The sequence below is a fragment of the Gymnogyps californianus genome, chromosome 1, assembly GCF_018139145.2.
Source record: "Gymnogyps californianus isolate 813 chromosome 1, ASM1813914v2, whole genome shotgun sequence".
NCBI lineage: Eukaryota > Metazoa > Chordata > Aves > Accipitriformes > Cathartidae > Gymnogyps > Gymnogyps californianus.
In genome coordinates, this window is record NC_059471.1 from 134,247,736 (window position 1) to 134,318,595 (window position 70,860).

The 70,860-nt window shown below is 45.4% G+C and overlaps 3 protein-coding genes across 4 annotated transcripts; 1 reads left to right on the forward strand and 2 right to left on the reverse strand.

Annotated features, from left to right (window-relative positions):
• Positions 1-1,568: 1,568 nt before the first annotated feature.
• NECAP1 (NECAP endocytosis associated 1) lies at positions 1,569-9,218 on the reverse strand. Its single transcript, XM_050914301.1, has 8 exons — positions 9,102-9,218; positions 7,675-7,775; positions 7,419-7,523; positions 6,928-7,009; positions 6,410-6,518; positions 6,141-6,327; positions 4,052-4,145; positions 1,569-3,931 (listed from the first exon to the last, which is right to left on the reverse strand). Exons 1-8 carry the CDS (start codon positions 9,197-9,199, stop codon positions 3,883-3,885), a joined length of 825 nt encoding a protein of 274 aa, XP_050770258.1. The 5' UTR covers positions 9,200-9,218; the 3' UTR covers positions 1,569-3,882.
• A 7,592-nt stretch (positions 9,219-16,810) lies between these two features.
• On the forward strand, positions 16,811-20,039 carry C3AR1 (complement C3a receptor 1). Its single transcript, XM_050914708.1, has 2 exons — positions 16,811-16,862; positions 18,706-20,039. Exon 2 carries the CDS (start codon positions 18,713-18,715, stop codon positions 19,829-19,831), a length of 1,119 nt encoding a protein of 372 aa, XP_050770665.1. The 5' UTR covers positions 16,811-16,862; positions 18,706-18,712; the 3' UTR covers positions 19,832-20,039.
• A 1,903-nt stretch (positions 20,040-21,942) lies between these two features.
• On the reverse strand, positions 21,943-48,845 carry FOXJ2 (forkhead box J2). 2 transcript variants are annotated; one of them, XM_050898998.1, is made up of 11 exons: positions 47,449-48,845; positions 32,312-32,664; positions 31,719-31,793; positions 29,823-29,891; positions 29,313-29,453; positions 28,673-28,868; positions 26,444-26,773; positions 25,954-26,055; positions 25,285-25,485; positions 24,408-24,506; positions 21,943-23,824 (listed from the first exon to the last, which is right to left on the reverse strand). In XM_050898998.1, exons 2-11 carry the CDS (start codon positions 32,642-32,644, stop codon positions 23,736-23,738), a joined length of 1,635 nt encoding a protein of 544 aa, XP_050754955.1. In that variant the 5' UTR covers positions 32,645-32,664; positions 47,449-48,845; the 3' UTR covers positions 21,943-23,735. The 2 variants fall into 2 exon arrangements, with proteins under 2 accessions (XP_050754955.1, XP_050754947.1); XM_050898990.1 differs by having other exon boundaries at positions 28,673-28,871.
• Between the last annotated feature and the right edge of the window lie 22,015 nt (positions 48,846-70,860).

Consider the following 70,860-nt stretch of genomic DNA (forward strand, 5'->3'; position numbering starts at 1 on the left):
CAGGCCAAGTCATTTCACCAGTAACTTACCGTCACAGCCAACTTCTCCCAGTGGGGATGCAAAGATTGTTCCTGATGGTCGCCAAGGAGAGGGAGAAGATTTACACAAGACACATCAAGCTGTTGCATTCTAGCAGGCCTCACTGTGAGGAAAGACATGGGGACTGGGAAGATCTCCAGAGAGGACTAAGCTCTCCCTCACGAACTGTTTCCCAGTCCTCTATGCTTCTCTATGCACAAACAGGAGTATATCCCAGCACCTCCCTTAGGTACACCTCACCTGAAGATCCTCCTACTCTGGAGAAATACCCTCTTAGGCTATTCAAACCCTTTTTGCTGCAAGTACCTACTGAAAAGTCAGAGAAGCTTCACCACAGCTTACGGACAAGACCCTTCACCTTCTGCCTGGCCAGGACCTATGCAACATATTCACCCTATTCACCAGAACAGGATAACAGCTTTGCTCCTAGATCTGAAGAAATGTAGAGTTGTTTTTTTTTTTTTGCCACAGATGCTGGAATATTTGACAATGACACCAGCGTTTACTGGTGTCAAACAGCTGACTTAAAAGGTTAAGACTTCTCATCTTTAGCCAGGCCACAAAACTTCATTGTACTTTCAACACAACCATATGTAGAGCTTTGCTGTCTGGCAGAGGAACAGCAAGCAAGCGTAGCTGTGCAAGAAGAGATGGCCGTGAGCGGGCTTGATAGAAGAATGTGAGGGCCCTGAGCATATTCTCAATCTTCTGTGGGACTGGTTGCCTGGACTCAGGTCCAGCTTGAATAATATAGGTGTCTGGCTTTGAGAAACCTCAGCAAGGTTTGCCTGCAAGCTTATCTCAGCTAAGGTTCTCATCCTTGAGCCCTGCCTGAGCTAGTGCAGCCATGCCCATGCCTGGCCATGTACCCTGCTGATCTAAATCCTCATCCTGACCTGCTCTGGTCTTCCTGATCAGGTACTGTGGGACTGTTCCTTTGTCAGCGAGGCCACTGCCCCTGCCTGCCTTGCTGTGACTCAGCTTCCAGCTTGCTCTCCCTTTCAGAGCAGCCTGCCCTTGCTGCTCCCTGACAAAGGGCCCGCTCAGCTCACCTTGCTCATCTCTGCAGCCAGCAGAGAGACTGCTTCCCATTTACAAGCATGGCAAGAATAAATTCTGAAAACATCTGCAGGGTGTAGAAGCCTCTAATGTCTGAAATGCTAAATGGCAGGGCAACTAAGTTTTCTCACTTGCTAGTTTTATCCACATTCTTATCAAGCATCACACACACCCCCCTACAGTCAGGCCTGTTTCCATGTTGTTGTTTGCTTGATTTTTTTAGCCCATTTGGAACAGCCACAGGTCATTTTTGTGTCCTTCTTCCATGCTCCTACTTCTTCGCCCAGACAGAGCCTGAACCCGTTCACTCCTAAAGTTGCTCTTGTGCAGTCTGCAGGCCATAATGCACTTGCAGAAGGGTAAGTAGGCTACTAGGATCTTGCTGGAGACATACAGAACTTCAATCTGCAGGGCTTCCAAAGCAACAACAATTTGACAACTTAGAAGACTCATGACATTCTTTTCCCCAATATTACTTGTTTAATTACCATTTGCACCAGTACATCTTATGCTTTATATACATATATCTTTAATTTTTGCTTCTTCAGCTTTTCAAATACATAATATATTATCTCCAGAATACTAAGACAATACAGAAGAGGCTCCTAGTTAGTTGTTAATTGGTGCCACGAACTTCCCTGGTTTGGGGAACTGATACATAGTTGAAATGACAGGACCTCACAATGATTTGAGAAAAAAAAAAAACAACCAACCAAAAAACCCCCCCCAAAAAGCTAACTAGCAGAGTCCATGACATCGCTAGCAGATTATAGCCACCCACAAATTCAGAGGAGGCAGGAAATTTAAGCACAATGAGACTGCAGGAGTGACTATGAAGATGGGGGAGGGGCGGCAGGGGGAACACCAAGAGAGCCAGGGGATCAGGATTAAATGACTACTTAAAATACATCCAAGAGCAATCTGGTCCCCACTTCCACAAGTGGAACTGCAGCAGCTTTAGAGCTATTTTCAAGAATTTTGCTTCCCAGAGGGATGGTCTAAGTTAAGCTTTGTCTCCAAAATGCCCTCAGTGTAGTAAGAAGACAAAAACGACAAGAGACCTTTGCAAGTACAAGGTGCATACAGCTAACTACTCTCTTGTAAAAGCCTCACCAGGAAATCTTTGCCCAGAGGGAAAAATTTACTTGCACAGGTGTGCTAGCAGAGTGTATCCCAGTTACAAAAGTGTTGCTGCTGGTTGACTGTTCAAAACAGGAAGAAGCCTTCCAGAGAAGTATCAAACCCCTAGTGTTCTAGTAACTGGGTACAGCTGTAGAAGAATCACTCAGACCACCTTCCCAGCCAGTGTTTTGTCTTATCAGCTAGCACAGAGGGTAGCTAGCATTGTGAGGTTTCCAGCCTCCCCACAGGCTTCGCCCAGAGTAATCAGCAGACTTACATCTGGATGTGATCTGGTCACATCCACAGCTGCTGAAGATGGAATAGTGTCCAGATCAAAGGGCCTTAGGAAACTCTCCCAAAGAGAACAGCAGAGAGTAAGGGTCTTTTACCTCTTTCTAACCCCCTAAACCACACGGGAAATAGAGGGGGTTTGAGGCACATTAAAAATAAATTAAAAAAAAAAAAAAAATCCAAGTTACACTAACCAGCTCACATCCAGAAAAGCCACAAGAAGGAACACAGGTGGGAGAATTTTGCTGCCACAGTTCTCAAGATTGGGCCTACTATACATTTCTTGCCCAAATGATAAGTGTGAGCTGAAAAGGGGAAGGAGACTGTCCCTTCACCAGAGAATAATCCACTGTCGCACCATAGTTCTTACTGTGGCATGGATATGCAATACTTGTAACACAGTGCCAAGTCACAACACAAGGCCAGGGCTCAGGATAGTGGCGCAGGAACATGAAATGCTGAGTGGTGGGATTACCTGGTTGTCATCTAGTGCAAGTAACTACCAAATTATAAAAACAGGCCTTTTTTTTTTTTAAAGCTATTTCCAGTTAAAACAGCTCAATGACAATGAGGCCTTTGCATGGGGTGGGAGGGAGAAAGGAGTGAAAGTGAGAGAAGTTCCTCCAGTGAACCTGCAAGCCAAACAAGGAGCCTCAAGATGGGGTGCCCACCTGGAGCTACAGCACAATGGCAGCAGGTCTACTCAAGGACTTGCATGACTCCTCCCACAAGAGCACAGGAACATCCAGCACTATCAAGAATTGCACCAAAGAGAGGAAGAGTAGTGCGTGCATGGGGAGGTTCACTCCTCACCACAGATGTAATTAATCAAAGAGGGTTTTGTGTTAGGCCAAGACCAATCGCCTTACAGCTTCCATTTACAAGCTGCAGCCAAATGCAGCTGTCCTCAGCACTGCAGGCCAAGCTGCAGAGACTTGAGTCACTATTGAAAGCAGCCACAAAAAGCAACAGTCTAACCAGAGAAAATTTAAAGGACAAGGAATGCAGAGGCACCTACCCAACCTCCTCTTGTACCCACCTTCTTCAGGATTCTTGCTTTCCCTGTATGGAAAGACAGGGAAAAAGAGCTAGGGTGTACCATGTAATGGCCAAGTAGGTGGAAGAGATGAGGCTACCTCTCTCCTGCTTGCCCATCTTGTGGAGTCAGTATGTTCTCTTTAGGTTCAGTGGTTTCACTGTGGGATCAAAAATACTAAGTTTGACTGAAGTGAAGATCTGGTTTAAAAAGGAAGGATTGTCCCGATTTTGTTTTTGATTGAAGACTAGAGAGGTTTGTGCCCCCTCTGATCCCATTTGGTGCCTCTAGAGCCTCTTGGTCATCAGTTTGTCCCATTCCACTGCTTTGACCATTCAGAACTGGACCCAGTTGGACTGCTGAGGAGCCTGATTGGGAACAGCACTGAAATAAAGAAAGGAGAATCAAAGGAGCAGATCTAATAAGACTTCTTAACTTATGGCTCTTCCAGTGCCCATCAGGACACTACCCTTCTTCTGTGCAGTTCCCTTCACCATAGTTTACCTGGATGCAGTGCTGAAGTCTCCCCAGAGGTCTGTGGTAGCTGATGCTGGTGCCTTGGATGCAGATGCAGGAGCATCTAAGTCTAATAGAATATCTAAGGCAGAAGAAAAAAAAAAAAGAAAAAAAAATCAAGATAATCAAGAAGAAAACCCCACAGGCATTTAAACTGTCACCTTACACAAACTGCTGGATGCAGGGACAGAGAATCTTTGAAGGGACTCCAGCTCTCCCTCCAGAAGGAGGTTAGACTTTTTAAGGATTTTGTTATAACAGCAGCTCCTTTTGCTGAATGTGCATGGAGCCTCCAGCTCATGCTGCAGGGGTACATGGTCTTCGAGAACTATTCAGTCTCCACCTAGCATACCAACTGGCAGATTTGTGACATATTACCTCTCCCAGTAGACATAAGGCTCAGACTCAGCCCAAGCTCAGCAATCATAACAGTTGCTAAACAGACATCACCTTAACAGTACAAATCACGCACTGGAGCCCAGCCCTGTTCAGAAGCTTGCGGTTTCTTCTCACTTTGATCTGTCTACAGCACTGCTAAAGTCTCTGCCTTCACAAGAGTATCATCAGCTCTCCAGACACCTCTGTATGGTAACACTTTCAGTACAGCATCCAGAAGACTGCAGCAACCTCTTTGTTATAGAATCACAGAATGGTTTGGGTTGGAAGGGACCTTTAAAGATCATCTTGTTCCAACCCCTCTGCCATGGGCAGGAATATTTTTCACTAGATCAGGCTGCTCAAAGCCCTGTCCAATCTGGCCTTGAACACTTCCAATGATGGGGCATCCACAACTTCTCTGGGCAACCTGTTCCAGTGCCTCACTACCCTCACCGTAAAGAATTTCTTCCTTATATCCAATCTAAATCTACCCTCTTTCAGTTTAAACCATTGCCCCCCGTCCTGTCACTACAGGCCCTGGTAAAAAGTCTTTCTCTGTCTTTCTTATGCTCCCTATGTATATTGAAAGGCTGCAATAAGGTCTCCCCAGAGGCTTCTCTTCTGCAGGCTGAACCACCCCAACTCTCTCAGCCTTTCTTCACAGGAGAGGTGTTCCAGCCCTCTGATCATTTTCATGGCCCTCCTCTGTACCCACTCGAACAAGTCCATGTCTTCTTGTACTGGGGACACCAGAGCTGGACGCAGTACTCCAGGTGGGGTCTCAAGAGTGGAGTAGAGGGAGAGCATCACCTCCCTCAACCTGCTGGCCACGGTTCTCTTGGTGCAGCCCAGGACACAACTGGCTTTCTGGGCTGCAAGCACACATTGCCGGCTCATACCCAATTTTTCATCCACCAGTATCCCTAAGTCGTCGTCTGCAGTGCTGCTCTCAATCCATTCATCCCCTAGTGTGTACTGATACTAGTGATTGCCCCACCGCAGGTGCAGGACCTTGAACTTGGCCTTGTTGAACTTCTCATATATATATATATATATATATATGTATGTATGTATGTATGAAGTTCAACATATGTATTTTTTTATATTTTATTATTATTTTATATATAACTAATATATATTATTATATAAAATTATATACATATTTTAAAAATAACCCACTATACCCACAATCCCACTTATACTTTGCACCTCTTTCTGCTGCTCATACTAAAGCTTCCTCTCTCCCTATTCAAAGCCACTCAAGAGGTGCTTTTCCTGCATCTTTCAACAACAACCACAAGTCTATTTGCATTTTTGTGCAGAAAGCAAGTGACTGTGCAGTACTTTTCTGGACACCCTACACAGCTTTGCCAGTGCCCCTAAAGCCCTAAAGTTCAGAAAAATCCAACTATTTAAATTTCATACCCATCCCCCCCAGATCGTTTAGACCAAGTCGCTTGGTTTCTCCTTTTGCAAGGACAGGAGCTACAATGCTGTCCTCCTTGCAACAAGAACAAGCAGGTATTATTAAACAAGCATGGAGATCCTCAGGTCAAAGAGAGCAAAGCCCTCAGGACACATCACGTCTTACAGGGCACTGTTGGCACTAGATTGAATACCGGTTCCCTGAAACAGGCCTCAGTCCTCTCTATGCACCTACTAGTGTCTGACAGACTATTTGCTCTATGCTAATGTTTACCTGCACTGCTCACGTTACTGGATTTCAGCACGGGTGGTGGTGTGACATGGTTGGCAATGGCTGTGGAAGAAGGGGGAGGTATAGGAGGGACTGCAATTTTGCCTCCTGGTGGGGGTGGCAGCAGGCTTAGGCCCCCTGATCCAGACACACGGGGCTTGGCTGCTCCTCCTTTCTTTGTCATCATGTTCTGTATAAAAAGAAAGCACAAGTGAGGAAGAGTCTCCATTGGCAGATCCAGAGAAAGAAGCAGGGTAAACTGGGCTGCTTACCCCAATGTTCAGTTTGATGGTCTGCCCTTCCTTAAACCCTAAGTCTAATTTGGGACGTGTGTCAGCTTCCTGGGACTCCTTGGAGATCTCAGTCTCCTGCTTCACCCACCTAAAAAGAAACGAGGAAGACATAAGACCCTGTGGCAAAGGGGAACAGGGTTTCAGAAAAATGCATGGTTCCTCTCCCCATCCCACCAAAGAACTACCTTGCCTTGTCAAACCAGCTACCTCCCTACTCCCAGTGTAGTACAGCAAAAAGCTGCAAACACCACAAACCCAAGAGACTGTCTAACACTGCACCTGTAGCATCACAGGACCTAAGCTTAAGACTTACAGATCTGACCCTGCAGGACTCTTAGCTTGCATGACAGTTGGCAGCACACTCAAGTGTCCCTGATGGAGCCAGAGTAGGGCTTCATGACCATCCCAAGGAAGCCTGCGCTAAATGAACATGCACCACCACCCGCCATGTTCTACAGGCCAGAGGAAAAACAGCATTCCAGAAAAGCACAACTCACTTGAAGTGATCCTGCAAAGAGACGTTGAAGTCAAAGGCATCACCACGATCCGTGAAGCCAATGCCTATAAAAGCACTTCGTCCTAGCAAGGAGACAGGAGGAGTCATTGGAGGTGCCCTGCAAATGGGCCCTTGTGTTCATTCACTCCAAAATCCTTCTGCTTCTCCTAAACCACTCTGTGCTACCTCCCTCTGACACACCTGCAGCTGGACACCAGCAGCTCACAGCAGTTCATTGTCCCTAGCCTTCAGGATGCACCCTTCTTCCCATGCGGCACTCTCAGAAACTGAATGTTCCTTCCCAGCCCCTGGACTCTGTGCAACGTAGAGAACCCTCCTCTGTTAACCTTGCCTTCCTACCCCTCCAGGCACGCTACCCAGCCTTTTTAGCACTCCCAACACCATTTCAATCCACCTGGCATACACCCAGCTCCATCAGGCTAAGTCTCCTCCACCCCTAGCACTTGGCACATACATGATCTCCCAACTCACCAGTCCCATCCTGAATTCGAATGACAAAATAGCGGCTGGAATCTGTCACAGTCTCTACTGCAATGCCAGGGTATTGATCTATAGGAGCCTGGGCGAAAAGTTCTCCTGCAGACAAAGAATCGGGTGTTCAGGAGAGCAACCTCTTCCTAAAGTGTGGCCAGGGCTGCCATGCACAGCTCTGAGCAGGCTTAGAAGCACAGGCTCATAAGCAGCAATCATAGTCGCAGTCTTGCCAAGCCACAGCCTTTTCCCTTACCTGAAATCTTATCCTCCAGTTTTATGTATGCAGTTTTGCCTTTGGAAGTGACACGAAGCCGCCCTGTCCAGTCCGGATGGTCCAGTTTCCAGTCAGATGCCCTGAAAAGAAAAGCAACTGTTCACTGACCATACATCAACCCCTCCACTTCTGCCCAACCATCTCAGCAACAGTCTCTGCTCCCAAACCTTCAACACCTGCAGCTGCCTTATTCCAATCTCTTCCCAAACAATATATGAGGTCTCAGCTCCTCTCCGTTGCTGCCAGTCAACACACATGGCTCTGACTGGCCTCTCTTTCCTCTGAGTAAAGGGAAATAGATACAGTGCAGAGAACATCAGCTTGGTCTTTACCTTTATCAGCTTGCAGAAGAGGGGAGACTGAAACCCAGAAACTCACTTGGAACAGTAAACCCGAAAGCGACTAATAAGTGACTTGTGAGCATCAGGAAGCCCCCAAAAATTAATCAATAGCATGCTGAAAAGCCACTCCATTATTCTACCCTATTGTTGTAAAATAACATCAAGTACTTCTGAACCTAGAGGCAGCTAGCTTACACTAGGTAAAACATCATACACACAGCCATCTTGGCTGGCCCATCAAACTCTTTGTTACAGACTGTTGTGAAAGGAAAAAAGAAAAGAAAAAAGAAAGAGAGAAAAACCCCAACCTACAAGATTTTACAACTGGAAACAAACACCTGTGGCCAGGCACAACATCCACAGTGGCAACAGTTTGCCAAGTTCAGCGAGTACCACCAACACCCATCAGCACTTCAGACCACAAACCCCTTTCTCCAGCAAGTCTGTGGTCACAGCTCACAAAGTCACACTGGTTTCGGCTAAAGAGAGAGAAGGCATTTCTACCTCCTGGTCCTGCAATCTCGTCTTAAAAATCATGCCAAACTCCTTCTGGCTTCCTCCCTGCTACTAGGAGAGCCAACAGGCCAAATTCAACATGCCGTTCTACCACATCAGACTCACATCCCAGGGAACCGGCCAAATTGGGAGCGGAGGTCAGCTCTGCCTGGAAGAGCAAGTTGCTCAGGTGCCCTCACCTCCTGCACATGATTACCAGAGCAGCCCCTGCTCCCCCACAGCACGGAGCAAAGGCTCCCGCTTTTAGGTGCGGACAGACCACCTACAAGAGGCAACTCAAGCCGGTACGTCCCCCAAAGCTGCAGCCAGTGGGGGCTAACGCCTCAGGGAACAGGCCTGACCTGCTTGCGGCCGCAGGCCACGGCTTCCCAAGGCCCCGCTCGGGGCGACGACGCCACTTCCCGAGCCCAGCCCCTGGCTGCCCTGCCCGCCCTGCCCGCGGGGCTGCGGTCGCAGCCCCGCGGGCAGGGCGGGCAGGGCAGCCAGGGGCTGGGGCCGGGCCGGGCCGCGCCGAGCCAGGCTGATCCCGGGCGCCGCACGCTCCCTCACCTGTACCCGCGGTTGGAAGTGCGCGGCGGGATGCGGTAGACGTTGACATCAGGCTTCACGCAGAGGACGGACTCGTACTCCAGCTCAGCCGACGCCATCTCGGCCCCGAACCCCAACAACCCGGCGAGGAGCGAAGGGCGGGAGCCTAGTAACGGAGGGCGCTTCCGGCCGCCATCTTTGATGAGGGCAGACACTGCCTAGGGGCGCTGGGGCGGCCGGGCAGGAAGGAAGCCACGTCGAAGGCGTGGAGGAAGGCATTTTGGATCCTGGCAGCAAAGCGCGGGGGCGGGGAGGCGGCCATCTTGGAGCCGGTTCTGACACCGCAGCGGGGGTTGGCGCCATCTTGGACCCTGGCAGCTGCCCCACAGGGCCTGGCGCGGCCATGTTTGGTTCGGGCTAATGAAGTAGTGCCGGGCGCCATCCTGGACGTGGGCGCAGCCACGCCGGGAGCGGGCAGAGCGGGGCGGGCTAACGCGCCCCTGGGGAGGCCGGGTCCCCGCCCTGGGTGCTGGGGAGGCCCTGAGCTGCCAGCAGCCCGCCGGCCCCGTACGCGGAGGGCGGGCGCCGGCCGCGGGCTCCAGACCACGGTGGCACCGGGCAAAAGGCGCCGGTGTCGCGCCGAGAGCTAGGAAGCCGCGGCTGGGCAGTGCTGAAGCACGGGGCTGGGGTTTGTGGGGCCACACGAATATCTGAGGGGGCTTGCGGATCCCTGCGTGCCCTCGGCAGTGGGCCTGGGCGTTTCTCCCCAGCATGGTTTTCTTTCCTGCAGCCTTGGGTCAAAGCTTGGGTTTTAAGTGAAAATGGATTTTTGTGTGGCCTGTGGTGCTGGGATCCGGAGGCCTTTGGTAAAACAGCAAACCGAAGAGAAAACATGGCACAAAACATTACAAGTTTTGCAGCTAGAGGTGGTGAAAATGCCTGCTATGTAAAGGTTAATTTCAGGAGTGTGACTTCTCAGAAATGTGGCCAAGATAGTGTATAGATAGTAGTTTATTTATCAAATATTATAAGACTAGTAGCATTTAAACTGTTATTTTTTTAAATAGTGACTTCTCAGTGAAGACTGGTGTTGAAGTTTACTGCTATGCAGTAGCCTATGACTGAGTCTCTAAAAGTACTAAATGTTTATTCTGAAAACTGGAAGAAAAGGTGTAAGAAAAGTTACAAACAAAGTTATATATTCACAGAGCCAGGGTGGGCATAGCATGGGCTAATTGTGCTAGGAAGTAATTTAAGCTATCCATGGAAGACCGAGTGAGCACAGTTTATTGCTGAGGGTAAAGCAAAAAGTGAATGAAACAGCACTAAGTTTGAGGATTTTTTTTTTTTTCTGATGTGGAATAATGTTAGTTAATGCAGTGAGAGGTGAAATGGTATCTGCAAGTTTGTTTCTTGCTGTTTCCAGAGATAAGTGGAACAGGATGGTAATTGTGATAAATGACCGAGTCCCGAAATAATACGTTAACAGGAACTTGGTTTATTAGCGAATAAAGGCAAGCAAACAGTGCTGGGTGCGCGGGGAGCCTGGGCTCTACCAACACGCACACCTACAGACAGCAGCGTATAGCGTTTATAGTCTATACTCTTACGTATTTAACAGGGTGATGCAATATGCAAATTGTCCTTCGCTTCGTATTAAAATGAGTTTTGCAAGTCCCTTTCACATGCGCACTGCCTCCTGGTGGTCTTGGGCGAGGGTCTCGGGATGAAGTAAGAGTCTTCCTCAGCAACCTTTATACAGACTTTTAAGGTTGAACTCTTCACCTTCTTATCTCGCATATGTCTTCTGTCGTTCCTTTCGGTAATCAACCGTCCCCCAACCGGTTTTAAGCTTGTAACACTTAGAAACTTACAACCCCATAGACAAAGGAACTTCTGCAGTTTGCGATTACACAAGCTTCCCCGTCAAGGTCCGCAGTTGCATTAAAACAATGGTGCTTTCACTCAACTATGTCTTCACATCTACATGAACCAATCCTCCCTCTTCTATTCTTTTTTTACTCACACGAATCATATTCACATTTCTTACAGTAATGAACCTCAATCATAGCCGTCAAGCTGTCCTGTCAGGCCAAATGTCCAACTAGCCCAGCATTGTATCTCTGACAGTGCCCAGTGCAGAAAAACTTCGAAAGAAAGAAAGGGAGTCTGTGCTGCTAATTCCATAGATCTGGTAAGTGAAGCTATTTTGAAGCCAAGGACAGGAATAGTCTTGGGTCATTAAGACTAACAAAGTAGGATACTTGTAATTTAACTAGCATATCTAAGTATAACTGGCCTCGTTTTCCCCAGAAATGATGTTGACAGCTGTATGAGTAGATAAGCAGGAAAGACGCATCACTGGTGTGACCTAAGTACCTAAACAGATATGGAATGACACAAACGCGCAGCTTCCGTTTCCCCTTCCCCTCTGGCAGCTTGCTCTGCCTCTCTGCGGCGGGAAGGAGGGGCTGACACACTCTGCTTGGTGGCAGATCTTGGTGCCCCAGGGAGCAGAGGACCACACCCTGCTGTGTGGGTGCCCTGCCAGGCTACATGCTGCGGCGGGCAGATACCTGCCCGGGAAGAGAGATTTGAACCCTTTCATGCAGCCTGGGCAAGAACTAGGAGGAATACATGGCACTGATACTCAATGCAGATATGTGCCACAGTGTAAAAGAAGGCCTCCCTGCTTGCAATGTGCCAGTGTTACGTTGCTTGCCAGACTGCCAGAATTAAGGCAAAGAGGTTAATGGAGGCAAACCTTGGAGAAGAACAGAGCTGCTTAAAGAAAGCCTATAAAACAGTACAGAATTACACTTTTCCTAGTATACTAGCCTAACAATCTGGAGTATAAGGGCTTTGTGGGCCAGGGGTTTGGTGTGCATTTGTTAGCAATATTTTATAGACTTACTTTCTCTGGATTCATCTAATTGCTTGTTTTAAACTTATTTGTACTTTTAGTTACCCTTATTATCCCTGGAGCCATGAATCTAATTGTGCAATATGAAAAAGTGTAATTTTTTGTTTTCAGACTTCTGCCTGATCATTTCATTTGATACCTCCTAGTTCTTGTGCTATAAGAACTCATGTCACCTTCTCCACGTGTCTCTCACACTGCCGCTTAGATGTCTCTTTCCCAAGGTGAAGCTTTCTCATCTATTTAGCTTGTCCACCAAAAGAAGCCATTCTGAGCCATGGCTGTCTAGACATCATTTTCTGTATCATTTCTGATTCTATAATTGTTTTTAAGATCGAGGACCACTACAGCATTCAGTATTCAAGAAGCAACTGAATACTTCCTGTTACATTTACCTTTTGAATAGCATTGCATGTTGACAGGATTTTTCATAGAACATTCTGCAGTGACTGCTAAGTTTTTTCTTTGAACGGTAATAACTTATCTAGAGTACATCACTCTATAGTTATGGTTGCTTTTCAAAATTCAATAATTCACAATTAGCAATATTAAATTTCGCCTGCCTCTTTATTTTGCAGTCATTCAGTGTGCCACAGTCCTCCTACAGCTCATCTAGAAGGAGAGCATCTAAGACGAGAGAGTGGCAAAGGGCCAACTTTTATAAGGCATGTGAGGAAAGATGCACAAGCAGCACCAGGACACCAGGAATACCTCTCCCATTCAATTCCATTGAGACTTAATCAGCAGAGAACAAAACATTCTTGTCTTTTTCAAACAAGCATCTCTGGACCAAGAAAATACAAAGCACAGCCAATAATAGCTAAAGTTTTTTATTTTTTTACTTTTTTTTAAAGGATTAAGCAGGGGGGTTGAAATCTTGAAGGAGAACATATTTAAAATGAGACTATGAAAGCAGTGGAGGATCCATATTCTTCCCACACAGAAATCTTCAATGAATGAAAACCAAGGAATAGCAGAAATCTTGGATGGAACTCCACAATGTTCAATCATATGAGGTGTGCAAATAAAAAGGCCTACACAAGTAGGGGAAAATGCACAGTTAGTGCCAATCTGTAGGTAGCCTTATAATAAACCATGCAGAAGAATAATTTGGGCTTTTGCTTTGCTTTTTGCTTTGCTTATTTAAGGAAAAAAAAAAAAGGCATTGTCCAGGAATGTACTTAATGGATGGACCCAACATTTGGAATTTTCCTTCTCTGCACAGAAGGTACAGGGTAAACAAGCCTCACAAAACAACTCATGAGATAACTTAAAGGTCAACCCCAAGATGAGCATTTTTACAAAACAGTCCAAATACTATTTCAAATGGTGTTTCCTTCACTGAAAATGCCCTGGCAAAATGCCTGACCCAAACACTCACCCAGTACTGAGAACCTGTTATTCTGAAGAGCTACCTTTTAATTATGTATGATCTATGTATGGTACCAGTTTTGCCAAGCTTTGTTCCCTGCTTCGTGTCCAAAGCTTGTGCTTACCTGAGCTTACTCAGCAATGTACAAAAATGTCTTGGGGTCATTCAGTGGATTTTCTAAAGAGGAGAGTCTGAGGAATACCAGTGCAGGGCAACCCTGCAGATACTCGATGTTACTGGAGAGTCCCTATGAAACTAAAAGTGCACAGTTGTAATGATGAAAACAAGCACATAGCAAAGACTGGCCACCAGACTGCTGCAGTATGCTTTCTAGAGAAACAGTTGTGCTAGTTATGGCTCAGATTTACAGGGAGAGTTTTGGACAGATTTTTTAGGAAGGTGGGTTTGCCGTATACACAAGGAACATCCAGGGTCTGTGAAAGATCATAGCTAGCTAGTCACGCCACCTGCAGAGAAACAAATGGGGGATCTGAGAGGGGCTGCAAAGCTTTGTAGAACTGCAGAAAAAGTAGTAGAAATATGAAATACAAGTGGAATTCTCAGTTATTGCCAGTGTTTTGGAGACAACCTGCATACTCTTGCAGGAGGAAGGCTTTTGTAAATGTACTGATCACATTTTTAGAATTGTATATGGGTGTAACTATTTAGTAACTGATAGACTGGTGCAGTTTCGTAATAACAAACCTGAAACAGCAATATAAATGGTAACTTGCATTAAGGTTTTAGCCAACTGGTTGTGGTGGCCAGTTAAGTCTATACATCAAGATAAACCTCAATATGAACATCCTTATAGACAAACTGATGGAGTATGGGCTAGATTAAGTGGACAGTGAGGTGGATTGAATAGTGGCTGAACTCACTCAGGGCTCAGAGGGTGGTGATCAGAAGAACTAAGTCCAGCTGAAGACCAGTCACTAGTGGTGTCTGGCTGCGGTTGACACTGGTTCCAGTGTGTGGAACTCTTCATTAATGAGCTGAATGATGAAGCAACGTGCACCCTCAACAAGTTTGCAGATGATACAAAACTGGTAGAAGTGGCTGATGCACCAGGTGTCTGTGCTACCATTCAGAGGAATCTGGACATGCTGGAGAACTGGGCAGACGGGAACCTCGTGAAGTTCAAGAAGTGCAAAGTCCTGCACCTGGGGAGGAACAACCCCATGCACTAGTACATGCTGGGGGCTGACCACCTGGAAAGCAGCTTTACAGAGAATGATGATGTTGCGGTCCTGATGGACAAAAAGCTGAACGTAAGCCAGCAATGTGCCCTCGCAGCAAAGAACGCCAATAGCTGCCAGGGCTAGATTAGGAGGAGTGTTGCCAGCAGGTCAAGGGAGGTGATCCTTCCCCTCCACTCAGCACTGGTGAGGCGCGTCTAGAGTGCTGGGTCCAGTTGTGGGCTCCCCAGTACTAGAGAGACATGGACATAGTGGAGTGAAACTTCTGGAGAGCCATTAAGGGACGGATACACCTGTCATGCAAGGGGAGGCTGAGAGAGCTGGGACTGTTCAGCCTGGAGAAGAGAAGGCTCAGGGGGATCGTATCATCTATCTGATGGGACTGTTTAATGGAGATGGAGCCAGACTCTTTTCAGTGGTGCCTGGTGACAGGACAAGAGGCAGTGGGCACACACTGAAACACAGGAAGTTCCACCTGAACACAATGAAACAGTTTTTTACTGTGAGGGTGGTTCAACACTGGAACAGATTGCCCGGAGAGTTTGTGGAGTCTCCTTCTGTGGAGATACTCAAACGCGACTGGACACAGTCCTGGGCAATCTTCTCTAGCTGACCCTGCTTTGAGCAGTGGGGTTGGGCTAGACAGTCTCCAGACAGTCTTCCAACTTCAGCTATTCTGTGATTCTGTGAATTAGAGCCTTTCTAAGCTAATTCAGTCTGTTTATCATTAGGGGAAGGGAGAGATCCAGAAGAGAAGAAAAGAATGCCGTGAGGTGATTTGGGATTACCATCAACGCTGCAAGTCAAAGGTCTGGTCTGATCTAAGTAACCATTTTCTGAAACTAACCAAATGTCTTTTTTCCTCATTGCACCATCTCCTTTGAGTGTCTACATCATTAGACCGTTTTTGCTGAGGTGCAAAACACTTCGCTAGTCAAACTGCTTAAAAGGTTCATTGATCTGGAAACCTATACAGAGAGGTACCACATCATCTCATCACTGTCCAGGGTGAGCTGGCTGTGTCAAGGTTGGCTGCAGGGGAGGTTTTAACTGGGAGGATCAGAGCTGGCCAACAGGTGGAGAAGGACCTTCTTGCAAAGGAGAGTTTGACTACAGCTAGCAAGTTAAATCTGATGGTGAAAAGGCCCACAGGAGCCAACAGGAGTACCCTCCTGTCAACACTTTCTGTCTGGGTCTGAGGAGTCCCCCCAGGAAAGATGGCAGCTCAGAATAAGATGCAGCTAGAGGAATTTTCCTGGCAGGCTGCTGACAGCCCCTCCGTCTTTGGGGGTACAGCCCAGCCCTGGCCTGCCTTCCTGTTTCTGGTTTCATGGTTTTTGTGTTGGAGGCAGCATTTGTGTGTTTCACAGACACACTCAGGAGTGGAACTCTGCTCTGTCCTTTTTCATTTTCCAGAACAAAACCAAAATACCAAGGCTGATTCTTGTATGTCTGGGCTTTGTCATTTCTGCTAGCAGTCTTGATTTCCCAAATTGGGAGGGGTGAAGGGGAACACTATTGTTGCACATTTGAAATGCCTTGCCCTAGATGTCTTTTTATAGTCTTGCCACATTTTGTGGTATCAGCATTTCAGTTAACCACTTCTAACTTTTCAACAGTAAAGTTACTTCCTAAAAAAAAAAAAACCAACAGTACTTTAAATACCCTGAAAGGTCAAAAATCAGATTAAAATCCCTTTGACATGACCAATTATGGTTTGCTGAGTACAATGTTCTGTATTTGGTGAACTAAACTGTCTCAAGCTGGGACAGAAGCTAATCTGGATTGATAAGAATCCCAGAAATGGGATTAGCTAGGTGAATGTGCTGATCTGATAAAACATGGGAGTGGCTACAAGACAACAGATCAGACACCTGATGGTGGCATGGCAGGGTTTGGAATTATGAATTACATCAAGCAAAGGTCAGCGTTATGCCAACATGCAAGACATCTGATTCAGCTGTCTTATGGAAACTATAGTAAAGTATATGTCTGTGCCTATCATTCCCTTGCTTTCTATTATTCTTTGACTCAGGGCACTATTTTACTTTGACGGTGTTGAGACAGCTTCTTGTGGTTTGACTGTTTATTTTATCAGCAGGTCATATCTAAAACTTCAAATACGAGTCATTATAAGTCTTTCCGTCAGGGTGAAAGAACATAGCACACACATGCACATACAGGAAAACAGCAGTTCCTAAAATGTCATGTGAGTTTCTTTTTTCAGTCACTCCAGAGACAGGACTGATGGTACTTGCTCCCTGACACACCGAAATATCTGCTTCACTCAGGTAGGTATAATAAGCTGCAGAATTCTGCTTTCCTCTTCAACTTGCAATTTCTTATTCTTCACTCCTGAAAACCTCTCTCTCCCCTCCAGTTCCCCCTTCTATTTTCATAACCACATAGCAGCCTTTTTAGCACTCTTGAAAACATAGCATGGGCAGTATCTTCTTATTGATTCATCCCTCAGTTTGCTTTGGAGTAGGATTTGTATTACTGTCTTTACAGCATTCCTTGATTCCCTATCCCCTTCATGCCATCTTCTGTAGCTATATGGGAAGGCAGCAAGATTCAGCTCTTGCAGCACTGTTCTCCAGTTGTGCCTGTAAAAGTGGCTTCTGCATATATCAGCAAGACCACAGGAAATGGAACAAACTTGTTAGAATTTTAAGTTAAGCCCCCAGCTGCCTTCCAGTGGCTTCTTTCATAGCTTTCCTTGCAGGTCACCCTCACCTAAAAGCCTCTTAGCAGTTGTTACCAAAAAGTGGTATATTACAAGGTTTGTTACAACTGTTTATCTCATTTTCTTCGTGGTGAAGCAGTTCTAACACTTATGCATCGCTCTACATTTAGACTATATGTTATGCAAGAAAGGGATTGATGATTTGGAATTTTTTTTTAAATAATATTTAGTCCTGCACACAACGGTCCCTGACTGGCATTTAAGTACTGTCATAATAGAGGATAAAATAGAATCGGTCTGGGTTGTCTTATTCATGTCTCCTCAGTTGCGTCTGCAGGCTGTATTCAGCTCTTACCTATGCAGTTTCCTTGCATTCTGGTAATGCTTTTAGGGACCGTTCAGCAAGACAACTGTCTTCATTGATTCAGCAAGGGTTTAGTTAACAGGGATTTTATAAACTATTCTATTAATGCCTAAAGGATGAAGATCAGGCTCTTTTTCTCAGTTCTATCTTGACGTTGCTAGATTTACTTTCCTTTCCTTTCTAAATTTATTAAGGCCAAGAATAATTGAGCAATTGAAATTTTTCCACTACTATTCTCATAGTTTTAAAACATCACTTAAGTATTCTGTGGCTTAGCTTCATTGTGTTGCATTAAGACACCTTTTTTTATATCTAAAATGGCTCAAGAACATTACTCGCATTACTCTGTATTTTAATTTTTCTGTCTACAACTAAATCTGTCTGTTTTTCTTAAACCATTCATTTCTTGCCTTTTTCCTCATCAAGACTAGCTTTCCAAGGAACCAGCAGAGAGCTCAGAACAAAAGCAGGAAGAAGGAAGTGCTTACTGAGACTTCCCTAAAAATACCCCTTAGCAAACAGAGTTGCTGTCCTGTCTGTTCTGTTTATAATGTCCAGAAAGTGGAGCAGGGTTATTTCATTAAGACAAGCATTGCTTTCTTAACCTGAACCTATTTCACTGGTTATGCCAGAAGAAATCACTTGTTTTAAAGGGAAAAGGAACTAAAATGCTGACTTACCTTTCTGAAGAAGAGAAGTGTATACAAAGCTGGAAGTCGATCAGGAAAGACATCTGGTGACAGTGTGGGCACGTGAATAGAGAGCTCCACTTCAGAGTGGAGACTAAAAAGAACCAGACTGAAATCAAAGGGCTGACAGAGATAGGAGAACTGAAGTGTATACAACCCCTCGTTTGAATAGTAGGGGGGCTTATGTAGCTTAGCCACCATGAGAATGATGAAGGTGTATAATGGTCAGATTAGTAAGCCTTTAGCACAAACTTGTATAGACCGATGCCTGACATGTCAGGATACCCTGACAGCTCCGTACTGTCACCTGACTCAGAGATGCTTCAGTACAGATAAAAAGAAGAATTTGGGGAGGAGGGTGTCAATTGCTTACTAATTTGCTTTCTGTTTTATAGCTACAGAATGCCTCGACTCCTGGGTAACAGCAGTTCACATGAACAGGCTGCTGTATATTATGCATCAGAATCCATTGTCTCCATGGCTATCTTCATCATCGTTTTCATCATAGGTATCCCAGGCAATGGATTGGTGATCTGGGTAGCTGGTCTGAAAATGAAAAAGTCTGTGAACATCGTCTGGTTCCTAAACCTTGCTGTGGCTGACTTCATGTGCTGCTTGTCCTTGCCATTTTTCATTGTTCACCTGGCCCTCCATGAACACTGGCCATATGGTTGGTTCCTCTGCAAAGTCATTCCATCAGTCATAATCTTTACCATGTTTGCTAGTGTCTTCCTACTCGTGGCCATCAGCATTGATCGTTGCCTCCTTGTGATGAAACCTGTCTGGTGTCAAAATCATCGAACAGTGAAATTTATATCACTAGTATGCAGTGGCATTTGGATCCTGGCCTTCCTTTTCTGCTGTCCTGTCTTCCACTACCGTGAGACTAGTGCTTATGCTGGCAAAACTGAGTGTGGGTACAATTTTGGAGATGACGAGGTGCTAGATTATATGGATGATTCTGTAAATGAGTTATTGGAAGAATACTCGCCTGTAGCCTACAATGGTAATGACTCGTGGGGAAATTTCTATGAAGATGATTATTCTGTATCCCTTGCCTTAGTGGTAATAAACGTCACTAGGGCTGTCTTTGGCTTTGTACTCCCCTTTGGCATAATGGCAGTTTGCTATGCCGTTGTTGCTTTCAGAATGCGTGCAAATCAGTTTCACAAGCCACGCAACAGGATGCTGCGAACAATTGTGCTCGTGGTAGCTGCATTCTTCGTCTGCTGGGCTCCATACCATATAGTTGGGATTCTGTCCCTTGCACCTACTCTTGGAACAGGACTGAGGGAGTCATTGATCCTCTGGGATCACCTCTCTACAGCACTTGCGTATGCCAACAGCTGCATCAACCCCCTGCTCTATGTTTTTGTGGGACGGGACTTCAGGGCAAAGGCACAGCAATCACTGCAAGGAATCTTGGAAGGTGCCTTTAGTGAGGAACCAACACGTTCAAGCCCTTACTCCCTTCACAGAAGCAAGACTTCAACAGAGAAGGACGTTAGCAGCACAGTGTAACGCAGGACTTCTGATCACCATTGTAGAAAGTGCGAGCTATGGCCCTACACATCAATCACTCTCCACTTAACAGCTTTTTTTGCTCCAACACATTCGATTAATCTGCAGATCCACACAGTGAGATGGCACTGAGATGGTTCAGATCAGAACAGCTAACCCCCTTTATATCCTACTCTAGAGAGATGGAAGTTGGAAGTACCAAAAGTAATAATCTGAGGGAAGACTGGTGAAACGAGACACAGAGCACTTTAACCTTTAAAGAAGAAAGGAGGCTTGCAGAATGGTTTGTGGTGGGATCATGTAGTTTAACCTCTGAATTGCTAGATGAGAATGTCAGTCTATGTTCTATCTCTGATAAACTGCAGATGAAACTAACTTTGATGTCTCTCCTTGGAATGTGTCATCCCATCTTTCCGCTCCTTTGACTATACTTGGAGTCTGAGGTTTTTTCCCTGAAGACTTCCCTAGAGGGTAGTGCTACATTTTCTTACAGCAGTGCATTGGAACAGCACTCACCCCAGTCAGCTGCATTGAGCTGACTTCCATGCCCTGGTAGATGCCCAAGATATTTCTTTGTCCCAGCGAATACGTCACTGTACAGGAGTTAACTGGTCCAGTGCACGTGCTGTAGCTATGTTCGTTCGCATGCACTCACTCACTGTCTCCCCAACCCTCCCTCCACCACCAGAGTCCCAAATCTTCCTTTTAGGAAGTAGTCCAAGATTATCCAAATGTACCTCCTGCATTTTAAGATGGCACACAAGCAGAATTTCAGCAACTGCAGTCATTGATGAGCCAGATTAGGTGGCTGCTGGACTATCAGCCATTTGGTAAAACCTTGGAATTGAGAAGCGATAACCTCCAGTCTGACCTCAAGGAGGCAGGGAACGAGCCTGTTGTGGCACAGTCATGTCCTGCTCTCTACAAGAGAGGTGTGCTTCTCATGTCTTTCTGGTGGAGGAAGATAAAAATTTTGTCCAGTCAGGCTATTTGGGGGTGGTTTTGGGGTGTTTTTCTCCTGAAAAGTATGTTTACTAGGCACTCTAAGGAAGTGGTTTAAAATCTGCTTCTTGTGTTAGTCCTTTCTTAAAGGAATAAGGTCAACAAATGGTATGACAAACAGCCACTAAGCATTGGTATAGTTTTCACTTTGCCTTTCTGGCGAGCCCAAGTTGACTGACTCACCGATCTCAGTGCCCTGAGAACAGCCAGCTGTGAGAACTTCCGACTCTTTCTCTTGACATCCTAAAAAGTCTCAGTCATGAAGTACATATAGGTGTGGGCTGTTAATTTAGCCATGTCCACACCCAAATTCTGTTTCTAAGGTAAGTAGGTGGGAATTGAGCCCACCTGAGGGGCGCCGCTGAAAAAAAATTCAATACTGGCACCAAAAGAGTTAAACCATAAACATTCACTTTTTCTTTTTATTAAGAAAGCATGCACAAAAATAAACTCGTGAGACCACGCCCCTCTCTCCCTGACCACTGACACAAAGCACAGGGGGCCACACCGCGCCGGAGGGGCCTGCAAGAACCCCTCTCCAGGACAGGCTGGCATCCCTCCCCTCCCTGCAGGCCGGTACCTGCGCACCCTGCAGAGCTCCACGCCGCCCACCCGATGCCTTCCCACGCACTAACAACACACATTTATTTCAGGGGCAGAGGAACGAGGCTAATTTGCACACTGACCGGCATGTATTTACATATGCAAATGAGGCGCAACTTAATACGCAAATGAGGCAAATATGCAAATGAGGAGCACTTGGATTCGCAGAAGGAGCCATCTTGGTTTGTTTTTCTGCCGGTGGTGTTTTCAGACTTCCACAGGGCCGGCTCTCAGTAACATCCTCTGCAAAGCACGAACTGGCACCTACCAGAGGTTGTCTCTCGTGGTTGTCTGGTGCCACCTTGCACAGAAACCCATCGCACATGCTTCCAAGCTGTATCATTCCCATCCTGAGGCAGCAGAGGTAACAGCTGACTCCACGTTGAAGTTGTCTGGGATTCCTCATTTCTCTTGGAAACACTCAATGACGAACTCCCCCCCCAAACACACACTTAAAGAAAAAAAAAAACAAAAAAACAAACAAAAATGTCCGTGTTCCCCCCCCCCAATACAGTGAGACTCTGTCCACTTTCCTGACAAAGATCCAATTGGTTTATCCCTACAGCAAATTTAAAAAGCAATGCTAGTTCCCCACCTTCCTGCAGTCAGAGAAGAGGTTATTACTCCCCTGCCCCAAGTCTGTCAAGCAGCCATGATGTTTCATTTCCATCTTGGCTCCCTTCACTTGTAAACAGGGAATAAGGGCTGGGGAGAGGCTTTACAAAATATTAAGAGGAAACAAGAGGTTTGACAGAACAGACCCATACCAGAAAAAAGGGCAACACAGGACATAGCTTTGGGGAGGAGTCATCTCAACGCTACTCCTGCTCCTGCACCTTTTCCACCTTCCTGATTTGCAAGTGCTGACAAAACTCATCCTTCGGGATCTACACCAGATTCCACCATCTCCCCAGCTGAACTGCAAGGGGTATGACCCACCCTCCTCCATTTTATACTACACTCTTTGGCTGTTCGGTTTAAAAATCTGCCCCACTTCGTCCTCTCTCTTCTAATGCACCTCTTACAAAAACCACTTGTGAGGGCCTCCCAGTTACTTGACCAGAGGGTCCAGCCCCTTGACCAGAAGTCCCCTAATTCACCTCCACTCTGAGCAGCAGCTTCCTCTTCCCACCATTAGCCCATTCACAAAGTGGGAAACACTGACTGAGAATTTGCACCTACACAACAAGACTCCTGTTGCTGGCACTCTCAAACCACAGGCAAGGACAGTCTCCAAAGAAATATGAGGGGCCGAGGGCCAAGTAACAAGTGAACAAATACTGATGGGAGAAAACTTCCAAATTTGCATATGCAAGTTAAGAGCCTCACTACATATTTTGAAGAAGGGCTTGAAGGGGTGGGGGGTGAAATTAAAAGCTCTAGGGAACAGAATTTGCTGAATCACATGTGACACCCCTGACTGCTTCTTTTACCTGATGGGTATGTAGGCTTCACCTGGAGACTGCAAAAGGCAGTGTAGAAAATAGGTCAGGATTCCCTCAAAATCTCTCTCAGTCCTCACAGATGGCACTGCATTCTGAAACCCAACTTCTCTGCTGAAATACCATCTCTGCTACATTCTCCGTTCTCCAAACTCAGGTCTACCCTCCCAGCTCAGCTCAGCTCTCCCCACCTCAGGGATTACCCTCTCTTTGTACTTGGGAACTCTACTTCTTTTCTTACTCTTCCTGCTGGTGCGAGAAAGTTCACAGAGCTAAGATCACCCCTCCAGTGTCCCTTTAGCCCCCTGACCTTTACAACATTTACGAAACAACGTAACTACAGGCTCCCAGGGTCCACTAGGCTCTCTCACTCCAGTAGCCAATACAACAGATTCACCGGCCACCTTGAAGGGAAAGAGGGATTGTTAAACGCAAAATGACAGAGGCAGAGAAAGATGCACTCGAGGATTCAGCCTTCCGAGGTCTTTTCATGGCACCAAAGACCTATCTTTCCGCCCTCCACAGGGCACCACGCAACATGAAACAGCCGATCTGATGCGTCCGAGGCCACCAGAGGAGGGGGAGGGCTGTGCTCAATTATTGGTAATAATAATAATAATAATAATAACAATAATAATAATAATAAACAAAAGAAGAAAAAGAAGATAAAACAGGACGCAAGGAAGGATTATCTTCGGCAGCATCTTGCGGTGGCTTCTCTGGCGGAGATAGAGAATATATATCTATATACAGGCAAGGCAGGGAGGCTGGGGAGGGTGGTGCTGGCACCATTGACCCCATGTCCCCCTCCCCTCCCACGTCCTTCACAAAGGACGGGCTATCAAGTCTGTAACTCGCTAGGTGATCAAGTCCCAGTCGAAATCATCGGGGATTTCCTCATTGGCGCCTGGAGGAGGCCCTGGAGGCCGAGGGACCAGATGGTGAGCTGAGCCAAAAACAAGAAAAAAAGAAGAGAAATGAAAGAGAACAGTTAGAATAAAAAATATCATGCTTTTTCACAGTGGGCCCTTGGGCAAAAGAAAGCATAAGGACTTTGGGCCTTCTCCCTTCCAACAGTCTAACAAGCAAAAGCACTACTAGCATGAATTTCTCTGTCAGACAGCACCTACCAATGTCTGTAGGTGGTCTGCTGTGAAATTCTCCACAGCAGCTTCTACAGAGGTTAAGTTTCAGCCTCCTTAACTTTCCTTACAGCGGACTGCTGATAGAGCACAAAGGACTTCATCAACAGAAGCCTCCCACGTAAAGTTGCCTTCAAGCAACCAACTGAGGGTGAGGCTGAGCTAGAAGACTATTTATGTGAAGTGAAAGAAATCAGGCCACTGAAATCCTAAACCTTGCCAGACCTATGGCAGAGCCCTAAATGGAGCGTCTCTTGCAGTCCAGGCTCCCTCTCTACCCTCAGTGCTCCATTTGATTAGTAAGTGCTTTGGGAGAAATGCACAAAGGGCTTGGGCACCGGTTCTTTAATGTTCATTGGTACAATATGCCTTAATGTCACCCCTTACCTGGGCGATTATATCCTGGAGAGTCCTGGGTGGAAATCTGGTACATAGGAGATGGCCCGGAGAAGAGATGGGGAGGCTGGGGCTGACCATAGGAGTTCACTGTGAAAGGAAAGGAATAAAAAAAAAAAAAAAACCAAACAAAAAACCCCGTTAACTTTCTGGTCAGTTGTCTTGGCCCTGACTGCGTGGCAGCTCAGCCACAGAGCAACTCACTCAGACCCACGGGATACTGAGGAGATGTTCAGCTGTTGGGTCCTAACTGCAAGCTATAGCTTGGTCAGGGATCTTGTTCTTGGAACCAGCAGGAGTTTCTCTATTATTATAAAAGAAGAAAATTTTCATCCAGAAACACCACAAGCTGGCTCAATATCATCCATTTAGTTCAGCACTAGATGACATACACCATCACAGTTCTATCAAGACCATGATATCCTCTGTGCTCTCCTCAGAGTGCATCCTCCTACTCCTTGTCCAGTCAGTATTTCTCCAACATGGGTGCAAGAGCTTTCTTCTTTACAGCTCCTACAGCTCCTGCCATCTGGAGTAGCAATCTCTCTACCTTGCCATTCCTTTCTGTTTGTCACCTACAAAAAACACCACCCCCTTCTCCTTTTATGTGTTTACCTTTTAAACGTATTTTTGCCTGAAGAGGTTGCCTGTCAATGCTATGTATCACATAATAACAGTCTGTCTAAGCCACAGACATAGGACATCCTAACTCTTTAAAGCCAGAGGAAGCTGAGTTGCTATGAACAGCTCTGACAGCCTAGCCCTGAGTTGCTCGGTGCTACATTGCCTGGCAAGGCTGCAAGTAAATTAGGATATTCACAGAATTGGGCCTTCATTTACATGTCATTTTGGTCTCCCTCTTAATTACCTTGGTTCATGGATTGCTCCTGTTTGCCACTGTTCAGGGCACAAGAATCAGAGATTCGGGGGGGCTGCTGTGGGCCAACCAGATGAGGGAGCTGACCAGTCTGGGTAAGGAAGTGATTAAGGGAGTCACAGAGGTTGGCAATATGGTGTTGATCCAGCGTCCAGTTCTTCCGCTCAGCCTGGCGCAGACTCTCCATCAGCTCTGCAGGGGACAAAGGACAATGTCAAAGACAGCACTCACACTGTGGTCTTCCCTGCAAAGAGTTTCTGTCTTCTACCCCTAAATCCTACCTTCTCCCCACAAACCCAACTTCATGACTTCGAATCTGTCACCAAACTCCTGGAGAGCTCCATATCTAGGATACTGTCTCACTGACTCAGGTACGGGAGGGAAGAGTAGGAGGGGAAAAATCTCAGTTAGCTTTCCAACATACTTTTATGAATTAATTCCCCCTGCCCCAAATTCCTGCAGTGTTCAAGTGCTTCAGGGTCTTTAACAGAACCCATGAAGTAGGACACCTCACTTCACAAGTAGAGGAGTTGAGTCACTGAGAAACCCATGGACTTGACATGGTTACATTAAAAAAAGATCTGGGCACAGCACTCACATATTCTAGACTACAGCCCTAGTCACTGAGTCACTGGACCTAGTCACTAGGCCAACACTGACCTGAGAATTGGGAGTGCTCAATGCTAGACCAGTTCAGCCGGTTTACCATCTTGAAGCTTTCCTTCAGGGAATCAATGCTGGAGCACCAATCAGGGGGAAAGGCTGGAATGAAATGGGGACAAGATTATTCCAATACAGATGCCCCTTTCCCTCCATCTCTTAATATAAAATGATTGGCCCCTCTTCACCAAAGAGCCTGATGCTACAGTAGCTAGAAATCCTTCCTCCCTTGGAAGACCGGGGATGGTGCCTCGTTTTTCATTTAGCCCCTGACTTTATCCTGCATCCCTAAACAGAATCCCAAACCCAGTGTGGATGTATCCTCCTTTCCTTCAGTAAGGAAGCAATTTCCCTCTCAGATTCCAATCATAACTGGCTTTCACCCTTCTTCCACACACAATGTAGGGAAAGCTCGCTTGTGGAATTTCTGTCTGGGGGCTCCTCACTGCTCCCTTTTCCCCAGCTGTTCTTTCCATTGCCCCTGACTCACCAAAGCCAGCATTGTTGATTGAAGCCTGTGACTGCTGCTGCTGCTGCTGGTGCTGATGTGGCTGCTGCTGTGGGTGGGAGTGCGGGTGATGTTGTTGATGCTGGTGGTAGCCTCCATGCTGCATTGGGGGCGGGTGCATGGACATCACTGGTGGAGGGCCATAACCTTCACCACCCTGCTGCTTTCCCCCTTGGGATGGGCAACCCTCTGGGGTTGGAGTGTGGAGTGGGGGAGCAGCACCCACTGATGAGGGGCCTTGCTGCTGCTGCTGCTGGTACATGTAGTAGTTGTGGTTGGAGGGCTGCATGTCACCAAGGAGAGAAGAGAAACCTGCCGAGTAAAAGAAAGAGGAGGGAGCTTTAAGAGCTGCCTGGATCAGACCTCTGCTTAAATTATCCATCTCTAATTTCACACTGCTCATCCTGCTATTTATGAAGCTTTTGGAGTGCCCTCTACAGGCTGCCAACAACTATCAGCTGCACAGTTACGCCCTCACTGTGCTCCAGACTGTTCAAAACAAAAGGCTCTACAACAAAGCTCCAGCAGGATTTAAACTTCTAGTACAGAGTTAGGCACTTAAATTCCTCCCTGAATTTTTTCCTATATTTACCAAAGTAACCCATGCCCTCCTGAAATGTCATGCACGTGTTGTTTTCCTAAAAAAGACCATTAAGCCAACTTAAACAACAAAACATTTAGAAAGCAGATAATTTGATAAATCTGACTTGCTGTTTCCAAAAGCTCCCTTCAGTTCCCATCTTACAAGCAGCTTGGTCAGGAACCTTCACAATTTTTCTCACACTGATCATTAGAGGTCACATATTCTACTGCTTTTGTACACAGAGCACATTGCACGCATCAGGGCTCCTTTATTACTTTTATTTCTCCTGACTCATTGGGTGTGTCATTTCTATCCTGTTGTATTTCAGGCATCCCCTACATGCAAGAGCATCAGGTGTTCTCCATTCTTCCCCACATCAGGAGCTCAGCATTATCTCTCATGTCTGCTTCTCCGGTTCATTGTCCCCTTATGTTGTGGAACCTCTGGGAAAAATCACAGTGAAGGGCACTACATGCCACTAACCTGAGCTACCCATTTCTTACTTTGAGTGCCTTTACTTGACCATCTGCCAGCAAGCCTCAGTTTTTCACTAGATCCAAAATCAACCCTTAGAGCACCCTACTACTGCAATGGGGCAAAAGGATGAATACTGCCACCCTGACTCAAAAGTTGCCCCCAAAATTTCCTCAAAAACTGCAAGTTTTCCTAGACTACCTTACAGCTGAAGACTTGGGGAAAAAAAACCAGACTGCTGCTAAGCTTTTACAAACAGAGGCACACACTGAGTCAAGGTTCTTCTCTACTGTTTTGTAGCTTGCTCATTCTACAACACCTCACACAACAGGCTCCTACTAGGAATCTCAAGTGCCAGCAATGATGAAAGCAGTAAAAGTAATAAATTTTTATTTCACTGAAGCTACAAGTTCAGGAGACTCCTCCTAGAGTAGCAAACTTTGCCTGCACTTTATGATGGTTGACAGCATAGGTGAGAGGCTCATCTAAAAATAAATTCCTTTTTACACCAGACTAATATTTAGAAAGGTGTTTAAAGGCGGGAACAACAACTGAAGATTTTTCTGAAGTGTTTTCTGTGTTTTCTCATCTCATCCCTACAGCGATTCTGCCCTCTGGTGGCTGCTTCCTCAATCCCAGAAATGCAAGCTATGAATGGAGTTGTAGGCTCTGTCTTCTGCGCTCTCAATCCACAAAGCTCAATTCTCCAAGGCCTTGTACAATCCTAGTTTTAACAGATCTGAGCAATGAGGACTCTCCACTCTCCTTCTGGAGAAACTCCACATGCAACGATCCCCTCCCTCTTATGGTTTCTAGCCTGACAGATTGTGAATACTTCTCTGACATGCTTTGAAATGAACTTCAGGAGTTCACTTCTCTAAGCTTCTGCCATTTTAGTATTTGCTTTTGTATCAACACAAGGTATTTTTAAATCATTATCCTCTTTATTCTGAGCGAGCTAGGGGGAGCAACAGATAAAGGACATGCAGATTTCTTATCTGCTCCTGGCAGAACTAATTACAGCGTGCCAAAGAAGGAAAGTCTGTTTGCACAGGCTCCTGAACAAGGAAAGACCTGAGAGATACCAAGGATAGATCAGTGGACAAGACTGTGTGGGCAGATACCTGCCCACCCCACATGACACATATAGTTACCGTGCTGAGAGGAAGATGATTTCTCCAGCATGGATTTGTAGAGATTTCGGAAGGACCAGCTAAGATCCTGGAAGTTGATCTCAGAGTAGGAGAACTTGAAGTCATGGTTGGCACTGTACAGCGGGGGTGGCACATCGGCCCCTTCACGGCCCTGCCCCCCTGCTACAGTAGAGGCAACATCCACAGGCCCTGCACCCTGCTAAGGAAGGTAGAAGTAAGGCCTTTAGCTTGTACTAGGTTTTGTAACTTGAGACAGGGATCCAGAGACTAGATACAGGTAGAACATGCACTGATATCCCATATCACTTAGCTCATCTCCCAACAGAATCTTCCCAAACGCCATTTTCCTTGAGGAAAATCAACTACCACCCTCCCTCTGCAGCACACTGGCTCCAGCCTTTTCTTCAGCTAATACCACTATGCCCTTATCCTTATCCCCATCCAGCCCTTTGTTAAAATTCAATTCCTTCTTATATTCTGTCTCTGCAATTTCAGCTTCTTCCCTTCTTTTTATGTTTGCCTCTATATCACCATTTGCACGATTCCCTCTCTTCTCACCACTTTGCTTTTCCATTCATGCACTTCTCCCCCTCTCCTTTTCCCCCGCCATAAGGCTTCTATCCTTTTCCCTGCTACTTACCTGACTGTAGTTGGCAATGGGGGTGGTGCTCTGGAGCGACAGCTGAGGGGTGGCCTCAGGTGGCAAAGAGGCTTCTGTGCTGACTGGAACAGCCCCTCGGGGACTTTTACTTGCCTCTTGCTCTGGGGAGTCTTGTGGTATCTGTGGATAGGGAAGAAAGAGAAAAGGAAAGGAGCAGAAATAAAAAACAGATGGAGAAGTGAAACTGCAGATGGGAAGCCAGCTCCCCCGCTCTAGAAGTTCATGGCTTAGAAAAGAGGAGGACCGGGCCTTAGTCACTGAAGAGTCAGGATAAAGGACTTCAAACAAGATTAACTTTGCTACTGAACAGCAGCAACGACAGCCAATCAGCAGGACATACATGCTAGTTCATTCAGTCCTAGCCTTTGTATCCCAATCTGTACACCCTGCCCCCAAAACAGTACCATGGTCTAGTGCTGGAAGGACTCCTTGGAACAAGAAGGGAATTCCCCCTCCTGCTCCATGCTGTCTGGAAAGAACAACACTCACGTCATCATCTGGAGGATGCCGCCTCTTGCGAGATATATCTGGACACGTATCTATTGTCCAATAAGAGCCCTGGAAAGAAGACCCATTGGTGAATGCATGATTACATCAGAGAGCTTCCTGAAGCAGGGGGTTACTGACTCAAAGAATGCAGCACCAACTGAACATTAGGACTGCAAGGACCACCCTCCAGAACATCAGACAACCAAGACTTGGGTGTTGGAGAGAGATTCCTCTCTTGCATTGGGTTTTACTGAGCAATGAGGTACGATCCTACTGGTGGAAGGCAGAATGCTCTATGTTTCCATCACTCCAAGATAGGACACCAAGAAGAGCAAAGGATGTTTTGATCCAAGCTAGGCCAACTCTTTTGGGCCTGCACACACCCTTCAGCACCTTCCTCACACCATGAATTTGTTATTGACTGATGAGAACCAACTCAATGTTCAGATTGGGCAGAGGATCGCTCTTTTTCCATGCTTGTGAGACTCCCCTTTGAGTACTGTGCCCATTTGGGGGGGTTCCAGTGCAAGACAGACACTGATGTGCTAGAATGCATCCAAAGAGGGGCCACCATGATGGTTAAGAACTAAAACACATGATGTACAAGCAGCTCACACAGAGATCTGTTTAGCCTGGACAAGAGAAGGCTAAGGGGATCTAACCACTGTCTTCAACTGGACATATTCAAAACTCAGTGAAGACCTCAACAACCCAATCTAATTGTCCCTATCTGGGAGGGGGGTGAGGGTGCGTGTATCTCCAGAGGTATACCTCCAGGGTGAGGTATCTCCAGAGGTCCCTTTCAACATAAAATAGTCTATAATTATGTCTGTTGTTTTCTGAATAAGTATAAAGAGAACTCTAGAGTGTGATTTAGCTCATTTTAACCTCCAATTGAAATCTGAATAATCAGTGACAAGCACAGGACAGGTTTTCATTACAAACCCAGCCCAACATGCCAATGAACACCTGCAAACATATACACTGAAGTCAGTTAGGATTTCCTGGAATAAGCCATATAATCAATGGTATTTTTGAGCAGTGATCTTCAAAGATATACTACTTCCATTCATAGATGCCAACTGAGCACCATTTTGTCCTTTAAATATAACCTGAAATAAAAGGCCTGAGCAAGTGGCCCTTTCTGATAACTTTAGGATGGCGGGGAGGAGACAATCTGTCTAAATACATAGCTTCTTGTCCCCACCACCTCCTTCTGCTCATTTTTCTTTTTTAATAGTAATAATATCTGCACGCCAAGATGCCAAGTCTTGGTTTTGCTAGCAATTTCCCTTTACAATCTATATATACTGAGAGCTTTATTAGCCCTTACTTAGCCAAGAACTCAAACTAAATTCTTGAGTTTTACTTGTAAATGATTTCTACAGATTTGAACTATCTGATGGTGACATTTTTTTCCCAACACCAAATGTTTTGCAGCCTAAATAGGCAGTAGTTCTGCTCTCACTTCCATGGATCTTGTGTCCATGAAACCCATGATGTCACATCGTAGCCCTGCCGTTCACCAGCAGCCACTATGGTCTTTCACAACAGAACAGGTTGGACTAGAACCACATTTTACACATAAAGATCAAGAAGAAAAAGAAACAAAACTAATAAAGTACATTCAACCCCATTTTTTTCCTTCTTCCAGTATCTTTAAAGTCAACCAAAGATCACAAATAAGAAAAATAATTGCTAAAACCATTAAGGCCCCTTTACAAGTTCCCTTTAAGTGAATGCTTCTGTAGCCAAAGCACTGCAGTAAATCTTACTAGTGCTTCCATTTTTGCCTACACTTTAGGTTTCAAATTCCAACCATGAGTTAGAAAGGGCAACCCCGGCTTATTCCCTGCAGTTTTAAATTGCTTGCCCAGGAGCATGAACATTTCTTACCTTCCCAGGATCATCTCTCGGTCGAGGCACCTTCCGAAAACATTTATTCAGAGAGAGGTTATGACGAATAGAGTTCTGATGAGAGAGTAAGAGATATAGGTAAGTGCTACAACAAAAACATGCAGCCTTCTGAGTATGCTCGGGAGCAGGTAGAGAAAATAGAAGGATGGTGCATACTCAAAAGCCAAAGCTCACCACATATACCCAGAATGGAGCGGAAGAGCAGCTGTGGAGAGGGAAGTATTAGGATGAATAATATGGGGCTGAACCACCTATACATCTAGAGAAGGTGCAACAAAAATAGTATCAGTGTGATGCAGAGGTTGGTAGTGATGTGGGTTTTGTGGGCGTTTTTTGTTTTGTTTTTCTTGGTTGTTGGTGGTGGGGTTTTTGCACACTCCTTAAGGGGCCACCACATACATACAACAAAATTATCACACAAAATGGAACTTCTGGCTCGCATTTTCTCCAGTTGGTCAACTTAGTTTCACACCTGTCTTTTTATTTTGCTCAGTGAGGATATTTTGCACATAATTAAGAAAATAAGTCCTGTAATTAGACAAAAAGGGTACTTTAGCGATGCAAGTCCTCACCTTCCAACCAATACCAGCATTTTTGTAGTAGGGAAAGTTGTCACAGATCCAACGGTAGATCTCACTAAGCGTCATCTTCTTGGCAGGTGATGAGTTGATGGCATATGTGATCAAAGTGGCATAGCTGTAACGTGGCTTCCCATCTTGGTGCACTGCAGCCTCATCCTTACTCAGGGTGGCATTGGGATCTGTCGGTGAGCCTGGGGGACATTTTCGGGCAGCCCCTGGAGGTCCTGCTTGTGAGGAACCCCCTAATTTTTCAATAGTAGCCCTTAAAGTAAGCTGTGGGAGCCAGTCTATGGAAGTGAGGCTGCTTTCCAGGTCAGAGGCCATGATGCTGGAAGCAGGAGTATCTGTGAGGAAAAAGGAGCAGAAAGGGAACTCCTGAGATATAAACAAGGTGAACCCTAAAACCAGAAACATCCATTTGCATTCCTTCTCTGCTTCTCCTCCTATCACAAATACCAGTGTGAAGATCATCCTACTTCATACACCTTATTCACAGTCAGACAGAATCATCCAAAAAGGGCTATAACTGTGTCTCTGGGAGGACCATCCTTGCTGATAGTAGCTGGGACAGTGCTGATGGTAACATTGCTACGACAGTCTTACCCAGAGCATCCCAACTGTTCCCATGTGAAGAACTAAGATCTATTCAAAGGAAGCGGAGCCTTTTCAGCAGCTGTATCACATTCACTCCTTTACTACGTAAGCAATATAACCTTGGGACCCTTCACCAAGATTACCTGTAATCCAGTAGGTTTACTGTGTCAGGTAAGAGGAAAATCATAGCTAAAAGGGAATACTCCTTCATGCCATATACAAACCACAATTTAATTAGATCATCTGGAAAAGTCAGGACTGTGACTAATTTGGGGGGAAATTAATTTCTCTCTAAGGCCTAGTCTCTCTTTTTGCATCAGGTGACATTATAATGAATCCTATTCCTTAGAGCTAGGATTACATATCTCATTTTAAAACACCAAGATCATGCATAATACTATATATAGATAATTACATCTACCATGTCGAGGTGGAACAGACTATATTAAGCTCATAATAGTTAAAGCTTTGCCTACCATAACCCATTTTTCCTAAATATACATATCATTTTATTGAATTAAATCTTGCTTAATTCACAATATAACAGGCAAGTATTTTCCCCAAATCTGAGACACAAGAAAAACTTACTTGTCCAAAGTCACACAACAAGTTTGCCACAGGGTAGAAACAGACTCAGGATCTTTCCTCTCATAAATATTATATATCTCCCCTCACAAAAATAAAACACACCTGTCCAACATGGCTAGCACTTGTACTCAGGGTTTTCTATTTAACAATTATGTTATATGAAGAAATTATTTAGCAGCATGAACTTGCATGAACTTATCCACTTGGCACACAAATTTGTATGCTGTCTTTTGTAGTAGTCAAGGCAGCAGAAAGATCATAATTCTTACTCATAATTGACTGCATCACTATACTAGGAGCAATCCCTTGAAGTCTGGACTGAGGTAGCTAAGTTTCCATGGCCACAACCTACACTGCTCGGCACTTACTCTTTGCATAAAAGAGAAGAATCATGTCTTGAAGGGCTGCAAGTGCTGCACCTTTCATTTGTGAAATTAATCTTTTTAGAGGATTAGATGATACTATCTTTGAGCATGCTAGTGCATACAAAAGGTAAATGCAAAACACACATGCACATACTTATGTACACACTCATGTAACAAATTAAACACATGCATACATGTAAGAGAGAACAGACCGACATGAACACACTCTGCTTAGGAAAGATTCATCAGCAGACACCTCCCACCAAGTGCATCACTCAGATGAGTGGATCAGATGAGACAGGGAGACACCCATCTGCATGAATACCAATTAGATACTCATTCTAAAAATAGGTATTTGACAATAACACAGTGTGGATGCATAGATCCAGAGACAGATGCACCCAGCATTTTGACACAGAAGCTCCCCGTTCTTCCCCCACAACCATATGCATTATACCTTGCACTTCTGCACTGAAGTGTTTTCACAGCACAAAAGCACTTAAAAGTCTACACTCCAACACGTGTGTATGCACTAAACCTTTCATTTTCATGCATGTGCTCATCACACCTCTTAGGGCTCAAACACCTACACAATACCCCAACAAAATACATCCCTCAACCACCACAAGCAGTGGCTCCAAAGCCCTGGGCTCAGAAAACACCTCGTAATTGCACAGCTAAACATTATCACTCACGCTCATATGCATGCACAGACTGAAAAGTAAAATTGCAGCACTACAGCATCTGTAGCGAGTGGAAACATTTTTCTGTCTGTGGAGGAAAGGAAAAGCCCAACTGCTACTAACTTATCTATCTACTCATCTGCCACACTATCACATATGATAGCGATGACTACTTGCTACACAGCTAACTAGATGATCAGAGCTGCAAAAGGCTTTCCATTATCCACCCTCCCTCAAGTTGTTGTTTATTGAATATAGCTCTTTTTGGCTGAATTGATCTAATCTCAAACATTTAAATTTAAAAAAAAAAAAAAAAAGCAGCACTATTCCTTCCTGAATTACACAAGGGAAAAGCAACAATGTATTTTTATCCAGTGGGCATGGACAGACTGCTGAGGTATCTGTGTAACTGAAACACAGCTATATTTGCATGGTAACTTTGCAGGTACAGCCCTCACTAAAAGGAGTATTCAACTTGGGAGTAAACAAACATGAACTAAATATCAGTTGAATGCTTAATTTTGTAACTGTGCCTCATATAAATTTTAATTTCCACAGTGCAATCAGAGAACAAATTACTGCTGCTTATCATATGCATGTTAAACCATTATGAAATATCAGTTGTGCTAACAATACAAATCCAAAATAAAATAAATACAAATTTCCCAGCCACCCCCCTGCCTTTTATATTTTTTTTAAGACAAGCACAGAAATCAAGAAAATTAGGTTATAAAAGCCTATGGCAGATTAAGATACCAATCTGAAACACCAGAAATTCAAGAAGCAGAAGAAAACACTGCAGTTTTCACAGAGCTTCAGATTTGCCCAGGTTATGTCAGTAGAGCATTTGGGATGACTGGCTATGCTGTAAAATGTAAGGTTGATATGCAACATGCCCATTGCCAAATACACAAGCATTTGTGTATTTGTGTAAAATACACTTGTCAAGGGAGACAAGGAAGGTTAGAATTGGGTCACATTACACCCACACTAAGAATGTGAATATTTTCATTCCCTGGTTTATAAAAATCTTTGACAAGAAAACAAAATCCCAAAATCTTAAATAACAAAATTCTGTGTATACATATGCACTAATCACCCAGTACTGAAACAACTACTTTTCAGTAAAATACAGCAGCTGTTTAAGAACATATATGCTAGACAGTAATTTAGGACAGAAAGTGAAGACTCAGACCCAATAGCAATCACATGGGAAATTTCAAAGCAGTGGAATAAGATTTTTTTTTCCAAGTTTGAACTTGATCATGTTACTGGATTTATAAGTCAGTATCCTGGCAATATGGGATCTGTAATAATCAGGCATAGTCAAACCTTAGGCAAGGCAGCAATTCCAGAACACTGTCAATGCAAAAATAATTTGGTGTAATTGGCTACTAAATTATTTGAAAGAATACTTACTATACCAGTAATATTTGCCATAATTTGTGCTGCATATCTCATTCACCTGATCCAAGCAGTACACCAGCTTGACACTACTTAATGGTATGATAAAACAAGACTGCAGCCAAACCAGAGCAGCTGATGATTCTTCCAACTTTCCCTTCCCAGTTTATTGCCTGGCAAATCTTCTTTCAAACTCTTCTCTTATGATCCCACTCAAATAAAGAAAAAAAAACTACTAATGACTAACAAACACATTGAACTGAAATCAAAGGTGTTTAAAAAAAAATCCTACCACGTTAGCAAGCCAGAATTAACTTCGAAGAAGTAAAAAGAAAGTCTAAGACCAGAATTCATAATCTCCCACTTTACATGGTAAATGGTATCTGTTTATGTATTTGGCTGACTTTAAAAACCAAGGGTAAGGTAGCCAAGTCATAACCACCATCAACAGCTGGAAATTGACTGCAGAGTCTTCATTTCTCAAGCACTAACTAGTTCCAGTACAATCCCAAGTCAAGACAGGTCAGAGAGATGCAAAAATGACAGCCAAGCATTGATCCAAAACTGCAATTAAACAGACGAGAATCTGTCTGATTCGTAAGAAAAATGTATTAATCATTAAAGAAAATCCTAGCATCAAATACCTTTTAATAACCACTAATTCACTTGGGACTAGTAATACAGCTTTCCAGGAAAGCTACTGCCTTACTTTGAATATTTGCAACTAGCAAATCGAACCTCAGGCTGAAAATGCAAGCCAGCCTTCTGTCTATCACATAGTACTATCCCTGCCATTGGACTGAAGAAATCTGTACTTCGCCTGCCCTGCTATTTTGCAAATGCTTGCTCTAAGCCAGTCAGATCTTATCCAAGATCACTGCTACTTATATATCAGGACTGAAAAATGTATGAAATGTGGGGAACAGCACTCTAAGGGTCTTATTGAATGCAGTTAATAAACATTTATAGCCTGAAACGTTCTCTAAGGCTGAACTCAAAGGCTGGCCAGTTACAATCAGTTATGACTGAAGCAGAGAGTCATACCATGAATTAAACTACGCTGTGCACAGCCTACAGAAGATGCATATTCTAAAATAAATCCCTACATTTACTTTTCTGTATTTACTTTCATTGTTGCTTTATTTGCTGCTATTCCAATCCAATGAAACACTACTGGCAAAACATTCAAAGGACACTCAACTTAGGTTTCTCAACATAAACTTTGAGAGGGAAGAAATGCACAACAGATTACCAAGCAGTGAGAGACATTGCTGTAGAACACCTATAAAAATAAAGCCACTTCTGTTTAGATGCCTGAAACACAGATCCAGTGATCTAACTAACGATATTCATCTAATATACTCAGAGATACACCTAGCTTCTAACCTATTTAACAAACAAAAAACCTCAAACTCAACAAACTGGCAAAAAAGAACCATTTGACTGCAATCTTTCTGAAACAGAAAGATGAGCGCAATGTCAATTAGAGGAAACTGCCTCAAAAAGTAAGGAGAAAAGTAACACATAAGAATACCACGTGCATGGAGAAATGGAGAGCTTCTACTTTGATGGAAAAAGGCAATTTTGACATACTTGTGTAGATTACACATGCAAGAAACCTGTATTCTTTTGCCAATACAGAAAGGGGAAAAGAATCAATTTTGCTAACTCTGGCAGGAAGAGAAATTTGCCATTTCAGGACACGTGCTTTCGCTCAAAAACAAGGAGGTGTGAACTAAGAGGGCAGGAACAAAACACTTTAAAATCTTATCTTCTCTAAGCAAACATTCTCACTGAGAGATATTTGTTTCATGTAAGAAATTAGAAAAAAGGGTACTGATTACCTGCATAGTTTGAAATTGTTATCCATCATTTTAGTAACTACTTGTGAGAAGCCTTCAGGAAATTGTTTATGTTTCTGGAATTAAATCCAGAAGGAAGAGAGAGGCTGCTGGATATTGTTCATAAAATGAAACTTAACCTGGAAGGAGTGGTCGGTGTCATGTTAGTATATCAGCAAACCAAAAGAAAACCACTGCAATTTGAAAGTACACTGTCTGCAGTGCCATATGAAAGGAGGAAAACCAGTCCCTGGGGCAAAGAGGTAAGAGAACTCGTCATACCCTAGAACCATGTTTCCCTTCTTTGGGAGCAGTAGAACAAGCCGAAAAACATTTTCCCAATAAACTATACACTTGCAGATGTGGTAATAGGGGGCACATAGTTCTCGCTAGTCCGCTAGTCATGAACCACAAAGGAAAAAAGAATTCAACCAAAGGAAGTTACTGTCACCTAAGAGCACAGAGCGCGGTATCACCTATATGAATATGAACTGTCACAATCTGCACCTGTCCATTGCACAGTGGTCTGACTCTATACCCCTACTCAAAACTACTTAGTGTGCAAGATGGAATGGCTTTGAATGTTCGATGCTATTTTGTGTAGAAGAACACAGGTGGTACAGTAATTATGGCATCCTGAACTGGAAATTTGCTAGAAGTTACAACACAACACACTAAGATGGTACTGAAAAACCAGCGCTAGAGGAAGAAGAACACTTTTAGACCATGTATAGCTTAATATAAGTCACTGGACTAATTGTTCTATTATAATTGAATTGTTATACAGATATGGTTTTCCTTTAACAAACAGAAATCTCAACAACATAAGGTTCATATTAAGTCTCAAGGAAAAATGAAAACAAATTTGTTTTCGTAATAGTTACTAATTACATAAATATTATAATAGCACATTTTAACACAGGACCTTTCAATTCCCTCCATTTTGTGAAGTGTGCCCGGGCAGGGTATAATTTTGTATTTTGAATTTAGTGAATGAATGGCACTGACTGTGTATGCATTCTTGGTACTAATGAAGCATGAAGTCTTGTGGGGACTATAAAGTCACCAAAACCCCCATGTTGGAAGTGCATCAGGATCCAATTCCAAAAGCAATTATGTACTAGTTTTGTACGAAACTGACAAAATGGTATAGTTTACAAAACCTGACCTGCTTATTTAAACTTATCAACAGATAGCATTGCAGCCAAAGTCTAAAATATTCTCATGTCAAGGGAGACGGGCATAAAAGGCTAGGATCAAGCATAGCTAGTGCCTTGCCAGATTTTAATAAGACCAACTAATCAAATATTTTTGTTGTCTGCTATATAAACATGCAGCAAAAATGCATTGAGAAATACTACACAAACGTTGCAGAGACCCCTCAGACAGTCTGAAAACATGTGTTCAAAGTTAAGATTAGTTTGCTCATTTATGGTGCTGTGTAAGTGAAAGTGGGGAATACGTAACACCTGTCAAAAGAAACAGCAACTGATACTGAGAATACTGGTATGCCTAAAATACTTTTGAGCCAAAAATTATTTTCTTTGTAATGAGACTACTATAAAAGATTTATTCTAATAATAAGCCAAATGTCCCATGACAACACTCCCAATAACAGATTTGAAGAAAAAAGTAAACCAAGCACTTTGAAGAAGCACAATGAAAATACATCACCACAGCAGAAATGCCTCTACAGCATCCCTTCACCCTCAGTACCACTACGCAATATTTTACCATTGGAAGTAGGAGCTGTAATTCTAAACATATGCCAAGGCAGGCAAGAGAAATCTTTGGCATTTGCTTTAAGAATATTAACAGAACAATTACCCTTACACTGAGAAAGGTATTGGGTATTGTTTTTGGAATAATTCAAATTTATGAGCACATATCTGGAATGAAATTTTCCCTTGTAAACCAGGAAGTCTGTGGTAGAGAAACTGTATCTCAGAGAAGACATTTCCCCCAGCCTTGTGGGAGCACCCAGGTTGAAGAGAAGGATTTCAATTTTAGCTGCCTATCAGAATCACATCCAGTAGTAAACCTTCAGTACGGGATATGCAAACACTGATATGATACCCAGATTGTCTCTGAAATTAGAGACAACATCAGAAGTAGATCAGCATGCAGAATATCTTGCTCAGATCTTCACACCGTTGCAAAGACAGGTACAGAAACCCAGGTTAAAAGAATGCAACATGCACTTATAAATGAAAACCGTATTCTTATTCCCATTAAAAAATGGGTCTATCAGTGAAAAATTACTGTTAACCTTGCAGTTTAATAATAGTAATACTACAAAGCTTCTATGTAAGAGAGCTCCCAGGGCTAAACGAATGCCAGCCAGGCATAGTGAAAATGAAAACCTAACTGCAAATGGTCAGAACCTGTTCACCAAAGGCTGAACCACTGAAAATAGATTAGTCAATATGAACTCTGCAATAGTTGCTGAAATAAGCTACAACCCAATCCGTCCCACTTGTGGAAATGGGTATCAAGCACTAGCAAGAACCATGTACTGAATTCACAGAAAATAAGGAAATTGGTATCAAGTGCAGATTAGTTGTATACCATGTGGCCAAAATGTACATACAGCAGATGCTCCCAGAGTTAAGATTACCAAAGCACTGCAGAAAAGCCTGTTAAAGAGGAGTTTGGAAGCAAAGCGCAGTTGAAATTGAAGTTGGAGAATGATCAGAAGAATCAACTAATACTGTGTGAAGCTCATAAATTAGGTCTCAACCACTGTTTTAACATAATTCCTCTTCACTATTCTGTTAGCTGTTATTCTGAACTAAACTGACTGAACTGTCTTCCAGGAGACAAAACACCTGACAATCCCTAGCCAGGTTCACAATTTGTAAAGATTTGTACCAAGCTTGAAGGCGAAGAGGATTCAGAACCACACTAGCAAGGAACACACACCCATTAACAGTTTCTTCTGGCTTAAAACGCTAGCATTGCTACTTGGCTTTCTGCATCCTACTCATAAAATGCTCCATTTTGTGTATCATCCTCAAACTAAATCTCCTGTTCATTTCCTTACAGACACTGAAAGAAGTCCCTTTCTTCCATACACTTGCCACAGTTGCCACATTGCAACTGCGAGTAAATATTATTCTGCTCCAACCCTGACCTTCCTAGTCTTTGAGATGTTGTGTCTTTGCTTATGATGATCTTTATTTACTTTTGTTAATCATTCTTCTTTACAAAAAAAGTCAGGGAGAGGAGGGTATATATAATAAGACAACTACCTCTGAGTATCAGTTAGACCTTTTGAATAATTTTCAAATATGCAAATAAGTAGTTTCCAGTACCTCTGGCCTCTATTGGCTGGCAATTTTCCTGTATGTATCAAGGTATGAGTCAGCTGAGGAAGAATGTGAAGAGATGCTCATGCAAGAAATGGAAACGCACAATGTCATGCTTGTGTTGCTGGCAGAGCAAAGGACAATACAATAAGAGACAGCAACAGATAGGGAAGAAACATAATTGTGAAGGCCCCTTAGAGTGAGTACAAAAAGCTGGAACCTTCTCTGGTGGATGATAGCCAAAGGAGGTAGAGTGACTTGTCAAGGAGATGGCAACATGTTGAGAAAACACACCAGGAGGATAGCTTCAGTAACTGTGTTTTTAACAGGACAAGAAGGTAACACAGTTGTCAGAGGCCAGCAAGAACAGCTAGCAGTAACCAAGATGGTAAATGAAGGAGAAAGCATAAGGGTTACCCAAAGAGATTAAGAAAGAAGCAGGAGATTCAGGCCATGAAACTGAAAGATGAGTCCCTGTCCTGCATGTGCAGAGCAAGAAGAGTGCGAGAAAACCCATGTTATAGGCCCAACCGTGGAGGCTCGCAACAGAGGAAAGCAGGAAACAAAGGGAAATCTCAGAAGAGCTTTCTGGAGTTCCATCTTGGCCTCAGCGGTCTTAAACTTGCAGCAAATCATTCAAAAAAGATGTTAAGGTAGTATGCCAAGTTGCATAATTTAATATCACTGGCATGAAGGAAGTAAAGAAAAGCAAAGAGAGGATACCAGAGGTGGGTCTTCATGTCTAACTCACGAAAAAATAAATGGAGGAAGGTAAATAGCTTAGTGCAGAAGCTACTGAATGAATGACTAGAACAGTAGGAGGGAAACCAGGAAAATACTGACACAAAAGTCAAGGGAGGACAAGATTTCAAGACTGGGCATGATCAAGTGTCAAAAACAGCAGGGAAGCCAAGAAGGATGAAGATGGAATAGAGAGCCTGAGACCTGGCCAAGAAAAGGTCATTAGAGATCTTAGGAGAAGCTTCAAGGGAGTTAGAAAATCTGTACTTAAATCAACTTAAAAACAGTTCTAGGCTGCAGACATGGTAAAGGATCTTTCAGTTTTGGAGTTACAAGTCCTTCCATGAAACAAAAATTAACTGGGGCACCATGCTTTCATTGTTTCTTAATGTCACAAAAAGCAGCAAAAAGCAAAAAGCAGGTTTTGAGTTCACTATCACATTGTAGTTAAGGTAATCAACAGCAAGAAGAACAGCCAAACTTTATAAAGTGTTTTTCATCCTTATACTTTGGAATCCTTATAAAGGATCAATAACCTATTCCAGGATAAATGGGAAACCATGCATGGAGAAGCGCGCAGCCCAAGGTCAGCCAGCAAAGGAGCAGCAGAACCATGCAGAGAACACAAGTCTCCCAAATCCCAGACCAGTTCTCTACATGCAAAGCTTGTCTCCTTTGTTCAGATAGAGATAAAGGGAATTTCAGAGGTAACTATTTCAGCAGCTTGTTTATTTTTCTCTGCAAGTGCCCGATGGGGAGGGAGAATTGTTTTGGCTTTACTTAATAATAGTTTTTTGGGGGAAACTGAGAATTCAGAAACTTTGCTCCTTTAATTTGTGACCACAAAGAGTTCAGATTCCTTCCCAATTATTCAGATTTGAACTTTTAACAGTAATTACATATTTCTGCTATAATCAGCCACAGTCTTTATACAGCAAAGAGCATAAACAAAATTTGAATTGCTAATTGTAAAAAACAAAAAAGCAAATTTTTTTTCCTCGAGGTATAAAAGCTCTCACTCGTCTTCTCCCCCTCTCCCTCATTACTCAGTCTCCCTTATACATAAAAAAGGGCCAAAAAAGAACACACATTCCTTTATTTCTTGACTTCACATCAAGTAAACTGACCAGCTTAGAAAGACGGGGAATGAGGTACTGGGCCTTGCACAGATTGTTCACCCCAATTCTCAAAACCAAGAAACTGAAGTGCTGGAAGGAACCAGAGAACATAACACAAGTGCTTTTCATTCTAACCAACTAAAATTCAGCTATTCCTGAGGAAGGGAAGGGTGCAGGGGAGAAGGGAGGGTGGGAGAATGAGTCGGATTATGGAGACAAAGCACCATTCCCAAGCCTAGCAGAACTGGGTATCTTCAGAGGAACAAAATTCTATTTATTATATAGTGGTAAAAAAGAACAGGTTTCTTGACATAACCTCAGACAAAAAACGCTATGTGTCCACAAGCATATAATCTAATGAAAGCCAAACCAAGAACAGGTCAAAATGCAGGTGTGGAAGTAAGAGCGGGGCCTGTGAGTTGTAGTAAGAAAGGATTCCTGCCAGCGAAGAATCCTAGAGAGGAGATGAGTGATGCTTGCTTGATGAAGAGAGAAGCAGCATTTTAGGCTTGTACAACCACAGGACAGAATACCAAAGGGACAGTATGGAAAATGAGATGCAAAGAGCAGTACAGAGAGAACTGGGAGGAGGAGTGGGGTGTAGGAGGAAATGAGAGTGAAGAAGTAGGCGGGGTGGAAACATGCTGGGCCTTAAAGGTGCAGGACAGGAACCTGACTGTGACACGATGCTACGAAGCCCAGGATGGGATTCAGGAAAGGGTTCACAAAGGTCAGGAACTAGCAAAATCTGTGTGTTGTCTACCTTTAAGACACCAACTCCAAGGTTCATAATAGGATGAGGTAGAGGATGGGGCAGGTCAAAGACAGAAGGATAAAACAACAATCTAGTCCAAATCTTGGCAAAGGACACATTAAATCGGTCCTCAACTCTGTTGCAAGGTCTCCGAATTTTGAAACATTCCCAGTATTTCGCATTTTCATTTCAAACTTAAAATGAAAATTTTCAATTAATTAATTGTGAAAACATACTGCAGCATGCTTGCTCTCTCTCAGTAATACACACACAGAGACTGCCTTTAAAAGTGAAAACATGAGTATAGGGCAGAAACATGTTATAGATTTCATCATATATCCCTTAGAAGAAAGAAAGAAACAAAAACAAAAAATAGATAGCAAGTAGCCATACTGACTCCTACCAAGATGATAAGTATTTGGGGGTTGAACACATCAACTGGATATTCTTGCTAAAATAACACGATGTGCAACAGCCAGTAATACAGAGACTTAAATGCTTTTCTTTAGGCTTCAGAGTTAATGCAACTGGAGAGTTCAAACATTTCAGAGATACCATTTTAGGCTGTCCATTAATCTAGGCACTACTCATCTTTTCAAAGTTGTCTTCCAGACTGAAAATGCTAGAAACAATATTTTTTAGAGTTTCAATTCTGAAGCATCACTCAGCAACAGATTCTGCAAATGGAGTACTACAAAACACAGAGGGTTCTGCGTGAAAGTCACTGGTTACAATTCTACCCAAGCTTGGGAGAAGCAAATGGAAAAATGAGTCCAAAAGCATTTCATCTTTTGGTTGTTAATGACCGAGATGTAATTCCTATCTGACAGCTGTGTAAAATGAGATAATCAGCTCAGTTCTGCTCTTGAGGGACAGCTGTCCATATCACAGTTGCCATTAACCATACCTCCTTTCTGACGCTTGAAGTAAAGGGCCAAAGATCCAAACTGTGATGCAGACAATCTCCCAGTATATGAAGGTCAGCTGAAGTTTAGGGGAGGAGATAGTAAGCAAAGATACCTGTACCTCTGTGGCAAGAAAAAAATTCTCCAGAGACACCAGCATTCAGCTGTATTTTTATAGAAGAAGAAGGGGGAAAAAAAAAAAAAAAAAAAGTACTACAGTAGTCACAACCCCATCTCGGACTGGGAAATTATATCCAAACTCCTCAAACTGTTTATTGCATTTCATTCCAACTTTTCTGACTCCTTATTCTATCCTAGAAACTTGCCTACAGAACCAGATTTCACGATAAAACCCAAGAACTTACAGAACACATACTTAAACATTAATATAACCTTATGATCTTCTAGTAGCGTAATCCTTTTCCCATAACTCTCTAGACCTTCTAATTTCATTTTACTTAGGGCTTTACCTGAGAAACACCACACACACAGTTCTCAGATGGGAGTGGAGTGCCCATAGGACAGGATCAGACTGCTTCAACTTAAAAAGTCAACTTTTGGAAGCATGAATGTCCAAATTTAAATTTACAAACCCATACACGCATAACTAAGTATCTCTTTACTCAAATGTTGAAGTCAACTCTATGTTCCTGGGCATTTGCAAGACTTAGGCTATTTACTTAGGTACCTAAATGTGTTTTTTAAAGTCTAATTTTAGGTGTTCAGGTTTAACATTCTTAATGTAAACTCTTAAAGACACAGCACTTTCATTTAAATGTGTCTATAAAGTATCTTGCACTTTTATGAAGATAAATAATACTCTCCTTTTTTCTTTTATGGATACTTTTGTATAAAGTAAATGGTGTGGAACAGCTGCAGTATTCCACCTCAGAGGAAGCTGCATTTTCGCCTGTGATAAACATTTGATGTAAATACCATGATCACACTGAAGAGCTATGCTCTCTAAAAATTATTCCCTTCCTTAAATTCATCAGTATGTCCCAGCTTTTGTATAGCTGTGTTTTAGACTACGAGATCTTCAGAGCAGAGATTGTCTTAATTTTGTGTGTCCAAGTCAGCACCGAATGCCCTGTCAGCAATTAAAAAATACATAATGATTACTCTACAGCACATGACTTTCAGCCTTGTATGTCTGTCATGAATATTTAAAGCTCAGGCAGCAAATACAAAATCTTAATCTTTATCATTAATAATGAAGAAAAAAACATTTCATATACAGAAAGATAATTGTTGTGGGAGAGCAGAATTTTGTAGGGCTGGCATATATATTCTGTAAAGTGCCCTGGCATTCATCAGAGCCAAAAGCACCTGAAAAATGTCAAGTCATTACTGTGAGGAAGGGGGCAGCATGAGGTAAATTAACCTCAAGAGCATGAAAAGTCAGTTACCCCCTTGAATGTACAAAGGCCAAAATGCCTCAGTTATCTCCTCCCTTGTGCTAGATAACACAGCTGTACTCAGAACAGGCTGATTGCATAACTATAGGGCAACAGGTAGGAGGGCATCTAACAGTACCCCCAGAACATATGTACACTTCATGGTTCAGCCTTCCCTTAGAAAGAGGCACCTTCTAAAGCTACGGATAACTGTCAAAATTCTCTGCCAAAATGGGGACTCCCTTTCGAGGGACCTGGCATCTTTTGTCTGATCTTGCTAGCAAATTACACCAAGGAGTTCCTTCTTCAGGGAGTCCCTGTTAACCATTGTGCTCCCAAATGGATTCCAGAAGGGTTCCTGTCCTGGCCAAGGACCCTTTGATCTTGGATTTCCCCAATGCTATCTCACTGGGGAACAGAAACAGGAATATCTCAGGTGAGATATTAAAGAATCAGGCATGATTCTTCTGCTATGGGAATCTGCTTTGGCTTCATTTGAGATGAAGTCTCCCTTGGACTTGGTTTCTCAGGAAATCACTACGTTAGTGTCAGAATATTCATTTGTGACTGGAAATTAACTGCCTCATTTACCAAAAGCAGCCAGCTTGACTCACCACGGCACTAGCATTAGGATTCACATTCCTAGCCCCCGAACACAGCATAAAACGCAGATGAAGACTGGTGGCAATGGAATGGCTTCTTTTGGCTTTCAGAGCAGGTTCCACCAGCACTGTCACGGTTTTCAATCCCAGGCTCCTGAGCACCACAGAACCCACTCTCAAGGGCACTCTTTCCAGAATTCATCCCACAGCCCCTAGGTACATTAGGACACACATCTCGGAGTACTAGCACTGGGATCTGTACATTCAGCTCCCAAGCACAGTGAGGTCTGCATCACACAATGATTTTATTACCACAGTTACGACGAGCATAGTAGGACCCACATGGAGAACAACTGACACTCCAACCCCACGGGTGCATCCTTGGACACTAGCACTACAAATCACTGCTCCTGTCTCCTCAAAGCTTTTTTGGCTAGTATTATCCTTCTCAATGACCCCTAAATGACAGAAATTAATTTCACACCGGTGATGATAAAGGTTGAGCCTAGGATGAATAAACCAGTGAAAGAAAGTAGAAGGGAAAGGGCAGAGAGGTTTCTTACAATTAAATAGGGCTAAGGTCTCCCATAAGCTAAATAGTGAGAGAAAGAATCAGGTCAATTCCATATAGCATATAAGGGAGCTAAATGAGAGAGACGGAGAAAGACATGCAGAAAAAGAAGGCTGGGGAGAGGTTTCAGAAACAGAAAGAGGGATAAAAGATTAAAAGGAAAGCAGATACAGTGAGAGAAGAGACAGAAAACAAGGACAGAAGGCAAAAGAGAAGGACAGCTAGGAATAGAGAGGTGATATAATGTGGTCACTCACTCTGTCTGGAAGATTTTCTGGAGGGAGGTGGATTATCTTCAGTGCTGGTTTCTGGGGTGCTGCCCTTCACACTCCTTCTCTGAGACCCATCCTCAGAGCATTGCTGTCAGCTATTCCAAGAGCTTCTTCAAGAAATACTTTGAGGGTGAAGGGATTGCAGATGAAATCAGGATCTTGAGTATTAAAACAATCTGCTTGTGATTGTCAGTCCCCTAAAACTGCTGGTTTTATCCCAGGATGGAGATCCTCTCTCCTTTTTGGCAGCTACCTACTAAAGGGGTGTTACCCTGGGAGACAGCCTTTTCACTGATTGTCAAATTATTTCAGAGATCAATTTCCCCAGTCTCCCTACCTGTAAATCTCTGTTCTCTTTCCTCTAAGTGCACCTTGTCCTTAAGGGTGGGCAAATCTCCTTCTCCGAAAAAATTCTTGCTATCTCTGTGGATATTATCAGCAAAATCTGCCTTTCCTTTCCCTGTAACTGGGAGGTGTGTCTTCTCTCCTTGCACAGGATCTTTGAAGAAAACCCCCTTGGGATTAGGGATCTTCCTTGGGATGAAGGATGATGAGGTCAGTATTGGAAATTACCTTTATCTCCAGTGGTTAACAGCAACTGGAAAAAGGAAGACTATCTAAATCTGCCTCTGCTTTCTCTCCCTTGTTTTGCTTTCTGTGCTGCCTGCTGAGCAGATGTAAATAATTAAAATTAATAGGTAAGTATCTGAAGCTCTTGCTTATTTCTGTCTTGGGGGCTGCCTCTCTTGGGCATATGGGGTTTCTTTTGTAAAGACTCCCCTGTTACTATCTGGTCTGGGGAAGAGCTGTCTCCTCTGCTTGGGGGAGGAATTTCCTCAGTAGCAGGGGGGAGTAGGTGATAAGGGTTATTCTCACAACCCTCAGAAACTGGGGTCTGAGGACGCCTCTCCCCTGAACAGGTATTGAGGGAGCTCCAGGAGGCTCTATTCCACAGCAAGGAAGAGCAGACCTGCTTCTAGCTAGTTACCAGGGCTTGGGGCCGGGGGTCTCTGCCCACCCTTGGCTCATTAGTGGGGAAGGGGGCAAGTGTTAAGCTCCCCCACCAGTTGCGGGGAACGGGGCTGGCAGGCAGGGGCGGCGAAGGGCCGCCGGGGTGTCCCCCCTGCCGGGAGCAGGGCTGCCTAACGGGGTGTCCCCTCACCGCTGCGGATGGGGCGGGGGACGGCGGGCAGGGTCTCTCCCCTACCCCGGCAGGCTACGGGGGTGTCCCCCCACCCTGGCTGCCCGGAGTCTGTCCCTGGCTTCCCCCCAGGCCCCAGCTCCTCTTGCCCGGGCCCGGCTACCACGGGAGGCCGCGGCGGCTCACGGGCCTGCGCGGGGCTGAGCGGCCGCCTCCGCCGCCTTCCGCTGGGCCTCGGCTTCGTCCCCGGGGGGCTCCCCGGGCTCCGGTGCGGGGGGCCCCGGCCGGGCGGCGCTGAGTCTCTCCAGGCCCCGCCGCTCCCGCGGCTGCTGCTCCGGCTGCTCCGGGCTGCGGCTCCACTGCAGGCCCCGGCTCCTCCCCGGCCTCCGCTCCGCCTCCCCCGGCTCCCCCCGGCCGCGGCCGCCCCCGCCTCCCCGGGTTAAGGAGGCGCCGGTCTGGAGGAGCTGTGGCTGCCCACCGGGGGCCGTGCCCGTTCTACCCGGTGGAAGGAGAGCCCGGCTCCGCCCGGAGAGCCTGGCTGCCCGTCGCGGCCAGCCGGGGCCGCGGCCTTCCCCGGCATGCCTGCCCCCGCCCCGGCGGTTCGATTCACCCTGGAGATGGCTGGCTGGCTGCCGGCCGGGGGGTCCTTGCCCCTCAGGCCGCTGCCAGCAGCAGCCTCTTGCCGCCCCGCCGCTGGCGGCGGCAGCTGTTGGGCCACCCGTGCAACAGCTGCTCACCCACCCGGCGGTCATCTCCTCCAGCCCGAGGGCACTCCCCGTCCCACCCGTGGGACACCGCTCCCAAATAGATGCCTGGGCCTGGCAGCCCCCGCTGCGGGTCGGGCTCGCCACCCTGGGTCAGCTGCTCTGCTCCCACCAGCCATGCAATGGTTGTGCCCTGCTCCAGCCCAGGACGCTCCGAGTCTTCTCCCACCCACAAAAAATCCAACTCTCCATCTCTGGTAATCTTCCCTCATGCCTTGTATCTTTCAATAATGTATTGCAGTAACATGCCCAAATCTTAAGAGGTGTTTCTGCCACAACCCTGTTAAAAGTCTCATCGCTATCTCTCCAATGTGTTACAACCAGCTAAAACCATATAGAAAACCCCATGAATTACATCGTAGTGTTGTTCTGCTTTCACCCAGTTGGCTGAAAACTGGGAGTCTTCTGTTGGTGTGTTGCAAGGCTATTCTTAGGGATGCAGACCAAGGCAACCGTCCATTATTTTACAACATTAAAGGGGACTGTGCAATGAAGTAAACTAAATAGATCAAATACTCCAAAATGTGTGTATGAGAAGGAACAGGCGCTGCCTGGGATTCCCCTGCATCTGAGGGCAATGTCATAGGCAGGCCACTTCTACATGGAAATCCGAAATGTGCCCCATCTCCGGGGAGACCTTACAGCAGCCTTCCAGTATCTAAAGGGGGTCTACAATAAAGCCAGGGAGGGACTTTGTACAAGGGCATGTAGTGATAGGACAAGGGGTAATGGCTTTAAACTGAAAGAGGGTAGATTTAGACTAGATGTAAGGAAGAAGTTCTTTACTGTGAGGATGGTGAGGCACTGGAACAGGTTGCCCAGAGAGGTTGTGGATGCCCCATTCCTGGAAGTGTTCAAGGCCAGGTTGGATGGGGCTTTGAGCAACTTGGTCTAGTGCAAGGTGTCCCTGCCCATGGCAGGGGGGTTGGAGCTAGATGATCTTTAAGGTCCCTTCCAACCCAAACCATTCTATGATTCATTCTAAAAGCTGTGCCAAAGTCCCATGCCTTCATTTCAGGAAGTCACAAGAATGAATGCTCAAACTCCATTCTCTCAGGACGCTCTGTGTCCTCTTCTCCCACACCAAACCTTTCTTCTGCTCCTATGCCAGCAGCTCTGGCCGTAGCTCTTCTCCCTGTGCTACTGCCTGTTCTTCTGTCAAGAAGGGCTTCCTGCCCCTTTTCCCATATTATTCATATTATCTCATTACAGAGCCCATTACAGTGTTCCTAATCATTACCAAGGGCCAACAACCATCTCTTTCCCTCCCATCTCCACAGCAGAGCTCTGTCCTATTCTGTCCTTTCTCCCAGCCTCACTCCAGTTCTGGGTAAACATCTTAGCTCCAGTTCCCTTGGCCTTCTGCCTCTCCTTGGACTTCTCTTTGGGCTAGGTGGTCTTTGGGTCTCCCTGCTGTTCCCACACCAAGCTCTCCAGTTCCCCTCTAGCTAAGATTTGTGTCCATACTGTGCACAGGCTCCTCATAACTCTAATGAGAAACAAGGCAGGAGCATCATTGTGCTGGGAGGCACTGATGGGTGGTATCTGCGAGTTGTTTGATCTATAGCCAACTGCAGAGGTGTTAGAAAAGTGCGGTTGGACTCGACACGTGCCAGACATCCAATGTGTGTTCCTCATTTATTTTTCCTTTTGGTTTTCAGGATCCTCTCTCCCAAACGACTGCCTGAAATATTGCCTGCTTTTTATAGAGAAAAAAAGATATGATGTAACTAAGTTATTCCACTACTTGAAAGAACGTAAATACAAAAATGCCATCCAACGCAAAAAAAGCCCTATGGAGGCAGGCCAATGAATCAGTGTTGCAGAAATGCACAGAAGTGAATGGATCGTGATCCATTATCATATTTAGCATTCAGAGAACAAAAAGACCCAGCCCAAAGCCTTTGCAAGCTAAGCAGAAGATAGAGGATAGCAGATGGAGACATGGGGAAAAAAGTAAACTAGTCACCACATAACTTATTTTTGCATTACATTCAATGTATTTTATCTTTCTCCCAATTTTTCAAGATGCCACTGGCTTTGTGCATGACTGAATTGTTAATATTTGTCTAGAGAAAGCTATAAATTTTGACAGATGGGTAGCGGGCAGTTGGGGCTTCTGGTATCCAGGAAGGTGTAGGAGGTGGCTTTGTTTTTTGGCAGTTAGGACATTGAAACTTACGGTATTTGGGAAGAAATTCTCTTCCACATCCTGGCTGAAGGACTGTTCCTTCCATTTGCAACTAGTAGTAAACAGACATCTCAGCAATCCTGTGTAATATGCAGGTATCCTAACATATTTTTCTCCCTGAGTAGGGTTTGGTGGTTGGTTTGTGGGGTTTTTTTTCAAAACCTCCTCTTACCCAGGAAAATCTTTGATACAGTTGTGTGTCAATATATATGTATTTTAAAATTTACTTCAGTTGCTCATGTTACATCCCCTGAATCATTTCTCAGAGTACTATATGGAAATAGTACATATCTGCCCCCTTTTCAGGGTCGCCCCACGTAATGATGCATCTTACACAATTAAGAGGCTAAAACTGGTGGTTTAAAACCGGGCGCTTTAAACCCGTGTTCATGATTTTGACTACAAGAAAGGCTATGTATCCTACATCGCTACCAGCGCCAACCGGGCCTGCCGGCAGCTCGGGAGTTTCAAAGGCTGGACGAGCATCTAGGGATGTGTTTGCTGGCCCAGCCTCGGACACCTGTGAAGGCAGACACTTCGTCTCCAGCTGCCCTTCGTGCCCTCGGTATGACAGCTCCCCGTCTCCACAGCAGGAAGCCTCATGTGACAGGCTCTTATCTCCCGGTACATAAAGCCAGGAGCAGCCTCCTCCTCCACCCTGCGCCCTCACCCTGACGGCAGAGCGGGTTCACTCTCCCCCAGCCGCCCCCGCCCCCTGCCCTGGAAGCCCGCTGGGGCAGTGATGCCGCCGGGCAGCCCCGCACGCCGCCCTCACACCAGGCAGCTCCCGCCTGACGCGATGTCGGCCGCCGTTACCCCGCGGCGGGGCTTCGCGCCCCCCGCACCCCGGGCAGAGGCCGCACGCCCCGCTCCCGCCGGCGGCGCGGGGCGCGGCACAGCGGGCTCCCCCGCGCCGCCCCCAGGCAGGCAGCGCGGGCAGGGCAGGGCAGGGCAGGGCAGGCAGGGCGCTGGGCCACCTTAAGAGCGCGAGGAGCCCCCGCACGCAGCGGCCGGGCGGCTCCTCCCCGCCCCGTGTCGCATCCAGTCTGGGAACGTGTGGCGGGGAGCGGAGCCGCTGCGGGGACGCGCCGCCGGGGCTGCCCCGGCCCGGGGACGGCGGGAGGGCCCCACGGCGGGGGGGCGGGCGGCTCCCTCGGGCAGAGGCGCGCGGGCGGCGGCCCCGCAGCGGGCGGCAGCGGATCTGCTGGGGCGGGGGCGCCTGGCGCGGCCCCCCCCGGTCCCGCTAGCGCCTTCGTTCCACAGCGCCCATTGGCGGGAGGGCTAGGCCGCAGTCCACTGCAGTTGGCTCCTGCATCCATCCATCAAAGGGCGACTGCGACGGAGAAGAACTTGCCCTTCCGATTGGCCGTGGCCCGAGAGAAGGTGGGCCAGACGGGAAGTGAGAAGTCGCTCCCATTGGTCACCCCCCGCGTGTCAGTCAAATGAGTCACAAAGGGCGGTGCGCCTGGCTGGAGCGGGGCGCGGGCAGCGGGCCCCGGCGGCGGGGCTGTTTGTCACAGTGCGCAGGGGTCACTTCCTGTCCGCGGCCGACGGCTTCCGCTTAACGCCGCGGCCTCAGGCGGGTGTCGTTGTCCTTCAGCCGACGGCCGGCGCATGCGCGGCGGGAGTGGCGGCGCCTGGCCGTGCTGCTGCCGCTGCGCCCGTCACGTCACGTCACGTCACGGTGCGGACGGTGGCTGGGCGGGAGTCGCGGGGTCGCTTCCCGCACGGGCCTGCGAGGGCGGCGCGGCGCGGTGCGGTGCGGCGCGTCTGGCGGCCGTGGGCGGGCCTGGGAAGGCAGCGCTCCGCCCCGGCGCTCCCGCCGTGAGCTGCAGCCCTGTCGCCATGCGGTGACACCCGGGCTGCGGCGGGGCCTTCCCCTCCGCAGCCTCCCCGCGGCTGGAGCCGTGCGGGGGAGTCCCTTCCCCCCCCCCCATCCTGCCATCCCCCCCGCGTGGGGAGCGGCGCCTGCAAAATGGCAGAAGGGGGCTCCATGTTGTCTCACGGCAGCGCCCACGCTGGGTCCGTTAGGTTTGTGAGTGGAGCGGGGCTGTTCCCAGCTGCCTGGCCTTCAGACGCACGCTGGGCTCTTTGCGCTTCGTGATCAATTCAAACCTAGCGTGCAGCGCTTGGGTGGTAAAGGTGATGATACATGGGGGAGCGTAGCATCCCTCTTGCTTTCATAGTTGTGTTCATGCCACTGTAGCTGGGAGTAAGAGAAGCCATTAAATTTAATTCAGTCGCTTGCTCAGCAAGTATGATTGAATTCACAGGGTGAAGTGTATCCTTTTCCCACTTAAACTCTGCTCAGGCTCTCAGCAATGGAGCCTGTTTTATCTGTTACAACTGTGTCTGCTAAAGGACTGTGCCAGTGTAACCCTGCCAGGTTACGTTAAAAAAATCAAGTCAGCCCTGCTCCAGAGGTTTTAGTCACTGGGAAAGATAATGGAATATTTCAGGTAGACAGAAGCCCTTCTGTCTCTCACCACCCACAGAGGTACAGTTTCTACATGGACTATCCTATCTCTAGCATGGGCCTACCCCCTGCTTTCAAATAGGACCTGCAACTATATGAACCCTTCCCTGAAACCCTCAGGAGTCTAAGACAGGGACGTTGGCTGTGCTTTCAATACAGAAAGTCTTTTTCAAAAGAAGGAAAGTCCCAGGCTTCATTTCCTAGTGACTGATGGTTTGCTCTTCATTTCCTCCAAGCCTGACTGTGCAGGCTCCATGCCATCGCACGTGGTTATGATGATAGTCATTTTTCAGGCTATGGCTGCACTTTAATGTGCTTTGAAGCAGGTAGTTCTGTGAATTGCAGAACTAACAAAGCCTGGTTCCTTATCAGTTTTGGTCTCGTAATTGGATTCTTTGACGTCCAATAAGGCACAAATTCTAACTGAAGCTTTTCCACTAATTGGTGCATTTGTAATGTCTCTTTTCATTCTGGTTCTCTTATGCCTTTTAGATCTTTAGTTTGTACCGTGACCTTTCCCTCTGCAAGGACAAAAATAAAGTCTTTCTCCTGTATTTGGTCTCTCATTTTCATGAACCCTACAGGAGTTCCTGGTTTTTTAGATCTCTGCAAGGGGCTTTCATTCTTCTCATAGCTTTATAGCAAAGGTTTAAGCCTGGGTCACCTGCTTTTCCCTCGATCTTTCAGACAGGCATAGTGGCTGTAGGTAGGTACTAGAGCAGAGCAGGGTTCATTCCCAAGGATCATGAGCAAAAGGAGACTGCTCCTTCTGTGTCTGCCTGAGGTCAAACGCCCTATTTGAAGGAGAGGTGTTCCAGCAGATCTTAGGTAAATGCTCTTACTACCCAGCTTTGGGTAACTGGAGTCGGTTGCTTTTTTAAGGCTTTTTTTCTTGAAGCTCTTCCTCTTTGTGTCGATTAAATATTCATGGAGACAAAGATAGATGGATTATAAACCCTGGTCTTCAAGACATTCAGTCAGGATATGGAAGATACCAGGGAGATACAAAATGACAAATACTTACTGCAAAATACTTAATTGCGTGTTCAGACTGTGATATCTCTGACAGAAAGCAGTGTGGGGAGGCAGGAGTCAGGACCTGGATCTCCTGCAAGCTGGTGAGAATGTTTTAACCGTGACGTGTTTGATCTGCCCCAGCCCTTATGGGTTCACTGTGGCCAAGATGTGCTCTGAATGGGCCTCCGGGAGCGACATCTTCTAGACAGGTTGTGGGGGAAAATCGTACATAGGAGTCTTGTTCTGGAGTTTCCGCTCAAGCTGAAAAACTTGGAGGGTATAGTGAGAGCTGACAGAGTCAGCGAGTGCTTACATGAGAATAAGTAATACTTAAATGCAGACTCCTGTGCGAGTTTGGTCCTCATAAGGCTAGAGAGCAGGGGTCCCCTGGGGACGAGATTCCTGGCTGTCATGGTCTGGCAGGGCGTTGGGGTCTTCTGAAGTGCTTTCAGTGGCCTAGGGTCTGCTGTGCTCTGTTCTAGCAGACTTGGGTGAGACAAAGGAGCTTTCTCAGGAAGAGAAGGGGGTGTCAGTGAATGAAGTGAATTTGTTCTACATACATTTTCAATTCATGCTGTTTTTCCTTCAGTGTAAAACATCTAAAAAGTTTTCCGTGAGAAAATATTTCCGTGATAATTGCACTTTCCTGACTCAGAAGGTTTATGTAGCGTTACTACATTAAAGATTATGAGGTACTCACAAGTGAGACATTTCAGTAGTTAGACAGACAGACAAACTGATAATGCGTATTGGATTCTAGGGCCCAAAAGCTCACAGAGGTAGTGTTACACATGTTCTGTTACTGTAGGCTCAGTGAATACAAAGGAAAGTGCAGCAAAGTTGTAAAGTGATTCTCCGCTAAAAAGCTGTATATGAAAAGGTACCTTCTTACTCAGCAGTTAAGATGCTTAGGTGCGTTCTGACTAATCTTCTGACTTGACAGACTGAAATAATTTTTACTGTTTTTCTTGCTTGTTAGCGCTGCAGAATTAAAATAGCTCTGAGAGAGGAAGCTGGATACTGCTCCTTCCTGTATTGAATTGACAAAATTGTATTCTAAGTTTCAGATAGTATAGTGAACAACCCAAAAGATCAATTAGTAGCTGTCCTTAAAAGAAAACCCTGTTTTGTGCCTGAAAGTTTGGGTCTTTATATTAGGCAACGGTGCCAGGGAAGGAAAACTGTGGTCACATCCCAGGACTGGCAGCTAGGAAAGCTCTGTCTGCCTGTAAGTGCAGACAGAAGTTGCTGTGAAACAGTAAATGTAGAACCACCTCAAGTCACTTTTCAAAGAGCCACTACACTTCACAGACACTGAAGCACAGTAAGTCTGATTAACAGTCTGTCTACCACTTCAAAAGCAGATGGTGTGAAAATGCAGACAGGATATAAAGTTTGATCGCAATAGCTCAAACTAATGAGCAGTTCATGCCATTGCATTCTGACTGAGAAGCAGACATCAGAGTTAATAGTAAAAGATTAAAATCCTTAGAAGTGCTGCGGATACCTATGATATCAGCAATAATAATAGTCTCGGCTGACAAGCATCCCTGTGGATCAAAAGGAAAATAGGATACCCATGTGACTTAAGTTATAATTTCTGAGAAACTGGGAGTCATGCAAGAGGTTCTTCAAAGTTTACAGCAGGGAGAAGCTTGAATTTGCAGCATGTAATAATCAGGAGGGAAGCTAGAACAGGGAGTTGCAGAGCAAACAATGAAATGAATGAAAAGTATAAACGAGAGTCTTCCAGGGTGTGAGAACCAGGAAGCCTGTGAAAGAATTAGTGGATGTGTTAGATCAAGGGAGGTTAAAGAGAACAATCAAGAAAAACTTTGCTTTTTCAAATCCACCTTCAGTTTTGAGGATGTAGGAGGCTTTTATATTCTCGTCCTGCATCCACTCTGTTTTTTACAGTGAAGCAACTTTTGGAGATTGAGATCTCATAAGGAGAAACAGTAGACCAAACTAATCATTTTAAAATGTAATATGGCATACTTCCAAGAATTCCAGAGAACTTCAAGTGAGAAGTAGTTGGGCACCTTGGCTTCTTGCGTAAGGAAAATATGTGGTCTCTCATAGAAAGCTGCCATGGTACCAGAGCATCGGGGAGGCAATACAGACTGTACCCACAATTTAAAAAAAGGTGCTAGGGATGAAGCAGGGAAGTAGAATAGTGGAACTTTTATCTGTTTCTTGAAAGCTGGTCAGAATGGTAATTAAAACACCTGGAAGACTATGATAACCCAGATGAATTCTTTAAGCAAAGAGTATCTCATAAATCCCCTTCTCAGTTTTCTGGATGTGTCAATAAAGAAGTTAATAAAAGAGAAACATTTAATCTGATATATTTAGATTTTTAAAAGGCCTTTGAGACTGCTCCACAAAGACAAAATCTTGATAGGGAAAAGGGATTACTAATGTAGGTCACTTTGGGGCCTTATCTTGTTTCATATTTGAATTCGTGGCCTTGGCATAAATAAAAAGAGCATTTGGATGAAATTTGCTGATGGCACAAGGACAGAATGATCAGGATGTTATAAACAAATGCTGAAAGACCTCTGAGATTTGGATGAAATGAAATCTTGGATGAGATTCAGGTATGCAAAATTTAGTGCCATGAATATAGGGACTAATAACTTCCCCCCCCCCCCCCCCCGGGAGCTCACCAATTGGAAATGAGAGAAAAGGAGGAAAAGGATCTTTGAGTATTAGCTGGTCACACACCATGAACTGCTAAAAGGTAAATGGGATCCAGGAAAGTTTAAAGATAATTTTCTATTAAAAAAATCTCATATAGAGTATTGTGAATAATTCTGAACAGTCATTCTCAATACAGATTAATTCGTATTGAAACAGGTGTAAGAATGGCTTCTAGGATTTTCTGGAGAATAAAGATCCTATCACCGGAGTTTTGGCTTAAAAACCTTGCCTAGTAAAATGGAGACTGGGAAGGGATCTGATGGCTGGCCAGAAACACACCTGATGGTAAGCAACAGGTAGGGAAAGGAGCTTTTAATTGGAAGGATGCTACTAGTTTAAGAACAAATAGGTACAGAGTGGCCAAAGTTAGGCTGAACAGTAGGAAAAAAAATTCCAGAATTAAGTAGGCACTTTCCAAAATGGCCTTCCCTAAATTGTGCAAACAAAAAGTGTTAAAAAATTTTGAGCATTACAGTGCAAGACGAGATGAATTGTCTCTGAAGAAGAACTGTCCTATAAGCAGCAAGCAAGGGCTGGAATCGAACAATTAATTTTCATCATGGCAAAAGGTTAAAAGCAAAATGTCTTAAGGATTTATCCTGTGCCCTGTGTTGTGTTTATGGTTCATCTGGAAAGAGGAGGGAAAAGTGAACAGTGAAGCAACAACCTCTGCAGAAGACAAAGTAATTCAGAGCAGCCGTATTAGAGAGGACTCTGGAAGACCTACACAGAGAATGTGGCTGGGCAGCACAACAGTAATTGAAATTCAATGTCAACAGTGCAATGGCAAGGGAAACATTTAGGCTGATGTTACACCTTCTGGGGTTTAAATTAACTCTGTAATAATCACAGGCATGAGATTTCAGTGCCAGTGTGGACAGTCTTGTCTGAATGCTCTGGGGAGGACACAGAAGTCTGCCCTTAAAGAGGAGATTTCAGGAAATGGTGACATGAGCGATTAAGGCATGTAAAAACTCTGAGAGAGATATTAGAAAAACTGAGGTTGCTATTTTGGAAAGGAGGGGTGTAAAAGTGGACAGATAGTTTATAAAATAATTACTAGAGTAGGAAAAGTAGACTTGAGAGCTTCTGTTCTTCCTGTATCATAATATGAGAACAAAGGGACCATTCAATGAAACTGGGGAATGAAAATGAGGAAACACTTTTCCGTGTCATGAGATTACACGGGTGAATTCATTGCCGAAGGGAGTGGTTTGGCCAAATACTTCACTAGCTTGTGGAAAGAAATGGACATTTATGTAGCTCTCACAAGTGTCTAGCACTGTCATCAAAGACAATACATTTGGGATGGGGGTATTTGATAGAGTTATGTCCCCGTGAGCTGTTGAGAGGTTGTGATGGGGAACACCCTGGCTGAGGATGTTGAATTATCTGGTAGGTGATGCCCAGGAGAGACTGTAGCGAAGGATGTCCCAAAGGTGTGTGAGTCACACTGAAACATAACTGAATTTAAAATGAAGATACAGAGCTCGAGAAGGGGGCTGACTAACGTTTCCTTTCACAGACAGGTATCTGCTGTCCTACTCTTCCACTCAGCCTGAGGTGGTAGAGTGGAAACAGGAAAAGGAAACAGACATTTAACTTGAACTTAATTCAGTTTCTTCTCTGAACTATTAAAGCTTTCTGATCAGTCCACATTTGAAAGCACAACATACTCCTTCAAGTGGTGTTACCATTGGCCAGACACGGTCCTAATTACCTGCAGGATTTTTTGACAGTATTGCTAATTATGTTCTGAAGTTGTTGATTTATAGGAATAGTCAGCATCAGATGCCCTTCTGTCCAAGGAACGAGGAACTGGGATAACTGTGTTCCTGTGCATAATCAGAAGATTTTTGTGTCAGACATTTGAGGAGACACAGTATGAATAGAAGGAAAAAAAAAAGTATTTACAAAGGCTTGTGTAGGGATTTCAAAGGATTTTTGAATGGCTGCTGTGCCAAAAACACTGCCCTCTGCTTAAGGAGTCTGTATCAGGGAGAGAGATTTCTTGATAACTTGGTAACAAATTGGTAGTAAACATTTGCAGAGTCCCTAAACACCAGTAGGCTTGGTTCAATCTGTGAGCTTGGAAATCTTAATGTGAATCATCCTTAGCCCTTCTTAAGAATTGGTATGAGCCAGCAGTTCTGCTCTGGGTTGCTTCAAGTGGCATTGCTGCAGTTATGACATGCAGTTGGTGATGATGCAAAATATTCAGAGCTAAGTTAGCCTGCAGCCTCTGGAAGAATTACTGTCAGCACGAGGAGTAACCATATACTCAAAATGACCAGTTCTGGCCTGGAAGACTTACTTACCGTTTGTTTCCTATTGGTTTTAGAACTTCTATGCTTCCCCAACTCTAGCTTTGTAGTGATTTTTGCCACATGGAATCCAGTAGCTCAGGGATGCAATGAGAGAGGTGCTTGTATCTCCCAGTACTCCTCTTAAGTTCTTGATAAGCAGCACAAGATTTAAGGAAGGTCTCATTTCCAGCTCAGAAACAACATGGAGATCTGTAGATGAAGCTCTGGGAACACATGAACTCGATGTTAAGTATTCAGAGTAACCTGGCTTTGTTTCAAAGCAGCATTGGCTTTGGCTCTGATAGGGAGTCTTTGTGTCTGGGATCAAATCAATGGGAGTCGTGTGGTAAAGCACGACTCTGTGGTAGAGCAATTCACTTGACCTATTAACCAGTGTTTCCAGTGACCGGGATCCTGAAAACCAGCAACAAGCTCTAATTTTCTAAAGGGAATGCAACTTAAAAAAAAAAAAAAAAATCAATAAACTTGGCACTGTCATCATAGTGAATCAAGCATTACGTGTAGAGACACGCTAGTGAAAGATGACTTTGGACCTAAACTGCATTAGTCCCTTGCCCCAAATGATTTTGGTACCATGCAGAGAGCCTAAAGTAATTGGGAACTATGAAAAGTGAACAAAGTGTCTATAAATTGGCTCAGTGCCCACTCAGAGAGAAAGGCTGACTCTATGGTAGTACATTAAACAAGACTCTTCTCTGGCTCTGAGGCTAATGGGCATGGAGTGGCCATACTGTTAAACTTTCTTACCCTCCATAACAGGCTGGCTGCATTCAGACTTCCTTCTGGACCATTCCTTGCCATGTGCTGACTGCTAAACCATGAACAGAACTGTTTGGAAGATTGCTAGTTGGCTGCTAACAAAACTTCAGACGTCAGATTTCAGTTCTGGGGAACACTCCCAGCCACTGTTTCATTTACTAGTGTGGTTGTGTAACCAAATACTCTCTGTCACAAAATCGTTTGGAGTGAACACAGATCTGCTCCTGGCCTAGGTTGTATAAAACCATTAATATTCTTAATAAAATCCTGTGTCTATGAAGTTTCTAGAGACTCCTGTGTCTTTCAGACCCATGTGACCCATTGCCATCATACTGTGGTGGGATGAGGTTACCTCATTTTGGAGCAGAGCAGTGGGCTAACAGGTCAGTGGGGTGTCTTAGACTGCCTAGGTTTGTCATGTCTGTGGAATCAGGTGTTTAACTCAAAATGGCTGAGGACCACTGTCTGTCCCCGTCCCCCCCCCACATTCCAGCAGTGTGGTGGCAAACAACTCTCTAGTGCCTGTCGCTGCCCTGTGGCCTGAGGTAAGTTGTGAATGCACTGGACTGAACATGAAGCTGAAACATGAAGCTGTAGAGAGCTGGGTGAGAGAATCACTGCCAGTTACAAGCCCCTCAAACACTCAGCCTTCCTGTCTTGCCAGTGGATGTCAGTACTGATGTAGAGAATGAAAAATAAATTATCCTAAAGCGAAGGATGTTTACAGCTGCACCAGGACTTTTCCAGTCAGCCCCTCTTGGAAGTGGGGATGCTGGATTGCAGGGTTCCTTCCCGGGACCACCCTGAGGGTCACGGTGCTGCCAAACATTGCCACACAGTCCCTCTGCCTTTGCTTTAATGTTGTGAGTGCAGCTTCTGCTGACTGCCCTCTCCTGGGGTCTACATAAACCGTTAACAGAAATGCCTCACCTTCTGCAGTGGAGGGCTTCTTTGGGCCCTTGTGACACCATCAACAGCAGACACAGGAGACTGGGTCAAAAACAACCTATGACATAGGTGAACAGTACTAAAACAACATTGGTGGTCTTTGTGTGGCAAGGGAAGGTTCAGCTCTGAGACAGGGCTAGTGAAGGAGCTGCTGCACTTCCACAGATGGTTTCACATGGGGCGGAAGCTGGTGCTGGAGCACCAACATCCACATGGAGCTGGAGTGTGGCTGGCTGCTCCTAGGATTTCATCAGCTGAGTTACTGGGAGTGACAAGATGTCATGAGTCATCCCTGCCTCTGGGAATGATGAAGTGGAAAATTCACAGGGGGCTCTGTGCCTGACTGGTAAAGTCAGTTTGTTGGAGTTTAGGCAAGATGGTCACGAACGAGGCTGGGTGGTTCCGGCAGGCAGAGGTGGCTGGGCTGGAGCAGGGAACAGGGGCAAGAGCAAGGCTAGGATGGGGGAAGGCACAAAGGTAGGGCTCCAACAAGGAGCTAAGCATAAGCGGGAGCACAGGCCAAAGGAGGACTACGATCAAATGCCATCAGGATGCCCTGCTTCTGAATTGTCTGTGCAGTCTTTGGGTTTGATGCCCTCCTTAAATGGGAAGGGAATTACCCTCTACCAGGGAATAATGAGATGACAAGAGGGTGAATTTGTGGCTACCTGGAGAAACTCTTGTGCTGCAGTTTAAGGCAGGCTCCAGCAGAAGCTGCAATAGTGCCCACAAAAGGAATGTGTCAGGGCAAACCAGCTGACATGAGATCTCTGCCTTCCATGAGGCCTCTGCCCCTAAGCCAGTGATGGGGCCCTGGGCTAGATAGAGAGGGAGTCTGAGGCTGGCTGGTGGTTTGTATGTTCCTCAGTAAACAGGGGTGCAATCCTATAAGGAGATTTCTGCAACAGGCAGATGGGGTTGGTAATTTTATGTTCATTAACTGACCCACTGTGGATGACTCATTCAGCGACTCTTGGAGCTAGAGTGAGTATTTCTAATTTAGGGTGAGCTAAACTGCAACTTTCAGAGGTTAGGAGAGAGTCTTGACTACAGCATGTGGAGTAGTCAAGAAAATTGCCAGTGTTGAATTGAGAACTGTGGAGAAGGCTTGCAATTACAAGTATGACCTGCAATCTAATAACATTAGATTAAATAATAAATAAATAAATAAATAATCCGATAGCATTAATATTCTCCCCCTCTAAAGTGAGGAAATTGTGATGTGGCCAGAGTAAAGGCCTGTGGAATAAATGGAGGAGAACAAGCCCCGCTCAGAGAATGGCGGGGGGGGTGGGGGGTGGATCTTGGTATTTATTCTACATTTCCAGGTGCTCTTCAGTTGCCACCAGATGGCAACAGAAATCCGTTTTAGCGCAGCAGGATTCTGCGGAGACTGCTCCATTCCAGCTGCTTTCCTGGCTGAAAGGTTTCCAGGAGGTCTAGAAAGGCTGCCTGCCTATCAAAAAAAAACCAACAAAAAAAAAAAAAAAGAAAGAAACAAGCCGATGTGATTTTATCGTCACTAGGCACATATACGTTGGCTTTTTATGAAGTCGGGTACTTGAGGACAGTAAAGGAGTGGTGACTGGCGAGCTGAGCCTTCCCTGACAGTCGGCAGTGGGTTGGTGCAGCCGGCTCCGCAGCCTCCCGTGGGCAGCCCTTGCTTGTGATTAAGAGGAGCGTGGATGTGCCAGCCCGCACTGCAATCAACCTCTGCTGGCAGCGCAGATGTGTTCTCGGTGACCCAGAAACAAAAATAGCTAGGGGTGAATTCAGGACAGGCATTGAGATAGATGATCAGGCTTTGGGAGAGCCCCGAGGAGCACGGTAGCGGGGAGCAATGCAGTCCAGTTTGGGGGGGGGGGGGAGGGGGGTGCAGGGCTGCTCAGGCACCCAGAGCTGGCAGACTGAGTCACGCAGTCACTGCTGTGGAATCTGTCCTCACATCAAAATTCGTTTTCTCTGGCAGCCTCAGTCATCATGTTGACCTCAGATGACTTGAGCACGGTTGCCATGGGAACCGGTTTGCTCTTCCCTCCATCCCATCCACTTATTGTCTCTGGCAAGTGTCCTGGTTTCGGCTAGGACAGAGTTAATTTTCTTCCTAGTAGCTGGTACAGTGCTGTGTTTTGGATTTAGTAGGAAAAGAATGTTGATAACACACTGATGTTTTTAGTTGTTGCTAAGTAGTGTTTATACTAAGTCAAGGATTTTTCAGCTTCTCGTGCCCAGCCAGCAAGAAGGCTGGAGGGGCACAAGAAGCTGGGAGGGGACACCATCAGGACAGCTGACCCAAACTGGCCAAAGAGCTATTCCATACCATATGACATCATGCCCAGTATATAAACTGGGGGGAGTTAACTGGGAGGGGGGATCGCGGCTCGGGAACTAACTGGGCATCGGTCAACAAGTGGTGAGCAATTGCATTGTGCACCACTTGCTTTGTATAGTTTAATTCTTTTAGTATTGCTATTGTCATATTATTATTATTATCATTATCATTGTTTTTCATTCCTTTCTGTCCTATTAAACTGTCTTTATCTCAACTCACGAGGTTTTTTTTTTCCTGATTCTCTCCCCCATCCCAGGGGTGGGGGGGCAGTGAGCGAGCGGCTGCGTGGTGTTTAGCTGCCAGCTGGGGTTAAACCACGACACAAGCAACTAGCTGTCAGTCAAACATTACAATAAATCAGCCATCCCCTCTGTGGCCTCTGCTGCTAAGCGGCAGGTGGTCCTGCCTGTCCCTGCCCTCCTATTTTGCAACAGGTCACTCCTAAGAGAAGCGCTGCCAGATCTTAGCCCTGCTTCCCCTTACCCCCCAAGCACAAGCGCATCGCTTAGCAGCTCCTGCCTGAGATGAGTGGGAGAGCCGGTTTCCAGGGGCAACAGGAACATTTTTGCATCATAAATAACTGTTCAGGTACATCACCACACACCTCACAGCCTGCTCTGGCTGGGCACCAGGGCTCAGTTCAGAAGCAAACAGCGTCAGGCGGCTAAATGAGCGCAGGAAACTGAATCCCTAAAAATGGCCCTGTCTTGTCCAGGATTGGCAGAGGTGAGCTTGCAAAAGAGGGTTTCCCTGTAGCGCGCACACAGCAAATGTAGCTAATATAGCTAATTTAGCTAATTGGGAGACAGGGGGTGGCTCATCTGCTAAGTCCTGGCAGCATTACAGTCATTCAGAGAAAGTGAAAAGAAAGAAAAAGGGAGGAAGGAAGGAGAGGGAAGGAGGGGAGACTGGTGAGGGAAACAGGGAAAGAAAAAGAGGCAGTGGGTGGGAGAGCTGGGGTGAGGAGAGGCAGCGGACTGGAATGACTGGGAGGGCAGACGGGAAGCTGCGTGATGGGCGCCAGAGAGGAGAGTGGGACACAACCACAGGTGGGAGATTTGGGGAGTGAGTGTGTGTTGCAATGAATGCTTACCAAGATTTAAGTACCCCAGAAAACCTGTCTAAAACCTGTAGCTAAAAGCAAGATAAAGGAAATTTTAAGTTGCAAAAAAATGTAGAGCTGGGAGCCTTAGGAAAAATGGAACTTGGCTTAAGTCTGCAGTCCTATGGCACAGGAAGGAAATCCAGAAACTCTCTTCAGTACACATGCAATAGACATGACATACATTGCAGATCCCCTGCAACAAAACAGCAAGAGCTCTGCTGTAGCCAAATAATAGTGCCTTCTATATTGCACTGTCAGCAGAAAAGCTCTAGGAAATGTTACAGATCTGTGCACATCTGGGGAGCAGGCCAAGAAGCTCTTTATGCCCATTAAACTGAGATCATACATCAGTATTTCTTTAAGTATAAAAGGACACAGCAAAACAAATAACTCTTTTTCATGCTATTTAGCATTATCCAAAATACGTTACAGATACGTGTGCCTACATGTTATTTTGTAAATGATCTGGCCTTTTGGGTCTTCCTGTTTATCATTTTCTTGTAGCTTCTGCCCTCTTTTAAGGCAACCAGGAAAGAAAATCCAGGCCACTGGAGGAAACAGTTAGGTGCCATAAGGAGACAAGAATGTTGCAGTATATTAGTGTGCATTTAAAGACATAAAAGACCTACTAATTGACCTTAAAGCTGAATGAGTAACACAAAATAAGTATCTAGAATTTAGCTAAAGTTCCCCCAATAATTCAGCCATCCTCAGCCTCAAACAAGAACGCTGTGGTTCAGCTAACAGAGATGGTTTTGGCGCTCGTCGAGGACCGCTTGTCTCGCAGGGCAAAGGGGAGCAATCCGGAGCATGCTGTCCCCACCACACCTGGCCCTGTCCCGTGTCCCTGGGCACCGGCCAGCAGAGGGGAGTGCTAGAGTGGGTTGGCTGCCATTATGCAGTCTGGTTTTTGCTACCACCTGCCCTCTCCTGGGTACCAAAGGCACCACTGGGAAGGTGGAATCAGGCCTCCTCCTTGTTCTTGATGTTAGCTATTACTCAGCCCTATCTGTAACCTTTTGCCTTCCTGCTTTCACTCCAGCCTTATTTTCTAGTCTCTGTTTTGTTCCCTCACTGCCTCCCTGTATGATTAGCAACAGTCCTCCCGGATCCTGGCCTCACCTTATCCATATCTAAGACGGAAAAGAAGTTCTTTGTTCTTCTAAAAAAAATACCTTCTTTGACTTTGAGGCAGGAGCGATAAACGTGGAATGAGAAGCAAGCACATATTAACACAAACGCATGCAAAGGGGAAGCAGCTAAATGAGAAAAGCCATGTGATTCGCCTCAGAGTGGGTAAAAAAACACCTAGTGCGTAGCTGAGTCTGAAGGGGAAAAACAAGACTTGCGTCCTGTTTAGTGTGATGAAGAAGTTGTGTAAAGGAGCCTCTTTGGGGCAGAAAGGAAGGAAAAAGAGACGGATTCCAAAAGAAGATGACCAGAACAAAAACGAGGAGAGACTCTTGGAAAGGATGACAGGAACTGATGAAAACTGAGAGACATGCAAAGAAACACTGATTTCTTGCCTAAATTAGGATTTAAAGTACACCTCTTAGATTCTAACTTGATCCATTTAACATGACTTAAAAACAGTCTACTATGTCCATATTAGACTGGTTAAATGACTGGATTATCCTTTGTGGCTAACATGACACCTTAAACTCAGTCTAGATTTCTCAGCCTGAGAAAGAGAGGCGGAGGTAGATCTTGGAAAAAATGAGGCTGGAGAGGAGAAAGATGATGGAGAAGAGATGATGCAGAAGATAACTGTTGCAAAGGCAACGGGGACATGTAATGTGCAAGGGAGTGAATGCAGGAGATGGGCAATGCTGGGTATAGAGCACAGCACAGAAGCTTGGGGGTGAAAGGAGACCTGTCCTAGAGCGCGAATACAGGACAGATGCATGAGCGTGTGGTGAGAAGGGGAGGCTGGAGGATCCAGTTGCACATTCCCATCACATTATCTGTCTTGGAGCTTTGGCTGCAGAGATGCTAAGGTGGAAGAGAACAGAAGAAGGGCCAGGAATTCCAGTTGCTGTGGACGTGGAGAACAGGGGATAATGGGATTACAAAATTAGAAGGCTTGAAGTCTATTTCTAGGTCCAGCATGACTGACCCTTGTCATATAGAAAGGGCATTAAATAACTCTGACCTTTGTAAACTATTGGGAATATTAGTTGCCGCTGTTGTGGTAGTTTCTCTGCGCAGTCCTTAACATGGTGTTCTGAGTAAAGGACTTAGTGACAAATCAAGGCTGACTTTGTCTGGAGAGATATTAATATGCCCAAGAAGATCCTCTTGTTCTAAGGCCTTACTGGCAACAATGGCTCATATTGTCATTGAATCTAGCCACACTTATTTATAAGGAGAAATAAACTGGTGTTCATTTTGGTGGGATAATTATTCTGCTATGGCTATCCCTACATCCGTTTTTATAGAAAATAAAAATTACCTCAATCAGTAATAAGTATCCTGCTTCCAAAGCCATTTTTAGTCTGGAAAAAAGTGTGGAACTTTGAAACAACATGCACATCAGAAACAGATCATATAACTATCAAAATAACCATTCATTGTGAAACAGGCTGATAGGAGATTTTTATAACAGATCTAAGACAAGATGACTCACAGGAAAAATTACAAGAGGAATTTGTTTACACTTCTGAAAAGCTGCCCATTTGTGACCTACACTTTAGCGAATGCAGATAAAAAGCCTAAAATGATCCAACGCACAACAGAAGAATCACAAACGTTTTCTGTGTTTATTTGGCCCGTGATGGGGTTGAAGGAAGCACCATTGGGAAAACTCAGAATTTTTTAGCATGATCATAGATACCAACACACCTTGTCTGAAAGAAGGAAAACTGTCAGCCTTTTACAAAATTCATGAGCCAGAGTAACTCTGAAGTAGTCATAAGTGTTGTATACCTAAAGGCAGAGTCCTTGTCCCGGGAGCAAGTGAGGACACCTGATTGCTTCAGCTGTGAACAGAAGACAACTGACAAGCTTTAAAGGGGAGCAAGTGCCCTGTGGTGCTTCCAGGTTTTCCTAGAAACAGATGAGCTGGTGAAGTGAGAGGGATTGCACCGTGCCCTCTGGCAAGCCCAGAGGCACCGGGGGAACCGCTGCACGCCTGGCAGCCTGCTTGCCCATCAGGGGCCAGTCTGGCCCCACAGGGTCTGTGTCTTTGTCCCTCCAGCTCCTCTGTGGAAGCAGGGAAAGGACAGCAAAGGCAAGGGACCTTGCAGAGCTTGCAGACCCCACATCTGTCCAGGATCGCTGGTCTCAGGTCAGCACTGGCATGCTGGCTCTGTCACTGTGACAGTGAGATCCCCTTGGCAGCACCTCTGTCCCAGCCTTTTGGAGATGAGAGGGGGAGAAGGAGAGCATAGGTGACGGGAAAGGAAGTAAGGAACAAGTGAAAGGGCTAAAGGAGAGGAGGTCCTGAAGGTCTGATCTTAGATCAGATCTGAGACCTAGCAATGCTGAAGTCTGGTTTACTGTCTCCAGTGCAGCCATATCCCAGTTCCCTTGGCCTTTTATTCACCAGGACAAGCGGTCCTGTTTGGTCAGTGCTTGTGGCTGGGCAGCAAACAGTGGCTTTCTTAGGGGACAAGTATAAAGAGATCAGCCCCTCTGTTCTTCAGGATGGGAGAATATCTCCTGTTAGCAGAGGGCTGCAAAATCCTGCAGATGGCACAGCTAACACGGTGACCCAGATGTAGCTGCTCCTTTTGCTGTGCTGCCTTTCACCTTCCTGTTTTCCTCGGTGAAGGCAGGTGAGACTGGCAGGCTGTGTGGAGGCTGGAGATCAAGCTAGGTCAGCTGAGGCTAGAAGCCTGGGGGGGACACGAGTATCACAGTCTCCAGAGGGGGAGGTGATGCCCTGAGGAAAGTGCTGAGAAAGTGGGAGAGTGATTGCATGTCAGGGAGTTAGGAAGGCAGCTGAAGAAAATGTCATAGGGCAGACAGTGAGGGTAAATATTTCAAATGGTAACAGAGCTCCTCCACGAGGGTTACCTGGGTGCGTAACAGAGGGATGCTGCAGGCAGAGGGGGCCCCAAGGGAAAGAGGCTTGTGGGAGAGCTGTTGTAAGGTAGGAATGACAGAGGTGGTATCTGGGGTGAGCAGACGCAGGCTTGTCTGTGTTGGATTGTTGTGTTTAGTCTCTATGCAGTTTTTCAGGTTGTAATAACTTGTGTTCACGCGATTTGTGCAGTGGGTGGGATAGGTGACACACATTCTCCTGTTCTCTTTGAAAGGGAGTTAAATTTATTGTCACTTAAACTGCTGTGGGTCCATCTTAATTTCCCATTGGTGGAGGCTGACAGATTCCCAGTGGTGGGTCACAAAGTAGGGCAGTTCTGGTGGGGCTCCAAAGCTGCAGGCAAGGTGGGGATACAGGGAACAGAGAGTAGGGGGAACACAATACTTGAATGCCATTGATTGCTGCCAGATGTTGCAGCATCTTTCCAGCTGGGGAAGAGCCAGAGTGAAGTCAGGGCAATTGTAAGATCCTCCCCGCCATGGATAAAATCCATATCTGCTCCACGTGTCCTACTCCCACTGCTTAACATGCCCCCAACTCTTGTGTATGTATGCACTTGCTTCTATTCTGATTGTGCCTCCCTGCTTAAAGGATGGCAGAAAGGGGTACAGAGGCAACACAAGAGGAGGGTAAGCTATTTCATTATGGAAACTTGCAGTGGGGCATAGAGAATAGCTTATCCGCCTTACAAGTCAGCCTCAAATGGGAATTTGGAAGAGAATATGTCCCTATATCAGGGATTCTAACTGTAGAGTTACCCCACTGAGGTGTATCGGACACCTTCATTGGTTTCGTGGGAGCTGAAACATGACTGCCCACCAGCTGAGCCTGTGACAGGGGAGAGAAAGCAGAGTGGAACTGGAAAGGCTGGTATCTGCTGGGGAATGTGGGCACGGTTTATTGCCTGAGAGCCATGCGTGCTTGTCAACCACATCTCTCTCTGGATCTCTGTAGCCTTTTTTGTACTAGAAAACAAAGGACCCAAACTGACCTCCCTGCTGTCTTCTGGGCACCTTGAAAACTGACCGACAGAAGGGGCTGGGGCAGGTTCAACATCCACACCTGCTGCCTGGCAGGAGGAGACAGCTGATCTCCGCAGTGTGTGATGAACTCGTATAAAGCTGCTTCAGCACAGCAGTTTACATCAGGTCCAGATATTAGACGATTAGGGAGCCAAAATCAGAGACAGAAAAAGATGTATGGTATTCGAGCATGTCATGTCAATTCTCTGTGATTGGGGTCAAGGCAGGTCTTTTACTGCGCTACAAGCCACTAAGGTTTGGTTCAGCCTTTTGAAGGTCCCAGTGGGGAGAACAGGCCATAGGGCTGCAAGAGTAGGTTGCATTTTTGGTATGTATTCTTCAGCGTTATTTTGGTCGTCTCTTTGACTGGATTGTCTCCTGCCAACAACAGTTTAGGAACCATGTCACAGTACTGAGCAGCTCTTATTCCTCTCAGTAAAAAGTAAAAATATGCTTGGGCTCACATAGGCGGTCACGACAATACTTTCATGTTCTGTGCAGCTATATCCCCAGGGCTGTACCCCAGCATCTTTTGGTGCATAACACCAACCAGTGAGTGGCTTTGGT

What these genes read in the sequence shown, in the direction of transcription:
- NECAP1 (XM_050914301.1), bottom strand. Translation starts at nt 9,199, where the DNA reads ATGGCGTCGGCTGAGCTGGAGTACGAGTCCGTCCTCTGCGTGAAGCCT. An exon ending in TCTTTGCAGGATCACTTCAA is followed by an intron (nt 6,519 to 6,927) that starts GTGAGTTGTGCT and finishes GTTTCTTTTTAG; the next exon opens with GTGGGTGAAGCAGGAGACTG. An exon ending in CCATCAAACTGAACATTGGG is followed by an intron (nt 6,328 to 6,409) that starts GTAAGCAGCCCA and finishes CTTTTTATACAG; the next exon opens with AACATGATGACAAAGAAAGG.
- FOXJ2 (XM_050898990.1), bottom strand. Translation starts at nt 32,644, where the DNA reads ATGGCCTCTGACCTGGAAAGCAGCCTCACTTCCATAGACTGGCTCCCA. An exon ending in ATGCTGGTATTGGTTGGAAG is followed by an intron (nt 31,794 to 32,311) that starts GTGAGGACTTGC and finishes CTCTCTCATCAG; the next exon opens with AACTCTATTCGTCATAACCT. An exon ending in CGAGAGATGATCCTGGGAAG is followed by an intron (nt 29,892 to 31,718) that starts GTAAGAAATGTT and finishes TCTTCTTTCCAG; the next exon opens with GGCTCTTATTGGACAATAGA.
- C3AR1 (XM_050914708.1), top strand. Translation starts at nt 18,713, where the DNA reads ATGCCTCGACTCCTGGGTAACAGCAGTTCACATGAACAGGCTGCTGTA.